At 42.6% G+C, this 60,948-nt stretch overlaps 1 protein-coding gene across 1 annotated transcript; it reads left to right on the top strand.

Moving 5' to 3' along the window:
* Nucleotides 1-14,635: 14,635 nt before the first annotated feature.
* PAK5 (p21 (RAC1) activated kinase 5) lies at nucleotides 14,636-56,133 on the top strand. The gene is made up of 9 exons (XM_030447264.1): nucleotides 14,636-14,666; nucleotides 18,441-18,655; nucleotides 39,390-40,187; nucleotides 45,948-46,439; nucleotides 48,375-48,508; nucleotides 50,467-50,593; nucleotides 52,892-53,017; nucleotides 55,110-55,244; nucleotides 55,849-56,133. Exons 2-9 carry the CDS (start codon nucleotides 18,452-18,454, stop codon nucleotides 56,002-56,004), a joined length of 2,172 nt encoding a protein of 723 aa, XP_030303124.1. The 5' UTR covers nucleotides 14,636-14,666; nucleotides 18,441-18,451; the 3' UTR covers nucleotides 56,005-56,133.
* Nucleotides 56,134-60,948: the final 4,815 nt, after the last annotated feature.

Consider the following 60,948-nt stretch of genomic DNA (forward strand, 5'->3'; position numbering starts at 1 on the left):
CAATGTTTTACCTCCTCCTGCACGGATTCCTACACAGCTGCTGTCTCTGACAACCTGATTTATGCCCTTGGATTTGAGAAGGTGAACAAGTGATTATAGAAGAGCTGTGTTTTATTACACTCAGACCAATTTTCCCAAGCCAGAGGACAAATCCCCTCTTCTCTACCTGCTCTGGTTTTTCAGCTGCTGTGCATCGTCATGACAGTCTGGAAGGTGCAGATCAGGAGGTGCATCAAAGGGCTGAAGGAATCGTTCATCTTCCTTTGCAAGATGAACCCAGGAATGGTGTTGCTTCAGTTTCCCACCATCTGTGTCCTTGCTGGGGGATGCAATTGGGTATAGGGAGCCAAGACCAGCAAGGTACAAGTGGGAGCAAGTTTTTCAAAATGAAAATTGGAAAAAATGTTTTTTAATGTCATTTAGATGTACTGGATGTTTGGTCTCAAAGCTCATTACAGGGGGGAAACAGAATGCTTAATTTTCATCTCTGTTAGCTAGGCTGGTAATCCAGGAACTGCATTAGTGCTGCCAGAGTTAAAGTGTGTGAGTTAAAAGCTGTGGTTAGTCCTTCCTCTTTCTTGAGCATGACTGAGGCCTCACTTAGCCCGTTCCTCAAGAGTTGGCTTGCACAGACGTTGCCAAGTGGGAGATTTGACCACAAATGTCACCACCATTTGGTTGGTGACAGTGAACAAGCCAGAAATTTACCTGGCTGTGCTTTAGAATCCTGGTTTCAATTTTCAGCACTCTGCAGTCAAGAAATGCAGATTTCCATGTTTGAATTGAGCCTGAAGCATTGCCAGCATCACAATGTTGCTGTTTCCATGGAGGCAGCTGTGAAAGCAGATTTTTTCCTTTAAAGAAAGGCAGAGCTGGAACAAAGCACATGTACTCAAAACGGGTGGAGGTCCTTTGGCAAACCTTGGCAGAAATGCACTGCTGATGATAAATCTGTGTAGAAATCGAGCCCCCTTTAGCCACTCCTACACAAATTGACTTCCTAGAAAGCAATTGCAAGCATGATTTTGCAGAGAGCCAAGAATTACTCACATGTGCTGGGTAGCTTCTGATGTTCCTGGGTCCAGAGATAGAGTTGGGGTTTAACTGATCTCAGGAAGTCGTGCTTTCAGGTAAGAGAGATGGGTAAAGAGATGAGCCCAAAGGAGTTTTATGGATCTGTGAAGCTGTCCTGCTGGGGGAAGGGAGCTGCTAAGGCTGGGTATATATAGTTAACTCAGTTGTGAGTGATCAGAGTGCTGGGAGAAATATTCAGGGCAGAACCAGCAGCAGCTGCTCCATTATGCCAACTTAGTTTTGTTACTGTCCCCTCACCTGATGTAAAGTGTGGCTGATCAGATTCTCTTCCCTGTACTGTAAGAGCCTCTTGACTGGCTTTGCCCTTCCATGCTGGATCAGGTGAAAAGCTACATGATGGGTTCAGTTTCCTCTCTCCTGGCCTCTCCTTCCTTACTCAGTTTTATGCTGCATCTGTCAGCTCTGGCTCAGCCTCTTCATCCTCTACCAGCTGCTCATGTCAATATCTCCATGCTGCTCCCAACTTCCTGGAGAAACTGAGCATAATTTCTACCTTGGGGTGTACCACCCTTCCCTCATCACTCCTGTATTTCCCATGGAAGGCCCCTCTCTTCCCTCCCTCCCTGTTGTCCTGTGCACAGTGTCCCTATAGGAGGTGTACGTCCCTTGCGTCCTTGCTATAGGTACCTGTGCCAGGCTGTTTTATTAAGTTCTGAGAACATCCTCCAATGCAATCGATGTCACAGCAAATAAATGCAAACTGATATTTTTGGTGGTTGGGGATGTCACCATGTCACCACGGCGGATTCCCACCTGCCTGATGAACGGTTGCACACTGAATGTTTTCTCCAGTTTGTTTTGTTTTTTTTTTTCTAGTGTTTCGCGTTGGGGGAGCAGAGCTTGGTGCTGGCTAGGTCTGAAGAAAACAATATGGTGATCGCTTGTTAAGGGATAATGCTGCTCTTCCCGTTTCCTGACTCAGCAGGATGGGATGCAGTAACACACAGCAACCCTTGCCACAGTGCTCACACACGTGGCTCAGCTGAGCGGATGCAGCGTGGGGTGAAGAGGAAGGTGGCCATGGGAAGCAGATGGGCAGCACAGTGTGCGTTCCGCCTGGCATTTGCTGCTTTGCTACAGGAAGCTCAAAAATAAGTTACAGTGGGACTAAAAGATGAAAAAAAACCAGCCGACAAACAAGCAAAAAAGAACTCCAAACCACTGAATCTATGAATATTCAGAAGAACAGGAGAAACTAATGCAGTGGTCTAAGAGACCATTGGTGACTTAAAAGCTTAAAGAACATACATGCAAATGATGATGGTGCCATTTAACAGCACAAGGCTGGAGAGAAGGGGGCTATGAAGGCAGAGGTGGGCAGCTGCCTGCTTCTGGAGGAAAATGCAAACTAACAGAAAATGTTCCTTTGGCTGTCCACTGTCTTCTGCCCTGACTGCAGAGACTCTTTACAAACCAGACTTGTAAGTTAAAATACTAACTTCTGCCAAAAATTATTCATGTCCTACTGACTTCCTTGGAGGAGAGTGTTTAAATTAGTCTGATTCAGAGGATAACTCAGTCTGAATCAGGGAAGCTGTGGATGCGCAGTCCCTGGAAGTATTCAAGGCCAGGTTGGATAGGGCTTAGAGCACCCTGGTCTAGTGGGAGTTGTCCCTGCCCATGCAGGAGGCTTGGAATTCCATAGATGATCTTTAAGGTCTCTTCCAACCCAAATCATTCTGTAATTCTATGGATCATGTCCATGTGATTCATCTGTATGAATTGCAGACTGCAGTTTCTGCCTGTGTTTCTCCCATCTGAAAGTAAGCTTACCTGCAGATTTTTGCAGTAGTGCATCCGTAAGAAAATTCTGCTTTGCTGACCTATCTTCATGCTTTCGTCATTCCAGATTTTTTCTTTTTTTAAGCAGGACAGATTAACTTCAGTGGAAGGCTTAATTTACCTCTTTTAAACAAATCACTTTCCTAGAGAAGCTTCAATTAAAACCCTACTTTTATTCCTGCAGTTTAGCTGACTGGTGGTATCTTGTCTATAGAACACAGTACTTCGATTCCTTAAGCCTTAATGTCTTAGACTTTTGAAAGCTGATTTTATAGAGAACAGAATGTGTAACACCTGTCTTGAAGCCTGCCACATTAATAATTTATTAATATTTTGTCCTGATTTTAAGCTTTTACTTTTTTTTGCTTTTACTTTTACTCTGTGTCATTGTGACAAGAAGTTGTATATTAGTTCATACCTAGTCCCTGCAGTGCCTGAGTTTGCCTCTGTATAAATACATGCCTCTGCCATGTATTTATTCATTTCAGTGCATGATGATATTAGGTACAATTATTTGTATCTGTTACTGTGAGAAGCAGTTCTTTGTCTCGTATTATTTTGCAGCAAACATGGGGAGTCAAAATATGGGAGAGGAGTAACTTTGCTCTTGATAAACCAAGGTGGTGGTGAGGGTAGGGAATTGGTAATGAAGATGGGTTTAAAATGAAGTTTGAAGAGAGTTTGGAAAGTTATTTTGCATAAATAGGTAATGGAGGAGTGGTGCAGGGAAGGATAGGTAGGAGCTGATGGAGGAAGTCCATCTGGATCCAGCCTCAGATGGGCATGGGGAGCAAGAGCTTGGCAAACTTGAGAGCCCAGGAAAAACTAGTGACATGGAAGAGCTGCAGGGAGTCCTGGCTCTGCTCAGAAGCTGGAAATTGAGGAAGCTACTACTGAGTTCCCTTTGTGCACTCCTCAGATTTGAGCATGCCTTTAGCCAAGAGCAAAACCAGCCAGAGTTCCTCCTCCCCCCAATCTGTAATTTCTTTGCTCTGATTATTACCAAGTGTGGAAGGATTTGCCTCTGCACATGTGATGGATGCCAGCGGCACTGGAAAGCTGTCATGGGGGGGAAAAATATCTTATATTTCCTGCAGTAGAGTTCATTGAAGCATTTCAGATGCTCATGTTCAGATTATGGCTCTTCTGCTTTGTCTGTAACTTTACTTTTCCTCTGAATTCAGTTATTTATTAATAGTCTTGATAGGTGAGAAATGATACTGTATATTAAATAGCGTGATTGCTTCATCCCAGCAGGAGTATACTCTTTCAAGGTTGGGCAGATGAAAAAATACATATTTTGGTGATTAAATTAGACTTAATTTACAAACATAGGCTCAGAGATTTTTCCAAGTTGGAAATGTCTATCTGACCTTTTCTGGTGAGCATAAATTTTGCTACATTCAGAGCAGATAATGTGCAGTCCTTGTCCAGCTTTATAAAATACTGTCTCATAAAACATTGATGAAGGGGCACAGTTTAAGTTGCTGAGACTTTGGCTTCTGTTGACATTTGGCTTCTGTGGAAGATGGGGCAGGAAAAAGGAGAGAGGGACACAACATCTCCTCTAGCCTGTGTCACAGAGAAAGGGAATGGGAAATAGTTTTTCTCACATAAAGTCAATTGTGCTCCCCCTTTCCCCTGCTTTTGACTGTGCTTTTGCCTTTTAGAATTATGTTTCCCATCCTGCTCTCACTAGAGGGAAATAGAGAAGAAAATGGTTATTTCTAGGGTCAGAGTCCTCCCCCTGAAGACTGCAACTATTGAATGAGGACTCGAATGATGCCCCAGAAATCCCAAGACTACAATAAGACAGCGCTACAATGGAGCACGGATAAATGGCATTTGAAAATGACTTTTCAGGGAGGCACAAAACACACAGCAGTGGGTAACCAGCTCTGCTCTCATCAGGTACTCAGGAGTGAGATTTGCCCTAACAAGTCCAGTAGTGACACTTAGAATAAAACCTGAAGCTCTTCAAATTTTGTGGTTTCCTTTGAGTTTTGAAAATCCTTCCCAATAAGTCAAATTCTGTAAAAAAACATTAATACCAGATAAGCAATTTTAAAATTTCTCCATAAACACCAGCAGCATATTTGGTATCTAAAAAATTTTGAATTGATATACTGAATGAACTGATGTTTTTAAATGGTGCCATGGGTAGATTAAGTCAGCATGGCAGCTTCACTGAATATACAGCTTTTCTAGCCTGAGCTCCCACTAGTGAGATAGAAGCTGCTTATATGGACTTTGTGCTGATTTATTCATATTGCATCTCATACATGGGTGAGCTGAGCCTTCTGCTTTTGGTATCCTAGGCATTGGTTGGTGCTTATATGGACTTTGTGCTGATTTATTCATATTGCATCTCATACATGGGTGAGCTGAGCCTTCTGCATTTTGGTATCCTAGGCACCACATCCTAGCCATGTGGTGTGGACACACCACAAGTAATAAACATGAAGGGGGGGCAAGATGTTTTTATTATTATTTAAAACATTCAGCCTATATATAATAAGGAGAAAGAATATAATAACATAGTTGATAACCATCAGAATACTACAAGGGAGTTTTACTGGAAAATCTATTATACAGTCCAGTGTGCTGTGCATAATCATTTTAAAAGCCATTCAGGTCATCTTCTGCCTTTATCCTATAGAAGCTGGAAATAATTTAGAATACCCAGGTTGTCAGTCTGGCTGAGCTGAAGGCTGCGCACTGCATATGATTGCACAAGCCAGGGTGGATGCACAGGGAGCAGCTGAAGCCTGAGCAAAATGCAGAAGTGCATCAAGTGCAGACAGTGACTTACAGGGTATGTTGTAAAGATGTTGGTCATCCTTTTGAAATGTCTCCAACGATTTGAGTATCATGGCCATCTTAAGATCATGTTGATAAAACCTTTACATTGCCTTCTGAAGCACATAGTAAGACACCTCTGATGTCTACCCAGAGCATGGACAATTTTCAGATCAGCTGAATCACAAAGTGCCAGGGAATGTATTGAATCACATGTCCAAAAATTTGAGGAAAAAACCTGAGTTGACATTTAGAAGGTTTTAACTTAAGTAGCTTTTGAGTTCTGTGTTACTCCGTATTTTAGAATAAAAGAAAAATGGTGACAACAAAATTAAAGGTTTGGTAGGACAAGGGAAGAGAGAGTAGGAAAGGTTTGGTGTATTTCACTTGACAAAAACCTGTATTTTTCTTTCAGTAAGAAAATGCTTTCATTAGGGTCTGAACTACATTTATGTGCTTAGCCAGCAAATTTTGCAGCCCATATTCTCTATGGACAAACTCTGCCCCTCCCACCCAGCATAACTGTGTATTTCCTTAATGCATTTTTTTGCAGTCATTTTCCCCACTCATCTTTTGATTTCCCAGTTGTATCAGCAGCTTTGTTGGACTTGTTCCTTTACAATGAAGTAGAGAATTAATGAATGAATGGACAAATTAACCTCCCTGCCCTTGGAAACAGCAGTGAATGGAACCAGAGTCAGCACACAGAGATGTCTTTTTTGTTATTATTATTTTCTAATTGATGGTGTATTTTTGCTCCTGACACTCCAAGAAGGATCTGTAATCCAAAATACAAATATGCTAGGTTTATATTTTCCTGGGATATAAAAAAGAGGGCTCAGGGTCTGGCAGGCCACTGACACAATTTCCCTGGGTGAGGTGGGAGCCATGGACCATTGATTTTCAAGAGATTATAGCCAAGTTCTTCACAGTGTGCAGATTCATCATCTTCCCCATCTTCCCAGTAAATCAGATTTCTCAGAAAATACTTGGAGAAGATGTTGCCTTCTCTTGCAGACTTGTTTTTACAGTGGTGTTTTCTCAGTGAAGTCTCCTTTGGAGGTGCTTACAAAATTAGTTGGTCTGGAGTGCAGGATGGGGAGGGATGGTGCTGTGCTATGCAAGCAAGAACATTTCCTCTGGGAGAAGAGTGACAGAATTGTCTGGAAGTTTGGAAGCTGAGCCACCTCATACACATTGTTTTCTGGCAGCTTTTCTTGGTGTTTCCATACCAAGGTTTCTGGGAGTCATCTTATCTGGTCACAAAGTCACCAGGCAACCTCCTTTCCATTTTTTTTTTTTGTGTGTCTTTTGAGCTATTTCAAGTGAAATCCTGTATCATGGAGAGGCAAAACACGTCCTTCCCAGAAATGTAATAGGCCCAGCAAAATGCTGTGATTCATGTGAGTCCTTACTACAAAGAAAAGAATCTGAGCCACGTTCTGTTGCAGCGTTGCATTGTCTCTTGGGAGATAGTGGTGGTAACCCTCTGAGTTACAGTAACCTCTCCAATTGTTCAAAACCTACCTGCAATCAAAAAACATTCCTATTATAGTAATTGACAAATTGGAAACCAGTAAAATCTTCACAGTAGCATTCATCATTCTGGATTTGCATTGATTGTCCAGAGATAAAAATATGTGGGTTTTTTCATTCAGTTTATATTAAATAAAAATATTATCTATGTATAAGTATATATAATACATATTATTTATATAATAAATATAATATATTATATATTATATATGTATGTGTTTATTATATATATACACATATAATGTTATTTGTTTTTCTGTGGCTGTTCTCAAAACTTCCACTTTGGTTTCAGCATAAAGAATTTCCATTTCTCCCCACAACTCTTACCTCCCATTTGAACAGAGAACAAGTGAGACCCATCACTTCTAAACTGATGCCTGGAGATGGTAAAATACAGCATCTCCATGGCAAGGACACCTAGCTTGGAAAAAATCAGCTTTGAGGCATTCCTCAGTTGCAATTATTGATTGCCATGGATGATCCAAAGGGAGGAGAGCTGAGAGGGCATTGCTTTATAAACATTCAATGTTCTGTATAAACTTTCTGGAGGAGGTGATCAATAGTAAGCTCCAGCAAACCCTTTCAGTTCTCATTTTTAATACAGAAACCAAGTATTGTGTGACAGCAACTCAGTAGATTATAGGATAAGAACTGACTTTCAAACCAGTTTCTCAGCACAATGCAGAGTACGAAAAAGATGGCAAGATATGTAAGGAATAAAAATTTGAAGTAGTATCTATTAATTTGCAGTTTATTGTAGACTGCAGAATTACTTTTCCTTCAGTTATACATTAGAGTGAAACAGAGCAAAACCTGATACTGAGTTAGGAAACCCATGGTGATTACAGCAGGCTTGATGTTTGTCTTCCAGGCACTTTGTGTGGTCACATTAATCTAGAGACATGTTTGTTTGCATTTTAAAGATATTTTGATATACCAGATAATCTGATTTTCTTCCATTTCTTGGTAAACACAGGTTAGAAGATGCATATTCTCATCAGAGGCTTGCCAGTAATAATGCATTAGAAGCATTTGTTTCTGTTGGTCTTTCATTGGAGAGCAATTTGTATTACAAATGCTGTGGTAATAGAGCAGTTCCTGAGTCAGCACAGCCTGTGTTGGTTTAGACATAAGAAATGCAATCAATATTATTGTAGAAACAATCATCAAGTTGAACATGAACATAGCAGTGAGAGTTTATGGCAGGAGATGGGTTCCAGACCCCACATCCTAGGAATGGGTCTCAGTGGCCCTGCCCCTGTTACAGACATTTGTCCCCCTCCAGTCCTGTCTGTGCTTGCCTGTCCCATGGTACTCCCATGGTTGGGGCAGGCACCTTTCTTGAGCCCTTCCTATTGAGTCACTTTTGGTGTGCTCATGGATGCAACCAGCACAAAATAAATTGATTTTGAGGTGTGGAAACCATTTTGCATTCTTTTTTTTTTTTTTTTTTTTTTTTTTTTTCAAGTACTGTCTGTCTTTCACAAATAATTGGGATATGTCCAAAGTAAATATAGGGCACTTGTGAGGAGCAGTGTGGTGCTGGGCAGGAAGTGCAGTTCCAGAGGATTATAGCTAAAGCTTTACATGAGAAAACAAACCCCAAAACTTCAATGTCCACTTGCCCCCTTTGCTTTATTGTGGGTTGGTGCCATGCCAGTGGATTCTACTGGGGATATGGCCAGGAACACAGAGACACTGTAACCTGATGCACAATCAACCAGAGCAGTTTTCATAGGGCTTTTCAACTACTTCTCTCAGTCCTTTCTCTTGACAGATGTATGATACTATATTCCTGCAATTCGCCCTACAGTCAGTCACCTCAGCCTGTACAGAGATGTCAATTGTTACTAATACTCAGAATTAAATAATACTGTTTCACAACTCTGGTGCTGAGAATTCCTGCAGGCTTTCCTGATCTCTCTTTTCACTCCGTCTTCTCTACTGATACCTCATCACTTTCATTCTTGACAGTATTTCCTTCTACTTAAATTTTTTTCATAATTCAAAATACAGAAATGGAGTGGCTGCTTCAGACAGAGAAATAGCATATCTACATCATTTATAGTCTAAAACTTTTTATTTAAAAATATTAAAAATAATATTTACTCAGAAAAAACACTACAAATATTTTGAAGTTTCAGAAACAGCTTGAGATTTGGGGTGTCTATTAGTGGGTGCCTTACTTGATATGCCCTCCCTGTGGGTGTCCAGTGTTTTCTACGAAGTTAATACCATCAGTGATCTCAAGCTGAGCACCCAAACACCTATTTACTTTTGAAAATTCTGGAATATTTTCAGTTACTAGAGGTAGAAGCAATTTGAGTTATCACCACGGGCTGCTGAAGTTTTGGGCTTTTTTTCCCTCTTCAGTCTGCCCAGAGCTGTTGCAGGCTGAGCCGCTGCAGGAGCCTCTGTACGTGGCTGTAAGTGCGTGCACGTGTATAAGATAATAGAGAGTGACTGACTACAATATGTACGTTTAAGCTGCTCAGCTGAAAATTACTGAGCATTAAAATCCACTGGGAATGGCAGGACTTCTAAATTAGGAAAGCACATGTCAGTCAGGGTGTGGAAACGAGTCCTTGTACAGGAGTGGCTATCAATAAGAAGAATGAGTATTGGTCCCCAGAGTGCATCCGTCCTAGTTTGGCCACTCTGTACTGGCTTTTACTATTTCTCTAGAAGTATGCAGTGCTTTTTGTTGTTATCTTTTTTCCCCTGTCTTTGGTTCCATTGCACATTTCTGTACATCTCATGGACCAGCTTGATAGAGAGACACCCTGCTGTGCTGTGGTGAATGAGGGCATTTTCAACCATAAACAAGGTATTCTTGGTTTGAGAAGAAATGTGGACAATGACAAGTCCTGGGCTGTTTGTAATTGTTTAAATGTATTTTTATTATGTTATTACCATTATGTATCTCAATATATAATTATATTTATTATGTTGTGCAATGACAAAGGAACTCTGAAAAAATTGGTTGATTTAGCTGAAGGTTGAAATCAGCAGAATGCTGTAAGGTAGGAGGGCCTTTGGGAAATTCGGCATTTTCTACTTTTCAGGTGTGGTCTAGTCCATCAGTATGTGTTTTTCTGTGATTAAAACATGCTTTTTAATACTGCTTAAATGACTTATGGGTCTGTCCCATCTCAAAATGGATCAGACACCTTGGAACTTCATGGGAATAAGTTGAATCTTATTGACCATCAAGCTTTTTTGTTCCTAAAACTAACATAGATGTGCATTGAAAGTTTTATTTCTATACTTTCATTGAATTATAGAATTAATCTGGAAAAACTGTGGTCACAGGTGATAAATTATGCATTGGTAACACTATTTGTGTGCAGAAGAGCTTAGCAAGATGGTAGAAGACTCTCAAAATTTAGGCTGGTTGGGCTGACATAGTTAATTCAGGAGTTGTAGCTCCTTTCTGTTGCTGCTAGAAAGTCAATGTTTAAAATCATTATCCTGGTTGATTAGTAGGGTATGTCAGAACATTTTCTGAGGGTTTATTTTATCGTTCCCAAATTGAAATGCTCAAATCATAATTGAGAAAAGCAGAGGGCTAAGCAGGGATCACGGGACAAGGGGTCTCTAATTAGAGAGATGAACTGACCTGTTACTATCCTGCTGTTGTCCATCCGCATGACAAAATAATCAATATCCCTTCTTGGGGTCTGCAACTACCTCGTATCTAAAGCAGTAACAAGATCTTCCTCTACATAAGACCAATAAATGAATGAATAAACACAAGGCAAGACTGCAGGACTTCCCTGCCTGTGGTTAGAGAGTGCCCTGGATGCAGCTACCCCACTATGTTCCTGCATGCCCTGTATTCATCTCTATCCTGTATATCCAGAAGGATCCTCTGGGAGTTAGGGTAGTATTCAGGAGTATCTTATCTGAGATGTTAAACATGATTTCTCCTCTGTCCCAGAGTCACAGTGTTGTGTCTGGCCTGACCAGAAACCAGTGCCATTTTAAAGAGTTTCCATTAGCTTTTCTGGCTTGTTCAGTCTGCTCTTCTTTTCCCAGGCATTGTTTCATCTCTTGAAAAATAGCATAGTGTTTTCTGTACTTTCAGTTTAAAACAGAAGTATTGAGGTAAATTCTTCTAAAAAATATATGCCTGCAATTAAGGCTCACTTTTTGCAAAGGAAACAGGCTCTGTAGCCAGCTGCACAGGGTCCCTACTAGGAACCTTAGAACCATCCTTAAAGCACACGAAAAGGAAATACAAAACTATTGTTCTGATATTCCTTATTAAAAAAGAAAAATTAAGAATTTTTATTTCTTTTTATCCCAGTATAGATACATGGATATGTGTTGGTCTCCTTCTGTTTGCTGTTGCAGCATTTGAGCTGGAGGAGAACCAGCATCATTTTTATCTTTCACTGACAGAGTATTTCTTAGCAATTTATGCTGCCATCACACCATACCAGACATTTGCTTTCTCCTTGAGATTGAATATCAGCCCAGCTTACATTTATCTGGAGTACTGGCTATGCAAGCTGGCTTGACACGTTAATTTAATTTGTGCTTCTCTATTCATACTCTTTCTATTACAATCAAATATCAGGAAAGGTTACAATTAATCAGAGCCCAGGAGCAGAAGCTGGCGAAGCTATTGATGTATTGCTGCAGTTTGTTTGCTCTGTAGGGGAGTAACTGAGGTCTTTGTGCTAGGGAAAACAATTATTAGCGAGCAAAAATTATCCAAGGGAAGTTACTTGCATCCATCTCCCAATTTGCAGTCTGTGTTTCTAACAGTTTTCTTAAGAGTTCTTAAAAATGAAGCATTTCATTTACATTTTTTGGGTGTGTAGCTGCCCTGGGGGAAAGTGTTTTTATGGGACACTGGGTGGTTCAGGCCCTTACTGCTGCTCTACACTAGGGGCTGGCTGATGATACTCATGTGCAAGAAGACATCTTCCAGATGTTCATGCTAATAACATGTCTTTTCCTGAGGGGAAAGGGCTCTGCTGCTGCTTGCTCAGCAAAGAAACCACAGGGAATCCCTGCAGAAAAAAAAAAACAGGCTGATGGACTTAATGTAGTGTGTGCGTCTTAATTGAAAATGAACTAATTGCTGGTTATTTAAAAAAGCAAATGTGTTTCTGGGCTGAGGTGGACAGTGAACACCAACCCCCTCCTGAGGGAATATTTACAGCCCAGCTGTGTGCTTGAGCAACATAAGAAATTCTTGCAAGCTTCCCAAGGCAGCTGATGCTGTTCCTGGACACAGATTATCTCCTTAGGTTAGTGGGACACAGCATCTGCCTGCTGGAATACTCAAATTAAAAAAACAGAGTTTATGTAGCTATGGTATACAGTCATTAAAAGCTCCATTTTAAAGTAAAAATACTCATCTCACTTTATTATTCAAGTTACTAAGTGTACAAGGTTATTGAATGTTTTTATGCTCAGTCTGTGGGATCACCTGGGATGATGAATGCCATTGTCAGTGCTTTGCAGATGCACTTGAGGCTCCTTGGTAGGTTCTAGGATTACAAGACAAAAGAAGCCTCTCCAACTATCCTGGTTTTCATCCTAAAAGAATAGATACTGGGAGGAGAAGAAAAGGTAACTGATGTTTTCATTGGGAGCAGGGTCTGGCACTCAGTAAGTCAGGCATGAGCAAACTTTCTCATATTTGGTGGGTTGACTGGATTACTCTTACTCAGGATATGACAAAAGACACGAAATGTGATTAACTTTAGTATTGAAAGTGTCCTTTTTTCCTTTTATTTCAACTGCCTTGGGTTTTACATGCTCTAAGTGGGAAAATCTATTCTTTGAGGCTAATTGTAGAAATTTGGACTTCCAGCTTTTCAGTTCATTAGTTTCCCTGAGTACCCCCGATCTCAGGTAGAGGGTAGGGACAGCCCACCAAAACCCCAGGATGGGGCCAGGTGTATGAGTCTGGAGCAAACAGAGCAACCTCTGAACATGAGCTTAAGGGTAGGAGCTGGGTAAGGCTTTACTTTTTTGTGGGAAGGCTATTGCTGGAAATCCTGCCCTGAGCAGAGACACCCTCATGGGACAGGATCCTGAAATAATACTGCCTCCCTCTTACTCCAGGATAGGGCTGTACCTGTAGGTTCTTCTTGCTGGAAAATTGCCTTCATTTGTGACCATAAGGCATCTCAGTGATGGTGCTGTATCTGACAGATGGCGTTTGCTTTACTGCTCCATGTCTCACACCTTGCTTGGGCAGTATCTTGGACACAGGGAATTTTCTCTGTGTGTTGGGGACCTGGTCTGTTGTTGGAGGTCGTGCATGAAATGTGGACTGGTTCACAATCCCACGGCACTGTGGTGCTCAGTGACTTATTTCTGTGCATAATGAAATGAAAAAAAGCCAAGTTTGGCACAGACCTAGCAGGCAGGGTGTGCTGGTTGGCCCGTAACTCAGTTTGTTAGGTGCTGCAGTAAACAGTGTTATGGGCATGATGCATGATTGCTCATGTAGCACCCTTCCAGCCTTACCTCTGTTCCCGATGGAGCTGGCTTGTGGCTGTTCAGCAGGCAGGTACTCCTTTCTTGGGTAGAGTCTTGAGTATCACAAATATTGCCAGTATAAAAGATTTTTGGGTAGGTACCTCTACATGTCAGATGATCATGCATTTGTCCTGCTGTCCTGATTCATTCCCCATTCACAGCTGGGACCAGTGCTGCTGTGTGTTACTCAGCTATCATCAGCAGGAGAGGTGGTACAGTAGTCTGATTTTTTCCACCAGTATTGTGTTTTCCTTCAGTGAATGTCACATCCATATTTCTTTTTCCATCATGGCTTTGGCAATGGAAGTCCCTTTCTTCTTGCACCATAGTTAGACCACGTGTTGGAGGAGCCTCACAGGCTGGAGCTGAATACAGCTGAGAGAGTCTTTTCTCTTGGCTCCCCTACTTAAGAGCAGACTTACTTTTGGTCTCATGCCATCATACTTGCTAAATTGTTTGTTGCAACTGAAGGGACTACCCCCTTCAAACCTCCCATTTATAAATGCAAAGTGCATCATTTCAGCATAAGTGAAGTCTCTCTACAGAAAAAGAAACCCAACATTGAAGCCACATAATGATGAATTCTGGATTTTCCTTCCCCCAGAGCTAGCTCAAGCTCACAGCAATCAATAGTAGCTGTTGTTAGGACGGGGTTCATCAGAGCCCCTTGTTTTAATTATCACCTTGTGTCACGTATGTGGTGTTGAGATGACAGAATCATAGAAGGGTTTGGTTTGGAAGGGACAGGCTATTCATTGGCAAAACACATTAAAGTAGAGGACAGACATCCTGATTGTAGTCATCCCCACAAAGATAGCAACAGATTTGGAGTATAACACCTCATTTCCTTTCATTCTGTGTGGGCGAGCACAGGACTGAGAAATGGCATTTACTGAGACCTGGCAAGATCATGGATATGTTGGAGGCTGTCAGAAGGAATTAAGTTAAGGGTGAGCACCCTGGCATGGGGGAGGTTGGGTGAGGGTGCACCAGGGGCAGCCCCTCAGCCTTTTATCTCACTTTGCCTCTGCTAAATACAGACAATTGCCCTGTTGATTGTGGGATGTTTTCCTAACTTAATGCTATTAGAAAATTAGTATTCCGTAGTGACAACAAGAGGCTTGCTATTTTGCATGACAGAGAATGGATAGGTGCCTGAATGAATTTCTTTAGTAAAATGTGATTTGTGTTGTGTTAGACATTTCCTAACACCTGTGTTGTGTAAGTGCTATCTGGCATCCTGAGGAGCTGTAGAGGTCCAGCATTTGTCTTCCCAGCACTTAACTCTCCAAGGCTTATCAATTTGTTTTAGAAATGAGAAGTACCTTTCTCAGTTATTCACCTTTCCATGATGCTTTCTCCTTCCACACCTGATTAAATAAGTGCTTTATTTTTTGTATCACATCAATAAATCTATGGCACAGAGATTAAATAGTCTCTCCTAGAGATCTAAGGAGAAGTGCATCGTTAGGAACTTGTAATTGTTCTTACAAGCCAGTAGCAGGAGGTTTCACTGGCTTGGCATCTCTAAACCTGCATTCTCAGACAGATAATGAAAACAAAAACATTCTGGTTCTTTGGAAGAAATCAGGAGAAATGGTTTCCTTGTGGTTGATGTGTATATTAATTACAGTTATTTAGAGGGACCATGATTGGGGGGGGGGTCAGCTTTTCTCTGCAGTTAAACAGAGATACCTCGCTGGCTGATGAAGCAAAGCAACAGTGCAGCATTTGTTACTGATACCCTTTAAGAGCTGGTTGAGGCTGTGTTTCTTTTACTAACACCAAGAGACTGTTTGCAGCAGTAGGCCAAGTGGCCCTGAGGTGAGTCCTACCCCACTCCCATGGGGCTGAGGCCACCATCAGCCAGTTGTCTCACTCACCTTCCACAGGCCACAGCCCCATGAGGCATGTTCTCCAACCACCTCTCTAACCACCAAATGCATTTGTGCATTTGCCCACATGGCAGAATCCATCCCCTACTGTGTAAGATGCCAATTTTATTCCCTGTCTCTCTTGCTATAGCTTCACAGTTGATTCAAGATGATAGAAACCTGAGCTGCAGTTAAAAGAGGGGAGCAAGAGCCATTGCCCAGGCCTCAGACACCATCCCCAAGCAATAATGAGGCCTTGGCACAGGTTTGAGACTAAAACATACGCTTGAGAAAGTCCTGCTAGGCCAAATTTCTAGCTGAAGTGATATCCAAACAGGAGAGGGCAATATTTCAAAGAGCAATTTAAAACCAGAAATATAATATCACATTTAATTAATCTGCTGTATATTTTTACAAAGGCAACATATAGTATGCTGAGTGATGTGCTTTCATTTATCTAATGTTGTTGAGGGGCTCTTAGAAGACTTTAAGCATCCAACAGCTGCATTAGGGTCCAAGTACTGGCATTGATCAGATGAAGAAGTACATGTCTAGAGCTGATGGTTTAAAATGTGACTCCAATAGGCCTCATAGATCCATATCCCAGAGGGTGAATGAAATCAATCCAGTGCCATTGATCTGCAGCTGGCTGTGATTTGCAGAGCCCTGATGACGAGTGGTGAATATGACCTGAACTGCTGGCTGCTTCTGTTTGAGCTTTCAAAATAAATAATCTTTGACCAGAGGCCAACCATGACAGCTTTGGGTTAGTCTGGAAACACTTCTGCAAGTGCCATAAGGTACATGACATGCCACTGACATTAAAAAGATCACAATATTGGAAATGGAAAATGGGCTAGATAGCAAGGTAATGGTAAGAGATTTCAGGAGAGGAAGATCCCAGAACTAACAGAGATGGAGAGAGGCTGTCAAAAAAGCAGAAGTTGGAGGGAGTTCAGAGAAAGGGAGCAAAGCCAGAGGTGAGACCTGTGAAGAAGGAAGGTCTGCTTCATCTAAAGAAAATACACACGAGGGAGGCATAATCGCCTGTAAACACACAGAAGGGACTTAAAAAGCAGCCAGCAATCAATTTTCAAATAATGGACTTGATCTTTAAATAAACTAGTAAAAGGGAATGAGGGTGGAACAAATACTTGATTTATCATCCCATCTTTTTCTGCAGCAGCAGCAACACAGTGCTGTTCTTTCATGAGCTTCTCCTCTCCGCCTCCTGAATCATAAAGTTAGGGCAGCATCTTTACAGCTGAGTCTCTCCCATGATACTACAGGTTTTATAGAACTGCTAGCCTCCTCACCCAGCTGCTACTCAAGGGCTTACCAAGACCTTCTTGCAATGGCCATGAGATCAAGGATGAGGAAAGCAGGCAGAGGAGTTTTTCAGGACAGGATTTCACTGAAAAATAACAGGACCTCTGTCTGTTTCCCTGAGGCCAGGAATGGAATTTCTCTGTGCCTTCCATGACATAGTTCTGGAGTCCTTCAGAAAATCAGTTCTGAACTGGCCTCAATAAAACCATTAGGCTCATTTTGTCATAAGGTTGGGCCCACCAAACCCAAGGGTTAATCCAGAATGTGAGTATATTCGCTATTTCTTACGCCAACAGTGAAGAATGTATCTTTAGTTTGCAGTTCATGCCTCTTTCCACTTTGCCTCTGAAACCTCTCTTGCTCCAGCTATCTGCCTGTGCTCCTTGTGTGCCCTGCAGACCCTCCTGCTGCCTTCTTCAAGCTGCTCAGGAAGGACAAAGCAGACAGAAGAAAGTCAAACAAAGCCCTTATTATCAGGAAATAACTACATAGTTTACCAAGACACTCACTTTCTGTAAAGTGCTGTAAGAGGTAGTGTTACCAGACAGCCAGGAGAGCCCAGATCTCATCAGTGATGCAGAAGCTGGGAAGGTCAGGTTTCTTCTACCAGCCTCCAAGTTCCTTGCTTTGCACAGTGTTGGAGGGACTCCTTTCTTTTACACACCACCTACACAGAGACCAAAGGAGCTGGTCCTTCCTCCAGGACCTTAGAAGAAGTAGGTGTCATGAATCCCACCTGAGCCTGCTGGCACCCACCCAGGCATAACCCAACAGCTTCCAGCACTGGGCTCTCTGAGCAAAGCATTTCTCTTTGAAGGAGAGGTCAAGCCATGTAAATATGGTGATTATAACAGCTGATACCTGATACTGTTTATAAGCAAGACCTTTTACAAATGCAGATGAATACCCTTAGACCAGGCTAGAATTAGATCTGAGCTCTGTCTGTTTGCATCACTGGAACGGTGCAGGAATAAATCGCTCTTTCACTGCTGCTGGGTGAAATCTAGATACAAACATAACAGGGCCAAGCTCCCACCTGGGATAGGTTGTCTTTTGTCCAAGATCTGCCTATAGATTTAAGCTGCAAAGCCGTGTGTGCATTTGTTGTTATGGTGTGTCCTGGCACAGCTTCCCCACACACTCCTCCAAGCACAGCCCTACGCTGCTGCTGGCGCTGTTCAGATCTGGGAGCTTCCACGGGACACAACTCACAGCATGAGCAGATAGCAGCAAGAAAGGCATAAAGTAGCTTTCTGTCCTGGGAATAGCTATTTCCTTGCTTCCTAAGGTATTATGAACACACACTGATTAGAGACTGGGATGATTTCTTAAAATTTCAGGTCCTGTGAGGTCATACAAGTGCTTTTCTTGCCCAGAACTCAAAGACAGTATGTGTGGAGTAAAGTTCACCTATTTACCTGGCTAAAATTGTGCAATAGAGGATGGCTGCCCATTGCAACAAAGCCTAAAGATTTTTTGTTGCTTTTTTTTTTTTCCTTTCTTTCCCTATGATTTCTCCAGATTTTTCCACCATGTTTGGAAAGAAGAAGAAAAGGCTTGAAATTTCTGGGCCCTCTAACTTTGAGCATCGGGTTCACACTGGCTTTGACCACCGGGAGCAGAAGTTCACGGGGCTACCTCAGCAGTGGCACAGCTTGCTGGCAGACACAGCAAACAGGCCAAAGCCTATGGTGGATCCCTCATGCATCACTCCCATCCAGCTCGCGCCTATGAAGGTATAGTGCAAAGTCACTTTGGAATTTCCTCACCTACCTTTGATTGCATGTTAACCTTCAGGAAGTAACACAAATAGTGGCTGTCCTGGGAGGCCGGCACAGCTGGGGAGTGTACAAGTACAGTGAGAGCTGGAAATCCAAATATTTATTGGTAGAGCTGCAAGGGAAAAGAGTTATGTGTATAAGGCTTCTGTGTGTGTCCCAAAAGAGTGTGAGTCATGGGTCTTGCAGGGACCACGGTTTCAGGCTCCCAGGCTGCAGAAAGAAAAGCCAGAAGTCCCAGTGGAGGCCCAAAACGATGCTTTTCTGCGCCATAAATCTCCTTGATAATTAATTTAAGAACATTGCTTTAGGCAAAGGCAGTTTGGAGCAAGGGAGAAAGGGAAAAGTACATCAAAGGAAAAAAATTAAATTGCTTGTTCAGCCGGGCAAGGAGCATCAGGGATGGATCTCATTGCCACCCGCCACTGCCTGGAGGGGGTAACACAGGTGATGGAGCTGAGCACCTCACCGGGTGGTAAAATGAGGGTACACGGTCCCAGGTAGTGGCTTGGGAGGTCCTGGCTGGCCAGTTGGGGAAAATTTGGCCCAGAGGGTAAAGCAGCACTGGGCAAGGTACCAGCACAGCTCTGGGATCCCCCTCCTTAGAGGCATAGGATTCAAGCAGGCACATTTGCCTGATTTAGCAGTGTTTCTCCACATGCTAACACCCCAGCAAGTAGCACCTGCCATGAACATCTCCCCACATGCAGCTGCAAAATGAATTTAGGATTTCATTTTCATGTGGATTTTTCCGCAGCAATAGGCGCTGTATTTATATTTGATAAGTGTTCTTTGTTAAAATTACATTTACTGCCTGCTCCTGAAGGACATTCATCACTTGCTCATCAGGACTGTTCGGTGCTGCTACAGGACAAAAAGGGTAAAACTGGATTTTTTTTCTGTAATAAAATACCTTACAGTATAATAAAGGCACAGAATAATGAGTGAAAAAAGTAGGCAAGCCATTTCCTGTGATGGAAGGAGAGCAACTTTCTTCCACAGCCCTTCTTAATCCCAAAAATATCCCTGGATGTTTTGACATGAATGCATAAAGATGTTTTAAAATTAAAAAACAACAACAACAGCAAACCAACACCACACACACAAAAAAACCCCAAAACCAAAAACCAGTTTGTTTTCTATCTTGCAGCAGTACCATATCTTTTCTGCAGTTCTGGAGCCATAAATCTATAAGCTTCATAAGTTTTAAGGCTGCTTGGTTTTAAGGCATAGCTTGGGTCAGGTGTGGAGGCACAGTGAAACAATACACACTACAGAGGTAAAGGATCAAGCCCCAGATGAGTAACTGCTGCATTTTAAAGAGAAAATCACTATCAGTTTTTTCCAATAAATTCTTACTTTTCTGTCTGTATGTCAGAGGTCTTCATATATCAGGCATCTATGTATGTGCATATATCAGGGGTGCACTTTTGAATTAAACCATCTCATGCCAGGAAAAACTGGGGCTGGGAGCCAAAATGCAACTCTGATACTGAGCTTGTTCTTCCAGGGTAGCCTGGGGCATGGTGGTAATTGATGCAGCCATGCATCCCACAACATCTTCCCAGGATGCATGTCCCTGGGACAGGATGCTTTCAAGCTGGTTCCCATCTCAGCAGTGGCTGTGGAGCTGAGCATGAAAAAGTCCATCTGTAGAGGGACCTTCAGGAAGGGTTTTCTGCTTAAATGGAAAATGAGAATTTGGAAGGTTACCCAAATTGCAGTTAATTACATGCCACCACTCCAAAGGTATAGTTAGATGAGGAAATGGGGTTAAGACTGAAGGGTTCAAGAAGTTGTGCCTTCACCCTCCAGTTACTTTCCATGTTAGAGACTCAATTACAGCCTATTAAATGCACTTCCATAACACTGCTAAAAAGAGCAGGTTAATTTTAATAGCAATTAAGAGACAATGACTGTCACCTGAGAATGTTCTTTTAATTCTATTGCAAGATATCATTTTATTGTATATTTATTAAGACTTAGCCTCCCTCCTTTTGATTTAAATTATTCTTAGTTTGAAACTAAGAATATTTAATGTTGCTACACTAGTTCAGCATAACCATTTGATTTAGACAATGCGTGCACATGCACTGGCACCTTTAGTTCTGTTGGGAGGTTATTTAGGCACTGATGTTTCCATAACTTCAGTGAGAACACTTACAATTTCTGAAGTTAGGGACCAAAGACTCCAAGATTTCAATGTTGCTTACAACTTTTCTCTTTTCAAGTCAGCAGTTGAAAGTTTAATTAACTCACTTGTGAATGCACTGAGGTGTAGCAGATTTGTGATTGTGTCCTGAGTATTAAGATGGGCTTAGGAATTTTGCCAGAGTTAGTTCATGTGGTTTCATGTCATACAGCAGCTTTGTAACGCTGCTATTTCTGCACTTCCAAAATCATTCTCCATCCAAGTATTTCAGTATTGACTACCTGTATAGTGTGAGGCAGAAGTGTTTCTAATAGGTGCTCCTTCATGACTGAAGAGTGGCACAGATCGTAGAGGTAGCCTTTGAGAGAACAAGTTCTTGTTTTGGAGGCAGAGTTGGTATTTGCTTGCTTTGGACTATACTGAAAGCTGAAGAAGAGTAAAGGAAAGACTTTTTCTTGACTTCTGTATATTTTGCAGCTTTCCTGATTAGTGGATTTTTTTTGTTTCTCAAATCTACAAAACAGATAGGATCTGATGGTAAGTAGTGTATACCTTTGGGAAAAAACAATTATTGCTGAATATTCTCATCGCTTCATCTGAATTCAAAGGCAGGAGCAGTGATGATGAAGAGGCAGTATTCTGGGCTCCCAAATATCCTGGGGGATGTCATCCCCCTGCCTCTGCATTGGCTGGGATGAAAGGCTTGTGGTGCTTTTGCACCCAGGGTCGTGGTGGCTTGTCATGATAATATCAGCATTTGAATCCAAACCTGAGCTGACAGTACAAATTCATTCATTTCAACTACGAGGAGAGACAATAATGGGATTCCCTTTCTCGGTGTGAGTGACCCAGATACTGGCGGAGTATTGTGTATTTCAGATGCTAACACCAGTCAGTAAAATGCGACAGAAAATTTCATGAAAAATAGAAGGCGACAGTGATCTTGATCAGTTTGGGGTGTAGAGACAGAGGGGGTTGAAAAAAAGCTGATTTTTTTACTGAAAACACCTCTGCATGAAAAATGTGAACCATCTGCATCTTCTTGCACATAAAATAGGCTTCATGTAGTCTGAGATGCTGCTGCCAGACCTTTTAGTCTGTTTGTTTCAGTATTTTGTTGGTATCCCACATGTACCTGAAACTCATGGTTTGCTTGTTTGCCCTCAGCACACAATGTGCTTGGCCTGTCATCACTGATGCACCACACAGGAGTTGCAGTTTGTTGCCACCCTTTGATTTTTTGAAAGCTTCAGAATCAATGACAAAGCAGATGCATTGTCCTTAGGCAGTGAAACTTACACATCATGGTTTGTCTGCTCTTCTCAAAATATTAGGAAAAAAACCCACCAGAATCCTTATTTAGGGGAATTTTGACAAAAGAGATTAGCATTGACTTTGTAAAGAGCTTGAATGTCTGCTGCTGTCAGTGGGAGCAGTATGGCTCTGAAGGCTTGTTAAATCCCTTCTCATGTTTTCTGGTGCAGCAAAGAGCTGCATGTCCTCACTTCTGTCAAGTGACATGTTATATTGAAGTTATTAAAAATGCCATTTCTTTCTAAAAAAAAAACACAACAGTGGGGTTACTCTTCAGGTGTCTATGAAGCCTCCATCACTTTGTTTTTGTTGAGGCTTTGCATAATCTCACCCATCCACACCATCAACAAGATCTAGGTGCCCATCTTGAGGATGTCATGGTGGTGGGCTTTTCCCTGAGTAAGGAGGGGAGGTAGCTGTGAGTATTCAGGTGGCCAGATATAGAGACATCAAGAGGACTGAATTCATCCTACAGGTACCACCGCACGTCCTTCTCCCCTGAGCACGTGGCAGTAAATCTAACCATGCTGATGTGGTGGAACATCATGGTTTTTGAATTTTCTCCCCCATTTTCTTCCCTTGGAAACACAGGGTGTAAGGGGATCACTGCTTTTAGCTGCCCTGTGATGTCCGACATGCACTGTGGTGAGCATTTGCACAGCTTGGCCATGCAGAGCGAGATCCTCAGCTCAAGATTGATACCGTATTGGCAGCAAAATGGAAGGTGCCTGCCTCCTCTGTGCCTTGCAGGTTGAGCTGCTTTAAGAGTAGAGGAAACATCATCCTTTCCATCACTTCACCAACATGCCCTTGAACGCCCCATGGCTAGGCTGAGATGTGCATTAATTTGGGATGCACATTAATTGTGCCATTAACCTGCAGCAGTTCATTTACCTGGTGTCCTGCAATGCATTGGTGTTTCAGGGCAGAGCATTTCTGCAAGGGACAGACCAGAAGGTTGCTGGCTTTTCTCTCTCACTTTCATCCTCATGTTTCAAGTTGTATAACCTATACGGTTTGTCTTACTGGTTTTAGGCGTTTTTTCTTACTTCTGCCTCTAAAACCTTGACCCCAGTCCTGGCAAGTTAACTGTAATTTTAAAAACTTTTTAAGCTTCTACTGCTGTATTTCTGCCTCTCTACTACTCTGGAAAAAAAAATAATCAGAAAATTAGTTACTAGTTATGGCCCTTTTAATAGCTCAGACATGAATCTTCAAGTTTCTGTTTACTATGCATGTTGATAGAAAGAAAATCAGGTGTTTTTTTCTTCCCCATCCTATCTGGTTTCCTGAAGTATTTCCAGCACTGAAATTCAAGCTGGATTTAAGGTGGCTTTTTTCCCCTTCATTTACATACTTAGGTGGAAGTCACAAAGTGTTTGCACAGAGCTTTGCGCAGTCATGCTGAGTGGCCAAAGACCTCAAGGAGAGATGACCTGGGACTCTTGTCTGGGCCTGAGTGGTCAGAAATGTCCAGCTCTCATTAGGTGAATCTCAGCCCTCTCCTCCTGCTGGAATTGCACATCGGAATTGCCTGACCAGGAAAAGGGGGTTTTAGAAATTAAGAGCTGTAGAAGGCTTTGCTTACAGCGTGGGGGCAGATAGACAGAGCAGTGGTTTTACTGACCTATCTTCCAGATTTTTACCTCTTCTTCTTGATAGCTACTTCTTCTAATTTATTCCTCCCGTGGTACCTCTTTAGATGAGACATTCTGAAGTTCTTGCTTTAAGAAGGCTGTCTCCTTCCCATCCCACCAGGATGCTGTGGACCCACAGCGCTGCTGCTACTGGGACAGGAGCTGGAAGGCTGCTGACATCTTGTGGACATTCCTTGTAACCACATAATCAAAATTCGTCCTTAATAACTGATGTCTCCCACATTTGATCTGGCATGTGCTCAGCCATGAGGAGAGAAAGTGGAGGGGGGCATCTCCATAACAGGCAAGAGCCAACACCTTGCACCACAGGAAATTCTCAGTGAAATAAAAATATTTTTCCAGCACATGTGGTTGAGAAGTGGGACTGGAGCCAAGAGGGGATATGGGATCTCTTAGCTTTTGGAGAGGGCAAAACTTGATGAACAGCCTGACTGGACTTCACATTAGCCCTACTCTGAGAAGGAGGTTGGACAGGATGACACCTGCTGAGGTGTTCAGCCTCAGTTCTTCTGTGATTTATTTTACTCTATCAGTGGTTATGGTCAGATTTGCAATTGTCCTGTAAGGGAGCCCCACTTTCAGTTTATTTTGATCACTAAGCAGGAGTGCATTTGCTGCTACATGGTGCCAGAAGAAACTATGGCAAGATGCTCAATAGACGCTTTTTCTTTCAAAGGGGTGATTCTTCACTCTTGAGGCATATTTGATTTACCACATTTTTAAGTGACAATACTACTTCAGTTAATCTCCATACCCCCTGTACAGATATAATACAAAGATGCCACCTAGTGTCCTTGCATGTGTCTTACTGCAACATTCACTTGGTCTGAGAAGAACCAAGTTGCCAAATTTTTAATCGATATCACTGGGTTAATATGTTCTAAAGACTACATTACACAGAGGAAATTACTTTTGGTTTTGTTTCTGATTGTATGGTTTCAGAAAATGATAGGGTGGTATGTAATTCCTTTAGAAGGATATTGATTACTGCTGCTGTGAGGTTGAGTTCAACAAGTGAAAAAAATGCCCAGATAAAAGAATAGGAAGAAATATTTCGGATTAGTAATCCATTTTCTGGAAAGTGCAGTTTCACAGTTTCAAGTGTTGGCTGGAAGAGGATGTATTGGAGATCAGATGATGTTGTCTTTCAGGCTATTTTGTGAAAATGTTGAAATATTTTGCTTTCAAAGATCAAAACAGTCTTAGATGAGAAGTTCTCTGAGAAGCAGCCCAGAGCAAGCCTGTTACAAGTAGCTTGTCTTCTGGCAGCCACCATTGTGGGAGCTGCCATCCCTCTCCATTGGTGGATCCTGGGCAGGGAGGTCAGGTGAGGTGAAAAACTGCCCAGGGACAAGTTAAGGGAGGTGAGTTCTATTGTTCCAATAATCCCCGCTTCGCCTTTCTTTGCACCCTCCTCAGGTCTTCTCCATACCCATATCCATATCCATTCAGTAACATTAATAAATCTTCATCTATCAAAAGTACATTAATGGATGCATGGATTTTTTTACTACAGTGTTACACTGGCAACTGGAGTCATCATAAAACCAAGCCAAGCCTGTCAGTATTTAAGAGGCATTTGGACAATTTCCTTAATTGCATGCTTTAACTTGATCAGCCCTGAATTAGCCAGGCAATTGGACTAGATGATAATGGTCGCTTCCTTGCAACTGAAATACTCTGTTCTGTTCTATCCTATCCTGTCCTATCCTATACTATCTTACGGAAGCACCTATTCCCATTGTGCTTTTACCTGATGCATTCCCAGTTCTTTGTCGTTCTGAGTTTCTGGCTTTCTGAACATTAAAGTTCCAAATCAACTTTTTAGCAGCATTTTCATTTTCCTAACATTGCACTTCACCCTATTGAAGTACCTCATCCAGCCTGACTTGATGTTGTTTCTTCAGACTTTCATTTGTAGAAGAAAAATTAGCATAATTATTGTTTCAGATTGACTCAAACCACAAAATGTTCCTCAGTTTTTCAGCTAGTGAACCGAAGAATCAATTATTCACATTTGGAGTATCTGTCTGTAGCTGAACTGTAGATGCCAGCAGCAGGTCTTCCAAGGAAGACCTGGCCATCCTAGAGAAATACAAGGGTTGCAAGTGAAAAAAAATCTCTCCCACCACACAGAATAAATACTACAGGTATGGCTGGATAGCAAACGATGCTTTGGTCTGTGTTGGACTGTGTACACAAGTTCAGGACTGCCCTAAGACTTCAAGTGCATAATTTTGCTCTTCTGCATTGAATGGGTGGTCATCAGTTACCTGCTGATCATGTCCCTCATCTAAAAGGTCCCCAACATCCCCAAGGAGCTTGTGCTACTATTAGCCTACTCCTGCAGATACTTGATGGCAGGCTTGCCCCTACATCTGCACAGTCCTGAGTTCGTGAAACCCTTCCCTGGAGTAGTGTCAGAGTTTGCCCTCTGCAGGATGGAGATCTAAGGGTGTTTCTCATAAATCCTTGGCCATCTTTTTACTTCTGTGAGGCAAAGTAGTTTTCTCTAATACAGTTAGTAAAGTATTTTTTTTAATACTGTTTGCATTTTAAGTAATTGTAGTGTTGGACTAATATGAGGCACACTTTAGTTTTATTAGTGAGAGCTCAACATGGGCAGGCAAAACTTTGCAATATGCTAAGTAAAGATTGAAAGTAAATTTAAAGTTCATGATCTATGTCTGCTGGAGCAGACTGCTTTAGAGCTCCAGAAACACATTAACCTGTAACACATAAGAGAGACAAAGGCAGTGACAGCATTTCAATTGAATCTAGTTTCCTCTGGGAATACCAGACTGGGAATACTCTCCAGGTAGTGCTGAATAACCTGAAAAGAGCCAGGAATTAGATCCTGAGCAAGAACATTCATAATCAGGTTCTTTTTTTAATGTGGAAGTTAGTCCCTGAAGACTTGTTCCAGTAGCTCCTCTAACTTTCTTCCTTGCCTTGATAAATGAGCCACGATCCCAGCTTGCTGCCGGGAGTTGGAAGGCTCTGGCTCCATTGCTTCTAACATGGTTGCTGTTTCCATTTCTTTTACTAAGCGTTTTTCCTTCAGAACTTTCCATGTACTGATCCATAAGGTTTCTGAGGATTTGGGGCAACAGAGGTGGTGCTTCAGGGTGGCTGCTGCAGCAGTAGGGTCTTTCTGGCTCCTGTACCATGTCAGTGATCCCCTAGAGCAAAGAGTGGAAAAATAAACAGTATAGTGTAAGCATCAAATGCTTTTTCTGGTAAACATGTGAAAAGGCTTGAATGTGTTTTACCAAGCTTCAGTCAGATAGTTCAGAGAGCTCTCACTTGGCTCAGCTGAGGAAGCTGATGGAATAAAACACTCCAGGAAATTTCTTATTTCCATAAACTGGCCAAACCTCCAGTAGTGCTGCTGACATCCCTCAGGTAGAAAGTTGCATTGGTGTTGGAATTTCATCGATGGTCGGCAGTGGGAAACACTAGGTGGCAGCAAGCAATCTTTCGAAATTCATCTCCCTGAGTGTCAAAAGCAGACCCCTACAACAGAAGTCAGGAAAAACCTGCTTGGGCATCCTGATGTTCAAAATGGATGTTTGAGACCACTTCTAATGGGGACTGTGGAGGGGATTTCCATATAAAATCGGGCATGCAGCATTAGCACTCCACATTGGCACTAAAGCAGTGTTTGCTACTTCCATTTGCGTTTAATCATGCAATAACAATAATCATTCAATAACTATACATTCTATGCATCTCCATGATATATTTGTTCCTAAGTCTACTAATGAACTTGTTTTGGTCCATGGTAGTCCAGAACAGAAACTATACTGGTTATACTCCCATTAAATTATATTCTTTATTATAGCCAAAGTGTATTCAATCCTGGCAGATCTTAGCTCAAACACACTATTAGGATTGGGGCAAAATAATGTTGCCTGGCAGCTTGCTTACCTTTGGAGATGAAGTTCCAGGTGTAAATGTGTTTTGGTTTGTATCTTGTGCTCTGATATTATTACATCTGGGCTTTAGTGGCTCCCTAGGAGTTTTAAAATGCTGCACTGCTCTTTCCTTCTTGTCTTCCCCTTCACGCAGGAACCAATTACACTAGACAAGTGCTGTGTATTATGGGAGAACAGCACTGACTTACCTGCAGAGACTTCTAAATGCCTTTTCTGTTGTCAGTGGGATGAACTTTGCGTGTCAGAAAATAAAAAAAACGAAGTATTTCAAGTACAGGTCTGTGAAGCTGAAGAAGAACCTGGTCTAATGGGAGATGTCCCTAGCCATAGCAGGGGGTTTGGAACTAGGTGATCTTTAAGGTCCCTTGCAACCCAAAGCATTCTCCAATTCTATGATTCTATTTAAGATGAGAATTTCTGCTTTTAATTGCCAAGATCAGATCCAACAGGCTTTACTTAGCTATCAGGATCACGCAGTTAAAAGAATAGCAATGACTGAATTTTAGAGTTCTGTAGTTTGAACAAAACAGTAATTGCTATCTGTGTCCTAGCTTCCATTTAATAATTCCCACCGAGCACAGCATGAGTGAGGATCCTTACTGCTAAGACTTATGCTTCCTCATGAAGTAGCACTCACCGGGAGCATAGGCATATATAGGCATAGAAAACTGGTATAGAATCATAGAATCATAGAATTGGCTGGGTTGGAAGGGACCTCAGAGATCATCGAGTCCAACCCTTGAACCACCATTGCGGTTGCTAGACCATGGCACTGAGTGCCACATCCAGTCTCTTTTTAAATATCTCCAGGGACGGAGAATCCACTACTTCCCTGGGCAGCCCATTCCAATGTCTGATCACCCTCTCCGTAAAGAAATTCTTTCTAATATCTAGCCTAAACTTCCCCTGGCACAACTTAAGACCCTGCCCTCTTGTCTTGCTGAAAGTCATCTGGGAAAAGAGACCAACCCCCACCTGGCTACACCCTCCTTTCAGGTAGTTGTAGAGAGCGATGAGGTCTTCTCTGAGCCTCCTCTTCTCCAGGCTGAACACCCCCAGCTCCCTCAGCCTCTCCTCATAGGGTCTGTGCTTGAGTCCCTTCACCAGCCTGGTTGCCCTCCTTTGGACCCGCTCCAGGACCTCGATATCCTTCCTGAACTGGGGGTCCCAGAACTGGACACAGTACTCGATGTGTGGCCTCACCAGCGCTGAGTACAGGGGCAGAATCACGCTGGCTCTTATGAAACATGCTGGCTATTATGAACCACCACAGAAAAAAGCTCTGGGGCAAGGGATCCAGTCTGAATCCCATCTCGTGCCCTGGGACAGGAGTAGCAGCCCCATTTCTCTCTCATCAGCAGTGGCTGCACGCCCTTTCTTCTTCTTTCTAACTTCCCATGCTGTCCGGGGGGATCAGAGGGAGGGGAGGGAGCAGCACTTTGTCAGGCAGATTAATTTATTAAACGTGTCAGGACCAATCTGCCGCTGGGGACAGAGTGTGCTTGGCAGTGGTGCTGCCCAGCCAATCAAATCAAACCAAATCGCGATTACCTTAGAAATGTTTCAGCAGTTTCTTGTAAATGAGATCTTGTGGTGCTGTGCCAGGCATCACCCCTGCAAGTTACTCTGCTGCAGAGCATCCTCTGAAGCCATCTGCCGCAGTTTGCTTCCCATTGAGAAGGTGTTTGACTTGCACTTCTCATTTGCTAGACTGAGTAATCAAAACATCAGCTGAGGAAGTTCCTTATGTCTTTCATCTGCCTTGTAAATTTGGCCTGTTGTATTTTCATTGCTCTATGTCCACTTTTAAAGGTGGAAATCACTCAGTGGGAGATAGTACCACTTACCTAGGCCATTCCTATTGCTGCACTTCCCATTTGATAGTTATCCTTCAAAAGGAAACCTGATATACTTCCTTAGAGGAAATAATACTGCAATTAGCAGAGCATATGAAACTATTCTGGTTTTCTTTTGCTAATACAAATTCCTTAGTTCTCTGAAATCAAAGTGAGGTTTCAGAAGATGAAGGAGTCCATAAACTGTGGAATAGGTGGTTGAATACCCATCTGTGGAAGTGTGTAAAAGACATATTGATGTGTTGCCACACAGGGTTGTGGTTGCAGTGACTGTCACAACACTGAGTGACAATTTTCTGGGCTCGTGTGAGATGAGTCCCGTCAGTCTGTGAAATGCTGGCTTCTTGGGACCCAGGCACTCATCAGCATCTTCCTCCACTTGCTGCCTTGGCCTGGTGATTTACGAAGAGGGAAGGTGATGCCTAGCCCCGCACTGTGGCTTCTGGAGCACAGGGAGCTGCTGGAGCTGGCCTCCCTTCATGCTGAAACAGAAATGTTGACTTTGTCTTCAAGCATCTGCTGTATACAGAGCCTCTTTCACTGTAGTAAGTCACAGCAGAAAGTAGTAACAGTTCAAATTGTTTCTTCTAAATTACCAAACTGTCAAAATCCTCATTTTAATTAAAAGCGGGGAGATGACCCTGACTGTAGTGAGGTGACCCAAGAGCCTCTGTTCTCCTTAAGCAAGCACCCGACTGCCAAAGCTGTCAGATGAAGACAATTACTTCCCTAGTGTAACATTTTATCACACTGCAATTTACTTAAATATTTCAGAAACCTCCATCAAACTGCAGCCAGAAGTCTTTCACTGAGAAAAAGGTGCCGGGATCAGGCCATTAATTGGGTTAATGCTCCATGAACCTTGCATTTGTTAGTGGGCATATTTAGGGCACGAGGTGAACTTCACACATGGAAATATCACCTGCACCTCAAAGATGGTTTATGCTGCTTTGCAGCTGTATGAATTACAGAGTGTCCCTCTCCTTGAGCTTTCTTAAGTGATGTAAAACTTCATTCTGCGTGGTGGCAATCACTTCCCCTGTACTCTGTTAGTTGTTAAAATAAATGAATGGGGTAGTAAGACCAAAATGATGGAGCTCTGTGTGTATGTCACCCACCCTGCTTCAGGGCTCCTCTCCCTATGAATATCTCACACCAACATCTTACTGTCCTTTAGATTAAGATCAGCCGATGGTGTCACATTTTGGTTATAGAAAGATGAAGAACAGCTTGCAGATACACTGTTAATGTTGGTGTTTGTTGTCTTGTGACTGCAGAGAGGGCTCCAGAAAACTGTGCAGCCGTTTGGGCTAGCCCTAAGCCCCACAAGGGTCCTTTTTTTAATCTCACCTTCCTCCAGTTTCTCTCTTGATGTGAATGGTCGCACCAGACTCAAAGCGATGGGCAGCAGTCTGTCTTGTTGAGAAGAGGTCAGTTCACACTAGTTCAAGATGCATTTTTGCAGGGCTTTTGCTTAGAAAATACCAATGTCAGAACAGAAGAAGTCATCAGGATTGCTGCCACCACTTACTTCATCTCCTTTTCTCTGCATCTGCATCCTGGGATGAGGAAGAATAGGTATTGTGGAGAGGCATCTTTCCCACATCTATCCGATGGCACAAGCCCAGATTTCTGAGGTACCAGTTAGAGACACTGGAGATTTATTGCTTTATATTATCTGCCCTTAACTCTGTCATTTATTGGAATATAACCCTATTCAGGTCACACACCCCCCTGCCTGTAGCAATCTTTTGTCCTGGAGCTGTGACATGTTCCAGGTTTTCAGTCTGCTTCTGCCTTGGTTTTACAAAACCCAAAAAAAAAAACAAAAAACAAAAAACAAAAAAACAAAAAAAACCACAAACAAACAAACAAAAAAAAACATGTTTCTTGGAGGGAAGGATTTCTGGCATTTGTCTTCAATATCCCCAATTTTGCTCTGTGATTATTAACTGATTATTAAGTCAGCCCTGTTGGAAAGCTCTGCGGTGCCATGGCTGCAGGGTCCTCCATAACTTCCCCAGCATGCTGCCTGATGCAGAAGCCAGGTGCAATGTCAGCCTTAGGAAAATTTAACAGAATTAAGAGGACAGTTAAAGTTTCTGCAGTTAATGGTTTTAAGTAATTCCATCTTCTAGGACATTTTACTTTTTCATTCCGTGTTGGAATAAAAGAAAATTTTGAGTAATCCTTATTCCTATGAAACAGAAATACTGTGGTTTTGAGATGTCTCCGTTCGTCACCCTGTGACATGTTTGTATAACTCATCCTCAAAATAAAGCTTCTTAGTCACATTTCACTCATTTGGTTTGTGTTTGAGAGGTCTGTGTGGATATACTATGTATAAAATTCAATGTACCTGATGTTTTTTGAGTAGACACGGAATATTTTGGACATTTAATATTCTTTAATAGCATTTCAAATTACATAAAACAGCCATTTTTTTATATTAGAAAAAAAAAGAGAATGAAAAATTACTAGAATGTATATATTTATGGAGAATTGAAAGTAAATGTTTTCTTAAAGTTACTGTCTTTTAAATTGTCAGTAGAATTACTGGTGGATGTGACTGTGATACTCTTGTTGTTATGGCAACTAACTAAAAACTGCAGTGAAAGGTGACAAATTACACAGTGCCGTTTTACTTTGCCTTTTCTTATAGTTTTCCACCATTTTACTTTTGAATAATTTTAAACAGCTGGCAGAATTGTTAAGGGTATTGCACTTCCCTCAAACCTTTAGCTGTGCCTTTATTTACTTTGATCCATTGTAATCTATGTTTTTCAGGGTGAGTGAATTTCATTTTCTACATCATCATCATCATCTAAATCTTTCAATAATTAATACGTGGCCGTGCCAATGCTTTTCTCAGCTTCTCTCCTGTCCTGTGCTATTGCTAGTATTAGGTTAAATAATGTGATAATATTGGATGCATGCATCTGAAGGCTGCATATTACCCAGCTCAGCTCTCTGATGTGTAAAAGCAAAAAAAAAAAATAAATTCAGTGATGACAGTGTTCACTCAGAAATACAACTGCAGCTTTGATGGGTCTATTTCATGGGTCTCTGTGTAGCTGGTGTGCAGGAACCCAAGAACGATGGCTCATCTGACCTGTTCAGTCCAGCCTCTATGGACAAGCCCCATCAACTCATACAGCAGAGCTCAGACTGAAGCAACCACAGTTTTTTGTCAGGTAGCAAGCAAGGGATATTTTTGTCCAGGTGGATGCCTGAGAAGGAATCTCTGGAACCTGTCCCTCTTCTAGAAAAGAAACTGTGAGTGTTACCACTTTTTTATTCCATTGAATTTAGTAGAGAGACAAGGGCACAGTCTTGCAGTAACAGAATAGCCCAGTCAAATAGCCCAGTGTTATGCTTCCCCAGGATCAGCATCTCTAGTCCCATATTAAGGAAACTAGAATCACAATTCCAGTGGAGAACTTCCCACAGGTAAATCAGCCCCTCTGAGGGAGGTGTTTCATAACTGATGTTACCTTCTCCCCTGGCAAAGTGGTGTTACCTGGAGTCTTCCTTCAAGGGTTTTCATTTATATTTAATCTCTCCTGTGCATAGGAAAGATCCTCTCTAAGAACTCTCCCTAACAGGAATTTCTGCATCTCCTAGAAAGAGATTAGAGGAATTAATCAAACAGGATCATGGCTTGTGTGCTTAGATAGTTCACAATAAGGGGCAGGTGACACAGTCTCACGTTTTCTGTTTTTGCTGGGTGATTCTATGATGTAAAGATCATGTTTGGTCCATGGAGCTGCAACCTGCTTCTTTTCTCTCAGCTGAGGCATCAAACACCAGTGGAATTTGCAGGACTGCTTCCCCCAGATGGGATCTGTGGGATACCAGGAACTTTTAATTTAGTAGTAGTAGTAGTAGAAGTTGTAGTAGTACTGACAGAATGAGAATATATAACATTAGGAAGGAATTCATAACAGAAATTGTTGTAAACTCTGAGTCTTCTAGGTGTAAACCAAGCTCTAAATTATAGGCTTCAGAAAGAAATGTTCTGACATACGTTCCTGCCTGTTGTATATTCCTTGTGAGTAACTCATAGTAGCAGCCATTTTGTAGACAGGCTGTAGATCAAAACTGGAGCAGATCCCATAGGACACTACTGGAGGTTGTAGAGGGATAAATGACATCTCTTCCTGTCCAGCACCATTTCTCACCATGTGTCTGATGAGCTTTTGCAGCAAAAGGCTTGTTCCCAGGGTAATGCTCTATGACTCCAGCACCCTAAACTTCCCATTTAGGTTAATGTTTTGTATTACCAGGGGGAAATGAGGTGTTTGGTTGGTGTCTATCACTGGTGCTGGCCTGACTGTCTGTTTGCTTGTGTGCATTGCCTGCTGAGGTCAGGAAGCAGCTGCCCAATTGCAGGACTTGTCTTTCTCTCCCACAATTCATACCACCTCCAATTCTAACTCTGGATGAAGTTGGGTGGTCCCACAGCCAGAAGGTAGGCTTTGGCATGACCCAGGTCTCAGAGTTCAAAGCAGCAAATACATCCAATTACCTCCCTCGTGGTCCAGCCATACAGACGTGGCAGAAATGTAGTTATGAAGAGGACCCTGCACTGGTGGTGGGAGCAGATGACACCCAAAGAGAGAGAGCCCTGGGGTGGCTGCCAGTGAGGAGTGGGTCTGACAGCTGAGTGGACGAGTCACCCAAGGCTAGGTCCACTGTGGCAGAACCAAGAGGACAAGTCACCAACTTCCTAACCCTGGTACTTTTGGGAAGTGTGATGTATGAATGAGTTCACCAAGACACTTGCACCTACATTAGGCGAGAGGAAATGCAGAGGAGAGGAATGTGACTTCAGCACAGACCCAATCCTTAGTCCTATCTCCAAACCCCTTTTGTCAAAAAAAATAGGACTTGTGCACTTTCTTTTAAACACAGACTTCTGTGTAATGTCCAAGATTGATGCTCAATCTCATCTCCTGCAGATGGCAAAGGAGCATTGGTTTAGCACTTGTGCCAATAGTATGGCAAGTACAGCCTGCTATGATGCAGGTGGGCAAAATAGGGGATGGACGTACAGAAATGCTTTTAAGTCTTTTCTCATGAAGCTTTCCCATTCAGGTCTAATTAAGCATTCACTGGAGTGCAACAGCGTCGCAAGGATGGGTCCAACACCATCGTTTGGAAAGGTGACTGAGAGGTTAGAACTCATCCTCAAGCGAACATTCAATGGAAGAAAACTCTTAAGTGAAACAGTGGGCCAGCTTATTTTAAAACATCTGTCCTGGATCCCAGCTGAGCTTTGTGATTGATGGGCTTTCAGCTGCATTCCTTTTTCTCCCTGGAAGTATATTTATTTATCTGTGTCAAGTCAGCTGTGAGAGACTGTGGGCAGGTCTTTATCTCTCAGCTCCTATCTTCCTTTTTGAGCCTAGTCTTTGTGTCGTCCCTCAACATGGCAGCTCAGACTTTAAATTTGGCCTCACAAATAAAGGAGGGGATCCCACTTCATGGTAGCCCTTGGCTGCTGGAAAAAAAAGTAGTTTTTTGCTGCATGCTTGTGGCCATTTCCAGGAGTTCTGAGGGTCTCCAGCTATTTTGAGATCCTCTAAGGACTGTGCTTGGTCTGAGATCTCACAGCCTCTTCTTCTGGTGAGAGCAGATCAAATGAAGAGCCTTGACACCTCTTGCACCCTTGTTTGCAGCTGTGAAATGGTTACTTCTAGGGAAAGCCAGAGTTTTCCTTCTGATCTGATGACAAGGATCAGTTTTTCTCCCCAGGATAGTGCTGCTCACATTGCCTTGCCCTAAGGAATAAGATGAACACCACTTCAAATACTTTGAACATCTTGCAACATGAGAAGATAAATTACCAACACTTCCATTGCTTATACTTATATGACTTTGACCAGCTGTGCTTTATGACCTTTTTCTTAAGAAAAAAGTGATTTCCAGATAGGCATAGGTTGTGCTTCTAGTTTAGGTATAATAAAAATGAGAGGATAAGCAAGCTAGAAGCAAAATCAGAGTTTAGTTTGGCTGTTTATAAGGCAACGTTTCCCTGAAAGACTTTTTTTTTCACCCTTCACATCACAGAAATTTTAAATCCTCATTGACTTCTGAAAACCCAACTCCAGGAGGACAAAGGATGATATATTTGAACCAGCATGTAAAGTATAGTAGTTTTAAAGACAATAAATGCAAGGTCATATTAGGGCAAAAAAAGTTAATTACCCACTTCATTATTGTCAAGGTTAATGCACTATTTGAGTGTAGAAGCTGTTTTTCATCTCCTTTTGGAAACAAGACAAGACAGCATTTCTTACAGACAGATCCATTATAGCTTATCACTGGAGGACAGACTGCTACAGAAACACCATGAAGGATGTCTACTGTCACTGGGCTCCGGAGCAAACGCCAAACCTGTCCAGAGAGCAATGGAAATGAAATGAGAAGTACAGCTTCAGAGGACCGGGCTTTAATTCACAGAGATTGTGCCCCGTCGATTTTAATGTATGATGGTGACAGCAGCATAAAATTCACCAGCACTCCTTCATCTCTTATAACATTGATCTCTCCTAAATTGCACAATGCTCTAAAATAAGCACTCTAATAAACATGGGGTATCAACTAGCAAATCCCATCTTTCTGTGGTAAACCCAGTGAAAGCTGCACCTGCAGTAGGGCTCCATCTCTGTTTTTCCTGCATGCGGGAGAGTTGTACAGGTTTCCATTATATGATCCAAATAGACAGAAAGAAAAGCTTCATAAATCTTTAGTTCGTCAACCTTCACAAATAATGCTGAACTTCTAATTATCTACTTTTGCTTTTGCTTTTTCTTTTAACTACTTGCATTACCTGCAGCAACTTCTAAGATTCCTTACGTTTAAAAATTTGGGGACAAGAGGTTAAAAAATTTAGAAAAAAAGTCTATACAAGTAGGTATATAATATATATATCATATGTAATATATACCAAAATGTAATTCCTTTCTTATATGGAAACAATGCTGGATATTTCCTTGGGAAAAAAATCAATCTTGTATAGTCCGTCTGATTTAGCCAGAGGGGCATCTCACAAGATGTATATCCTTTAGATAAGGGTAGTGCTAAAGCTAAAAACAAGCCAAAGCAAATAGAAATATCATTGGTTGTATGAGTAAGTAATTATCATAATTGATAATAATTGTTATTAATTGTTCTAAAACACTGGCTATTCTGTAGAAAATGTGCCTTTGGGGTAGGTAAGTTTTATCCTTCCCTTGCACCGGCTCTGTTTACTCCTAGAGAGGAGCCTGTATTACAGCTGTCTCCCCTGCAAGTTGGTGTTTGTCAGTGGTTATCCTCAAAGAGCTGGGAGAAAATAAAAGAGTTTTAATTCTTAATCCCATTAACTTCATCAGTCAGGATGAGGCAGCACTGAGGTCCCACTGCTAACCAAGACTGCTTCGTCAGAATGGGCAAATGTTTTGGTTTGTGTTTTTTTGCAAATCAGGGTTTCCTACAGGACCATTTTATGATGAGTACTTTTTAAAAAAATCCTCATAATCAAAAAGGTGGCTGCGAAGCATATACCCATCTGTAGAATTCCCTATTGCATAAATCCTCAGCTGCATTTTTCTGTATCTTCCTTCTGAAGGCGTCTAAAAATCCTGCTTGCGGAGAGCATCTGCTTGGAGGAGCGGAGGGAAACCTCCTCATTCCTGTAACCGAAGAGACCCCGTTGCTCCCAGGGGTCCCTCTGGCTCAGAGGTCCTTTTGTGCAGGGTTGCTCCAGGAAACCTCTCCTTTGTGAAGGCCAGTCCCACAGAGAGGATTAAATTGGCATTTTACTCCTTGGCATGCATTTATGCCAGGGAAGCGGGGTGACGGTTGGGTATTTCAATCTTGTTTGCAGTTATAAGCGTTTCATTGTCAAATGTTGCTGGTTTTATTATATGGTAATTAAATATGAATGATCATGCAGTCATCCTGCCAAAGCGGCTGTAGCAGAATGAAACCAATTCCATTCTCACTGAATGGTTTCAGAAGCAAAAGGAGTGATCTATTTGCTGTCCCTTGTTTTTGCTGTCCTGTTGTTTTGGTATCACTACCAGCTTCAAAATAGCGAACTAGACAAGTAATTACAGACATAAATTAGAGGAGGGATCAGTGTGAGGTCAGGACTGCTTGTCTGTAGCCTGGCTTTTCTCAGCTGCCTTTTGCTGAATAACAGAGATGCACATTGCTGGTAATTTTGTGAAAAAGGGATTTTATTCATGGTGAAATATATATTTTGGTGAAGTTCAAGCCCCTGAGTGCTTTCAAGCAGGGATTGAGCAGCCTCACTGTGCCTTCTCTGTCAGTGTTGCAATGAATGGAAGGCCAAGTGGCCTGGCTGGACACCATGGTATATGCCATGGTTCGTGTCTCTTACGGCACTGTCAGCACCGATATGCCATGGTCAGTGTCTGATATGCCATGACTGGCATCGGTATGCCATGGTCAGCATGCAGCATAGGCAAGCTGCAGATTGCAGAGGGCCATCTCCTTGGGAATGACCAAAGAAAACTCTGTTTTAAAACTGAGCAAGTGAAATAAGATACAGCTCTAGATGTTAAGATGTAGTAAATCAGCAAAGCAAATGTGTTTTCAGTAGAGCTGTGCTGATTTATGGCTCTGGCCCTTAATCTCTACATCTTGTGCATATGAGGTGTTTATAAATGTGAAGCAGGGCTCCATGGGAGTCAACTGCTGAAAAATGGATGCAGCCACATGTTACAGCCTTCAAATGGTACTAGCTAAAAATAGCCAGTCTTTCTGGAAGGAGAAGTGTAACCAAGCTCTGCTAACCTCACATCCTACCAGGAACTTGGGTGCTGCAGAAAGAAAAGAGTAGGGATGGGCAGGAGGTTGTGGGTAGTCAGTGGGAGCAAGCTCATCTCTGTGATGTTCCTGTGCACTCATCATCCATGTCTGGAAGATCTGTAGATTTAACAATATTGGAATACAAAGGGGACACCTCCACTGCCACTACATGTCATCTGTGGTGGGGACATCCCAAACCCATGCTTGTGTACAGTGGTTTGCTGGATGTATTGTAAGAAGGAGGCCTAGTTAAGTATTTTTCTCTCTTCTCCAAGTGTCTTTCAAGTTAACTACGGTGATCCCCAGTAACTCTGCTACCCAGGAATATACCATTTTGTAAAAAAACAACCAAACCCAGTACCTACTGAACTATATGCTGCTTTTCATTCCAGCAGTTTGTTAAAATAACACGTAGAAGTGACTGCTGAATGATTTTTGTTTCACTTATCCATCCTGTAAATCAGATTTAACCCACGAGTTCGGCTTGATGTGGACAACTGAACACTGCACTACATTAGGTGGTCCTGCTCTGGCAGGGGGGATGGACTTGATGATTTGTTGAGGTCCCTTCCAACCCCTAACACTCTGATTTCTGTGAACAATAACAAATAAAGTAGTGGTTTTAAATATCTCTCATGTTGGCTTCCAAGCACCCATGTCTTAAACAAGGCTTTTTAAGAGTGCCTTGGAATGTAATGCCAAATCTCAGTTTGTGACATACACTGAATTCAACTCCTCTTTGTTTATGCATTTCTACGTGTTACTTTGTAGGTATTTATTGAGAGATTTTTTTCTAGCAATGGATTATTCTGAGGTACGTGGCTGCAGAGCATAACACATCAATACCAGCACTTCTGGGTGAATTAGAGCGGTTTTTTTCTTTTCAGTGGTTTTCTTGGTCACAAACGAAACAAAAATCAGTATTTAACCAAAGCAATTTTTTATTCCCAGACTATTGTTAGAGGAAATAAGCCTCGAAAGGATACTTCAATCAACGGCCTGCTGGAAGAGTTCGACAATATCTCGGTGACGCGATCCAATTCCCTGCGGAAGGAAAGTCCACCCACCCACCACCAAGGAAATGCAAACCACGTGCCAAGGCGCCAGGAGGAAAATGGTTACATTACATATTCCCAGTACTCCAGCGAGTCAGACACTACAGCAGACTATGTCGTGGAAAAATACCGAGATAAGTCTCTCTACGGGGAAGAGTTAGACAGGTACTACAAAGGGAGCTATGCTGCCAAGCAGAACGGGCACATGATAAAGGTGGCTTCCCGGGACATCTATTACTCAGAAGTGACACCCCTGCAGCCAGACCTCTCCAGGTTCCTCCCAGATTATCACCCGCACCTAGAGACAAAGCCCAGACCCCTGGAATACGGCGGCCTGAAGCTGGAGTATCAGCGGATCCCCAGTGGATCCTCCCTGGACTATAGAGATCCCTTTCCTTATGCCTCGTCCCGAGCATCCGTGCAGAGCGAGTGCCCCAGGGAGAGGCTGGAGTATAGCGACAGCGACTGGGGACATGGCCTGGGCAAGGACGACTACGACAAGAGGCCAAAGTCATCCTATGTGGACCCAGCAAGCCCTCAGCCAGCAATGAGGCAGAGGTCCAGGTCAGGCTCTGGTCTGCAGGAGCCGGCCATGCCCTATGGAGCAAGCGCTTTTAAAGCACACCAGCAAGGACATTCCTACAGCTCCTACACCTACCCCCGCTTGTCCGAAACGGCAGCAGGCATCCCCAAGGTAACGTGGCATCATCCCTGGTGAAACCACTGCCAGGGAAGGGATCCACCTCTCTAAAATGGGAGCAGGAGAAATTAAGCACGTACAAAAAATGAAGGGCCAGGAGCTGTGGTGGGGTATGTGATACTGAAAGTGTCAGTAATGTCCCTGGGGGCTGTGTGGCTGCCCCTCGGCAGGTGTGAAAACCCATGTGCTTTACTTGGATGTCTGAAAATGGATTTCAAGGACCAGAGGGTTTAAGATACTCATTAAAAGGAAGGTTTGGAGCTGCCCAGATTTATGGGGGTTTTACTTGAAATTCCCAATAACCCCAAGTTCTTAGGTCATTTTTGTAGTGTTAGGAGATTGTATGCTTGCTCAGATCTCAGAGGAAGATCAGGAGCAGGTCTGGTTTGTATGTCAGGTACTTTCACATTTGAATTGTTAACGTACAAGGCAGAATCCTCTTTGATTTAATATTTATGTTGTACTTATGCTATATTTATAGTACAAGGTTTATTAACCTTTTGCCACAGATTACCTCCTCCACTTTGTTTGTAAGCAGTGAAATTAAATCGAAGCAATTTATTCCACCCAAAACATTTTAGATATAGTTTTTTTTAAAAAGGGGTTATGATGAAAAAAAAGCATTTCAGCCATCATATATACAGGCAGCTGCACTACACGAATCTGTGACTTGCTCTGCCTTTTTAAAGACACTTGAGGAACATTACCCATATAAGTTGTCCTACCCTACTTACAATAGTTTGCTGTAACTGTTCAGTTAAGACAATAATGCTTTTTTTACATGTCTAATCACATAGCTACGGTGATGGCCTGCCTAAATATCTAATATTCTACAGGAGGTATTTTTCCTTCAGTGTAGATTGCAATGAACATTACCAAGTTTCCCTAGCAACGGGCACCAAAATGATAGCTCATTTTTCCAGGGCTGAAATAGTCTTGGGTTACTGTGACTTAACAAATGTGCCGAGGCCAGTAGCTTGTTAGGTGCTAAGATACACTCTGATGTTCAATGATGATCTATCTGATCAGTGACCAGTGCATTTTTTTAACTGAGAACATGGTTCTGTCCAGCTGCAGACCTAGAAGTTGTCCCAGGTCTCTGCAGTTCCATGATAGCCTGTGTCTTGCTTGCTCAGGTTTGGGCTGCTTTGCTCCTCTGGGGGTGCAGATTTATAACCAGTGCCTCACAGTAAAGGGAAGGTGATGCATTTTTATCCCACAGTGCATTAAAACCCGAAGCTGGGCTTTGGAGATTGAGGATAAATTAGTGGGGGAGAGTAGTAAAGTTATCAGGTCTTTTTTGCATGCCTTTCCGTGGCTTGGGCTTTGGTGGGAGGGATGTGTGTGGGTTGTGAACTGTGCGCTGGAGCATAGCATTAAATATGGATTCTGGAAGTTGTGAGGGGAGCCTGGAGCAGGCTGCCATTTTCTTCATTTAAAAAAACAATCATTTTATCAGAGTTTAGAAAGGAGGACAAATCTAGTAATTCACTGACTCTCTTGCACCAGCAGCTGCCATTTTTACACCAATCAGTAGGGCAGAAGACAAGTACGTTTTACAGAACTCAAAAGCACTCCAGACAGTTGGAAAACTATCCCATTAAAATGCAGGAACAACTTTTGTTTAAAAAAAAATAAAAATGCCTCCATGCAAGATTCATTGTGAGCTGTTCCTCTCCTCAGAGCCTCAAAAACACTCCTAGAGCCTTGGTGTATTGAAACTTGATGATTCACTGTTAAATGCATCAGTTTCCAGTTCCCAAACCCATCCCCAGCCCCTGGAACTGAATAGAAGTTTCTTGTCTTGGATGATTGCTGAGGAGTCTTCTTTTCAAGGAGGCATTAGTAAGATAATGGTTCATCAAATGGGTTTACTAAATGAGAATCAGGTCTTGAATCAGATATTTTACAAATGAGATTGGCTTTTGAAGTATAGGAGAAAAAGGAAGTGGTGAAAAAGTCTGCAGGCATAAATCCGTGGCTTTGAAATGCGTTTAATAAAGATGTTCATTTTGGCTTGTAAGTGTGAAGAGAAGACTTACTTCAGTATTAATTGCTGGTGATAGATGTCAGATAGAACAAAGCTCTGTGCTGTTTCATTATCAGTGATTTCAGAGGTATTACATCCAAAGACTTGCAGTGCAGGGCTTGGCCATTGCTGTGCATGAGTCCATTGAGATGCAGCAAGCTGGAGGCTCAAATGTGTTTCTCCCACGTGTGTTACTCACCTGCTCTCCTGTTCCTGCAGACCAACTCCTCTGACACGTGGTGGGGTCGCAGCTTCTGTTACCTTCATAACATGGAGATTATGTCTCTACTGGTACACAACATCAAACCCATCCTACCAAGTCTGCTTCTTATGCAAAGGTTTTGTCCTATTTGTCCTGTTTTTTTCTGTCTCACCTGGCTCAGCACATTTTCCTGCATCTATGACTCTGATTCTTGTGATTCTAAAATGTCTTACACCCTTACTGAAAGGTGAGCCTGTCTCACCTGGGGATTGCTACTCCTCGAGGAGGGTCTGAGCTGCCACTGCCATCCTTGCCACACTCTGACTGTGGAGCAGACAGGGATGAAAGGCTTGTTTGTTCAGCAGCTCGCCTTTCCAGGAGTCTACATAGCCCTTACCAACAAGGAGGTGTTTCCACCACCTGTGATGCCAAATGGGCATCAGAGTCATCAAAGTGGAAACTGAAATCATAGAATAACAAAATGGTTTGGGTTGGAAGAGACCTTGATCACCTAGTTCTGACCTCCCTTCATGGGCAGGGACACCTCCTGTGAGAGACTGCTTGATTGCTTCAAGCCACACCCAGCCAGGCCTTTAGCACTTCTAGGGATGTGACAGCCAGTTTCTCTGGACAGCCCAGGGTGCCAGTGTCTCACCACCCTTGTAGCAAAAAATTTCTTCCTCGTATCTAACCTAAATATCCTCTCCTTTAGTTTAAAACCATCCCCCCTCATTCTCTTGCTACGTGCCCTTGTACAAAGTCCCTCCCTACCTTTCCTGTAGCCGCTTCAGGCACTGGAAGAACACTATAAAGTCTCCCTGGAGCTTTCTCTTCTCCAGGCTGAACAACCCCAACTCTCTCACCCTGTCTGCATAGCAGAAGTTCTCCAGCCCTCTGCTCATTTTTGTGGCCCTTCTCTGGACTCACTCCCAAAGTCTCTGGACTCCAGAAGTGGTGACAATACTCCAGGTGGGGCCTCACAACAGCAGAGTCTAAATGATCTGAAACGGGAGGTTATGAGCACCTTTTAACAACAGGGAGAGCTGTGATGGGGGTGGGGTAGGGATGGGGGATGCTGGGAGCCAGGGAAGCAAAGCCTGGCAGCGGCAGCGGGGATTGCCTCGCTCTGCCGCACCCTGATGGATGTCATGTCAGAGCTCTGGCTGCTCCCTTGACCTGATCCTAAATGAGAGCAGGGCCAGTTTCTTCTTCCCTTTGTAGTCTTTAAAGAATTTCTTTTCAGGATGTAATTGCATTCAGTAGCAGAAATTGAATTAGTAGTAGCATAAAGCGGGTTCGATCTTGCTGGGATGGAAAATCCCAAGTCAGGACACAGCCTCAGAGGAGAGGTGCAGGTGGTTTATTCATGTTAGCTCCTAGATCTTTGTAAGATGTCATGGGATTCAAGACCAGAATGGGTTTATATTGTACTGCAATCCTAACTTCAAAAAGCTTTCAAAAATCCTTAACAAGTATACTGCCCCCCTGAACTTTCATTTTAAAATTTCACCATTGAATTTGTTTTGGGGAACATGTTAAGCTTAGGATGTGCTCAGAAATACCAGGCATGGGCAAAACCTCAATTAGTTCAGTAGCGTGGATTTTTCCAGTTAAAATTTCTAAACAAAAAAAAAGCAAATAAAACCCCAGCGTATTTACAGCCAAAGCAATAATTTATGTGTCCCTATGTACACAGATATATAGGACAGGGCTAGATTGAGTTCCATTCCTTCCACCAAACCATCTGAGCACTTTTCCATGTTAATTAGTTTGGCAGATGTAATGTCCTTCACAAAATCCATCATGCCTCTGACCCTCTTGTGTTTTATGGATATCCCCTGCCTGACAGAGTAAGTGCAATTGTGGTTTAATCATGTGAATGTTTTGCTTAAGCAAAAGCAGCATCCTAGGAGATGGTTGTACAACACAGCTACGTGCTCGCTGGATGCTCCGTGTGGCCGATGGCTGCCAGCGTGTGAGCCTCACGTTTCCCAGGGAAATCTCAGAGCAGCCTCTCTGGAGAGGCATTCCCTCTTCCCTGTGAGACCAAATGTAACGATGAGCACGTCTGGCTCACGCATGAGGTGGGAAAGTAATGATAAAATACTACTCTCAGAGGCTTTTCTCCCCACGACTCCATCTAGAAGCTCCTCCTTGCCGTGCAGCTGCCTACGGTGATAAATTGATGCTGCGGCAGATTTTTTTTTTTTTTTTTTTTTTTTTTTTTTTTTTTTTTTTTTTTTTTTTTTGCAGTCTTAGCATAAAATGGTCAAATGATGTTCCACCGCAGAATTCAATTTCACAGTTCAGTTGGGTCCTTGATTACACTGCCAAATTCAGATTAATGTGCATTTAACTAACATGGATCAGGGACTGCTGGCTGGCAGCCAGCGGTAATAGTAGCAACCCTGAGCTGTGTAGAGTTTGCTGCTCTGTCCACCCCTGTGCACTGCCACCAAAATTGATTGATTAAATGAATTCATTGCCATAATCATTTGTGATTGTGCTACATCATGAGCCTGTGTCAAACCACCCCCCTGCCCTGAGATGCTCTATACATCATGAGGAGTCACATATGGTGAATCGTAAATGTGGAAATGCTCTTTCCTGCGGGAAAAAAAATGCAGTTTTATTTTGGATGAGTTTTTTTTATTCATTTTTTTAATTTTTTTTTTTTTTAGTTTGGATGGAAGCAAGTTTATGTTTGCAAATGAGAAATATTCATTTGCTTTCAGTGTAAGAAGCTTAAAAAAGCTTGGAAAATAAAGAGACAGAAAGGAACCTGCAAATGGAGAAGGCCTTCCATAAGCATAATTTTCTCTGTGATTGTCTTGGATTTCAGATGAAAATCAGTGGGTTTGTAACAGTTGTTATGTAGCACGTCACCCTGGGAAATTATTTAAAAATGGCAAATTGAATTATGCTCCTTGTCATACTCGGGTGTGCAGTCTCTCAAACAGCAGATGGTAGCAGGGCACTGCAGAATGTGACGGGGATTTCAGGGTACCACCACCACAAGAAGAGGTTGGCTCGTTCTTGAATTGCTGGTGAAAAGCATAAGGATGGACTCAGGGCTGAGAGTCAAATCCCAGGAACTGGTATTTGAAAGGAAAGACATGAATTGGAGTTTGCCAAAGGGCTGCTGGTCGTGGGAGGGAGGAATTCTAGAAGGAAATGGCCCAGGGAGCAAATGTACCTCTTGGAGCATATGCTTCCATTAAAGAAATAAGATTATTGTATCTACAGATACTTGGACAGAAAAATGTACCTGAGATGCACAAAAGATATTGTGGTCTTTCCTGGCCTCATTTGAGTGCTGATGAGAGCACAGAACTCAGTAGTCTCTTTTCAGATGCAGGGCAGCAGCGTCACATTGGGAGCAGGTACCTGCTGGAGCACATTGTGCCAGCACCACACCGAGGAACTTCAGGGACACCAAAAATGAACTGAGTGGTGAGGGCTGGATAGCCAGCTAGAGATGAGTCTGTTCACCCATCTTCACTCCTCTGCTTTTGTGTTGCAGGTGGATTATGATCGAGCCCAGCTGGTTGTGAGCCCACCACTCTCTGGATCAGACACCTACCCCAGGGGCCCAGTAAAGCTACCTCAAAGTCAGAGCAAAGTCAGCTATTCAGGCAGCAGCTACCAGTACCCACTGGTCTATCACAAAGCATCCCACTATCACCAGCCATCTCTCCAGCCCAGCTCTCCTTATATTTCCACCGCCTCCTACCCCAGCTCCCCAAGTATCACGTCAGGTGCTTATCCTCCACCCAGCTGGGGATCCTCCTCAGACCAGCAGCCCTCCAGGGTGTCCCATGAACAGTTCAGAGCTGCCCTGCAGCTTGTGGTCAGCCCCGGTGACCCCCGAGAGTACTTGGACAACTTCATCAAGATTGGGGAGGGCTCCACGGGGATTGTCTGCATTGCTACCGAGAAGCACACGGGAAAGCAAGTCGCTGTGAAGAAGATGGATCTCAGAAAACAGCAGAGAAGGGAGCTGCTCTTCAATGAGGTAAGATAGAATCACAGAAAGGTTTCAGTTGGAAGGGACCTTGAAGAGCATCTAGCTCCAGTCCCCCTGCATGGCTGCACTTCCAGTTCAAGGGCATCACCCCTTGTCCTGTCACTCCTTATAAAAAGTTGCTCCCTGGCTTTCCTGTAACCCCTTCAGGTCCTGGAAAGCTGCTCTAAGGTCTCCCTGGAGCCTTTTCCAGGATGAAGAACACCAACTCTCTCAGCCTGTGTCCATAGGTATGTTGTCTTGGGTGGTGTGACAGGTTTTGTAGGTGGTAGATTCAGCAGGAGATGTGAGCCAAATGGCAACCTCAAGAGCCAAATCAGTGTCTTTCTAAAAGAGCTGATGAGTTCCACACACATCTATGTTGTATAAATACTTTATAAGCAGTCCAGTTTCAAATGACCTAGGTGTCTCCTCCTGGCTTTAAACTTGTAACAGTGCAAAGTCAGCATAAATAGCTAAGAAACTTATTGGCTGGTCCATGCAGCTTATCAAGTGCATAGACATAGCCCTTTTTCTGACCTTTTTTGTATAGTTTATTCTTCTGTGATGGAGGTTCCAAACTAGCCTGACTCCTGAAGAAGCATGCACACCATATTCTGGAATAAATGTGCTTTTTGGTTTCCTCCCTCCTTCCTCTCCTAACCATTAGCAGTCCCTTTGCTTTCTTAATGGTTGCCAAGCAAAGAGCTGATGGTACCTTTTTCATGAAACCATCTGTGCTGGTGCCCACATCTCCTTTCCTGAGTGGCTGCAGCCACTTCAGAGCCCACAGCTGCTTATGGATGATTGTTTTCCTCATGTACATTTTTTACAATTTAGGAATGCTGGTCTGCCATTTTTTTCACCCGTTTGGTGCTTCAGAAAGAAGCTCCATTTTCCTCCTCACTCCCTTAAAGAAGCTAGTGGTGTATGTTCTCTACTCCCTTTTCATGATCACTTGTGAATATGCTGATCAATGCCAAAAATGTTGCAGCTCCCCATGGAAGCCTCTCATGAGAACAAACCCTTTGCTTCTAGCATTTTTTCCCTGTATTTTAAGTGCGAAAAGATCTTCTCCAGCACATGACATAATAGTTTCTTAAAAACCTTTTAAAATATAACATTTTTAAATTGAAATATTATTTTTTTAAAAGGTTGACACAGTTTTCATTTGCACAGTCCCTGACTGTGCTGAGTATTTGGCTTTCTTTTGCCTATGCCAGGAGGCTGCACTGAATTGTGTTGTGGTAGCTCTAACCAAGCATCCCTTGAATGGCAACATCTTGAAGCAGGCCTTACATGCTGTGCAGGACCAAGCCGCTGCCCTGACATGCTCCAGTCACTCGTGTCATCTGAAAATTTATTTTTAACAGTGTTGAAATTCCTCTGTCTATAATGTCCTTATCTGGCTGTTGCTTTATTTCCTGGTCACTTTTGTGATGTTCCTCACTACCATGTGGTCGTGTTCATCACCTTAGCTGGGCTGCTGCTGCTGTGGTCCCAGTTCTGTACAGCCCCTTCTGGCTGTGGGATTTGAGTCATTTTAGGAATATGCCCTGTGTCCAGAATTCTATTTAAATTTTGTGCAAAGTACCATTTGATGCGCGCTGAAGATGCCTTTGATGGGTTGAGCATTTGGTCAGGTCAAAAAGGAAATTAATCTCTGTTGTGCTGAAAGCAACTGGGAACAAAAAAGCAATGAAAACCCCCCACAATTATCTACCACTTACAATTCAGCAACCAAAGATTCTTCCTCTTTCTTAACACATTTACAATGACTGTTAGTTTTATGTAAATTTGTTGAGTTGGTTTGTCCTTCGACATAAGGATTAGGGAGGACGTGATTCGTGGAAGAACGTTTACTAAACACAAAGAGAAAAACAGAGTGAAAAAGAAGGTGAAAACAAGTGTCAGATACCGCCTGAAGCAATTCTGTCTTCCTCACAGGTTGTCATCATGAGAGATTACCATCATGAAAACGTGGTTGACATGTACAACAGTTACCTGGTTGGCGATGAGCTCTGGGTTGTGATGGAGTTCCTGGAGGGCGGCGCTTTGACCGACATCGTCACCCACACAAGGTGGGTTGGGGGTGCTGGGCCAGAGACCAGCAGTGTGAGTGCCACAGCCTGAGCCAGGCAGAAGGGAGGTGCTGCAGTTTTCCTTCACAGATCCTTTCAGACCACACCACCCATCCCTCACCTTCAGCTGAGGAAGGCCGGGTACTTCCTGCCTCTATATACCTTTTTTTTTTTTATATGCATACAAAGTCCATACATACAGACATAAAAACCCATGCATACAATGTGCACTAATGGAAAAATATCTTTATTTATGGATGTATATAGCTATATATGGTCTGTGTATGTAAATACACCTACATATGGACTACGTATATATTATATATATACACACACATACTTAGATGCTCACTTTACCAACATAATGGATTTTTTTAAATAGAAAGAAAAAGAAATATCTAAAAGGGCTTGCTGGTAGATGGGGATTTGCCTGTGCTTTAGAAGATTATTTAGCAGTGAGATGACTTTTATCCATTAATTCTTTAAATGGAAAAAAAAAAAAAAAAGCTAAAACAGCTTCTTTTCCCTGTTTGGCAGTCTGTGTTGTTGGTTTTGCTGTCATAGCAAAGGTTATAAGGGTGTTTACTGTCCTTACTCATAAGCTACATAACTATGCTGCCAGAAATGTTAGCTGCAAACCAAGTCGAAGACAATAGGGAAAAAGGATCTTTGTATCAGAATATTTGTGCTTACAGTAGAGCTTGTTCTCACGTTTCAGTTAATATTGTACAAAGCCTTTCTCCAGCACAGAAGTGGAGTGGATGGAACTGCTCTTCTGAGTGGAGATGCTAGATTTTACAGCCCTCTTTATATCTCATCTTTTCCTCATAAGCAGGGTAAAATAAGATAGGGAAGAAGAAGTTTTTCTTTAATTTCTTCTTCTTGAATTAAAAAAAATAATTTTTTTTTTTTTTTTAATCCCACATCATTCCAGTGGGGGACTATTTAGGTGAGCAAGAAGAAAAGCGAGAAATAGCAAAATAGAAAAGTTGTCTTTCACATTTTAATGATACTCTTAGATCTTACCAAAAGCAGAGTTGTAACACAAGTATTTTATTTTTTAGTGTTGCCTTAGCTGATGTGCTGAAATAAATTACAATATTGCAAGTCATTTATTAACTCCCAAAAACATTAAAAGCTCTGTCTTAGATGGACAGGAGTTCAATAGCAAATAGATGTTCCCAGGACACCACTTCTTGAAGACTGTCATCTGTTTTTTTCAGGCAAAATCGTCTTTCTTTAATCTTACGTTTGGTTGCTTTTGGTACGTTGCGTGGCCTTCCCTCAAAGATTTTGCTAAAATACTGCAAAAGGCACAGAAGTTAAAGCAGAAGTCTCTGCAGTTTTTCTTCTCGTGTAGTAGAGATGCTGGGGACATACAGCAATGGGGCAGGGATCAGGGTATGTCACCCATCCCAGCCATCACCAAGCTTGACAAGTTAGGACTCTTGCTGTTTATTTTTCTGCTGCACTACCCTGAATGTTTTCTACAGAAGACATAAAAGCAAAGGAAACGCTCTTGAAGAGCTACACCCAGGGCCTGATGCTTTGTCTGCAAAATTGAGTGTTTTTTCTCATACTTATTCTGTGCCTGCCTCAATCCCAGCAGTGATTTATTCTCCTTGGCAATCAGTAAGTTTATTGTAAATAAGGCATTTCTGTATTTTCCCTAAGGGAACCAGGCTCACTGTAATACACCACGTCACACAGCATACTCAGCTTTTTTTTAGTGCTGCAGAAAGATTTACCCAGACCTCACTGCAGTTGTCCCTCATGCCTCATCTCCCTTTTTTTGACAGAAATAGGACTAGAGAGTTTCCCCACAGAGCCATTGCCTGAAAGACCTCGTGGCTGCCCGTACACTGGCATCAAGGGGAGACTTGTGCCTCCTCACTCTGGCTCCCCTTTCCCACTGCCTTTATTAATGCTCAGCTCATTTTCCTACCTTTCTGTTTCAGGATGAATGAGGAGCAGATAGCCACTGTCTGTCTGTCTGTCCTGAGAGCCCTGTCCTACCTGCACAACCAGGGAGTCATCCACCGTGACATCAAAAGTGACTCCATCCTTCTCACCAGCGACGGAAGGGTGAGTGCCCAGTGTTTCCCCACCCGTCTCTTGGGGCTGACATGAAAGTAACTCTGCATGTTCCAGGTGACACTAAGTTAAAAAAAAAAAAACAACAAAGAGATGTGTGAAACCGAGGGCTGCGACCTGGGAGTAGCTGGTTGGAGAGGTGGATCAAAAAAACACAGGCCTGGCCTGGCCTAGCCTGGCTGGCAGTGGACATCTGTGCTGCATGCAGGGAAATCACTCTTAAATAGAAGACCCTAATTTCTCCTTGAGTTAGGCACTATTTTGGTCTCCATCTGTGGCTCCATTGTGATTATTTGAGTAGAAAGCAATGCACCCTTGACCAAAGCAAGATGTAGCAAGTTGGACTGAGCCCAAGAGCACCTGGTTGGTCTAGAACCAAACCTAGATCTCCTCTAGAAGGTAAAACTCTTGTCTTCTCAGGCCTGGCCTCATTCTCTAAGCAAAAGCTTGACTTTATAACTTGATTCCCACATCATCAAGGGAGACAGATCTTCTTCCCACAGCAGTCACAGGCTGCTCCTGTTAATCCTTTCAGGGAAAGAAAATACCATGTGTGTAGGAGTTTTTCAGTTGTGTTTTCAATCCATGTTGCTGAAATAGCATCTGATCTGCTCTTGGGATCTGCATACAGTGTTTCATTATACTCATTACTCCTGTACTTCTTATCTGCATTGCAGATTTCTTTATGGTTGTGTTGTGTGCAATTATCTTTTTTTAGAAAATCGTCTTCTTTTATATACTCAAATGAGCAATAGATATGCAAAACCTCTTCTGCTCCTACAAAAGAAAATAGGGCTCTGCTTCCAAAATACGCATTATTTCTTCCATTCTTCAGCCTGTAAACTGGAAAATACATTTAGCATTGAGAACTTGGCTATTATGGGCTTTGTTTTAGAAATACTAACAATCATTTTGTAATTCTGTTAAAAATAATACTCAGTTTCAAAAATAGTATGTTCAGTATATTCTATACTGAACCCAAAAGAAAACAAATCAGTGCTGATAATAAAAGCTGGTCTACACAACACAAGGATCTATGACACTTCCTACTTCAGTTTTCCTGGGGCCATTTGGGTTCACTCCATATCCCCAGACACCAAGTACAGATACATGGCCTTGGACGTAGGGGTGTTGGGGGTTAGCCTAATGTCCAGGGAAACCCTTACATTAGCTTCCAAATAAATACTCGAGGGGGAAAAACAAACAAACAAACAAACAAACAAAACAATAGCCTTAAGGAACAAGCTGTTTCTGGAAGAGGATGATGCCAGCAATGCTTAGAGCAGCTTGTTTTGGTTGGAGTTTTCACCTTGGCTGTTGTACAGCAACGGGGAAGGGGAAGCGATAATTTTCTATAATTTTTGTTGAAAAAAAAAAAAAAAAAAAAAAAAAAAAAAAAGAAAAAAAAAGAAAAGACCTGGCATGAAAGTATGAGCAGGCACATGACACAGCAAGAGCTGCTCTCCTGGAGTGCTTGTGTATCCCATTATTTCTATTTCAGGTCACTGCCACAGCTACTCAAGGACAGTGTGCCGTCTTTAATTCCTGAGTTCCCAAGCAAAGGGAGCAGGTCCCTTTATCTCTTACAACCATTTTGGAAGAGTCTTCCCTGCCTCCCCCAAATTAGCTCCCCTACTGCATAAAGGAGACAGTTTCTTTAGTGACAGTTCACAGTGTGAGGTCCCAGTTTTGAAAGAACCTTGGCAGGGGGTATTGCTTTCTGCAAATGTTAGATCATGCTCTCTGTGGTAGGAGAAAAAGGGGTGAATAACTCTTGTTTCATCTGTTTTCTGGCAAAAGCCCAGGTTGTATACCTGATGCAAAAAAATAGGGGTGATGTGTATCAAATACAGTATGTGTATTGCTGAATATCAGTATACATACATAGAATACAAATGTGGGGTTTATATATATGCAATAATAGATTCACTATAACACACTGCTACTTTAGGATTTTTCCTTTCCTTCTCTTTTTAAAATATAAGACACTTACCACCTCCACATCTTTTGCTGGTGATGAGGCAATGAGCTACCACAGGCAATCTTAGGAATGAGCACCATTTCCACTCTCTCCAGCTTCTTTCCCTTGCCTTGGTTTTTAGTTAACCACGTATTCCCCAGGCTGTGTTGCTATCCTCAGCCAGACTTCTAAAATTGTGCTGCTTTCCCACCCCAGGCAAACGCTGCCACTCCAGCCCTGTCTTCCCGCAAGCTGTATCTGGGGATGTGTCTTGAAGAAAATTTGCCTTGTTATTCAAGAGGAGCTTTTCCTTTTTCTTTGCTTTCCAGATAAAATTGTCGGACTTTGGGTTCTGTGCCCAAGTGTCCAAGGAGGTCCCCAGGAGGAAGTCGCTGGTTGGGACACCCTACTGGATGGCTCCAGAGGTGATCTCCCGCCTGCCCTATGGCACCGAGGTGAGTACAGTGGGGCAGGGTGCCAACCCAGAGTGGATCCCTTCTTTTTCTGTCCTCCTTTTCCCTGGGGCCTTTGCCACCCCCACCAGGCCCTGTCAGAACACTTCAGTTCAAATGCATTTATGCAGATACGCTAAATAGCAGCAATTATGTTTGCCTTGGAGTGCTACATTGTACCTTCTTTTAAAATATTTCTCCAAGGTGAAGTCATTAAATAACAAACTCCTTTAGCATGTGAAACAATGTAATGTCTTTACCTTTTGTAGCTTAAGGTGCTGTAGTAAAGGAAACTGGCATCATTTTCCCATCACAAAAATTTTGATGATCCTTAATATCAAGCCTGGGAGCTGGAGCTGTGGTTACAGGTGGCCACACCTGCATATGCCAAATCAGCAGCCAAATCACATGCCCGTGCTGCACAGCCAGGACACAGCAGTATTTGCAGGGAGCTGCAGGCAGAGATCCACTCTGCTTTCACCCAGCTAAAGCCTGAGATCCCCTGCCTCCATGGAGGAGCTCCAGCAACAGCATAGGCATGGTCCTGTAGGGTCCTAAGCAGAGGAGCTGGCTGGGTGGTCTGGATTGCCACCCTCTGTTGTAGCATTACCCTCCACATCAGTTTATTCCTTGCAGTCTCATTAGCTGAGAGATGGGGGAGGGCGGTGGGGAAGCATGGGAGCTATTTTAAGCACTGCAAAATGGTCTGAAAAAGGTAATTCACACTTTTTCTTTCTAATTGGAGCCCTTCAGATGAGACTATAAAGGTGGGGACTTGGAAGCTCTGCAGTGCTGTACCCCATTCCTTAGGAAGCTCTGAGTCATGGCATTTATGCACTGCCAACCTGGGAAGAGCAATCCCCAATCCCACGCTCAGCAGTGACAGTGACTCAGCCCTCCCTGGCCAGGGATCTGTCTGCTTGTGCTGCTCTGTGTGGGGAGGGAGGCATCTTCTGCTTGGTCCTGCTTCTAGGAACAGCTGCAGAGAGTAAAACTGACAGACAAACGTGTACATATATAAATATATGTATATATATGTATACACTTACACACAGATACATGTAAATATATACATGCAGAGAGGGGGAAATTACCTGAGGTCTGAGATGAGCAATACTGCATCACACAGCAGGGACCCACCTGGCACAGGCTGGGAGAGCATCTGCACCAGAGCACCCCACGGGCACCCAGAGTCACCCAGGACATGTGGCACTGTAAAGGCATTTCAGGGATAATAACATCAGTTATTATTAGCCCATTAATAACACTGAAGGGATTATAAAGTGGTTGAAGTTATGGCTACATTAAGTTTCCTCACCAGAAGAGAAAGGAAAAAAAATAAATTAGGATTTAAGCTGAAGGATAGCATTGATGAATTTAATTCCTGTCATTTTCCAGCCTAAATACCACCAAGGCCTTTCCATACTGCTTTTGCTCTTTTACCAGAAGTTTGGGATTCTGGAGCAGCTCTGCAGCAGGCCAGAACTAAAAAGAAAAAGAAAAAAAAAATATGTTTTTTTAAACTGGAGCTGAATCTCTTTCCGAAGGGCTTATTATACACTGTGTTACCCATGCTTACTGGAAATGGGCCTGGGCGTAGTAAGTAAGTTTGTTCTGATGTCTCAGAGTTCCTGTAGTCTTTTAAGATTCAGAAGAAATAGAGTGACTGATTCTCTCCAATAGTTGCACCTTCCTGCAGAATTGCAGAGCCCACCTATGGGGAGGGGAGGGTATTCAGTGGGTGCAAATCAGTGCAGCTGCAAGGCAGCTCAGGAGGATGCAGCCAGCCTCTCAAATGAGCCTGCCTTAGCAGTGCTGCCAGTGGACATCACCTAAACAGGCTGCACACACAGGTTTGTAGGTTAGTTCTGATTTATTTCTTCAGTGCACGTGCTTCTCAGAAGAAATAATTCCTGTTGGCTGGTTAAAAAAGAAAGCTTTATGGTGGTGGCTCAACAGACTGTTGGCTTAGACTGAATCGGACTGTGGGTACAATAGCAGGAGCCAGCTCAGAGGTGTGCATGAGACCAAGTGTTGAGCTTATTACCCTTCTCTGCACTGCCCACGGTGTTTACAGACTGGCCGTGTGTTGCAGGTGGACATCTGGTCCCTGGGCATCATGGTGATAGAGATGATAGATGGGGAACCTCCCTACTTCAACGAGCCGCCCCTGCAGGCCATGCGCCGCATCCGGGACAACTTACCACCCCGGGTGAAGGACATGCACAAGGTCAGACTCCCCATATGAGATGATTGTCTTAAGTGTACAGATGTTAAATAAAACCACAGCCACCTACTTTCATGCCCAAAGGATAAATTGCATTTTTAAGGTCCCACCTTGAGAAGTAGGTCCTACCTACAACTCTTGTGGGGAGGGTGCAAGGCCAAAGCCATCAGGAAACCGTGGCCTTTTTTTGTGCCCAGCCCTGGCTTTGCTTTTGCAGCAAATGCCAATGAAGGGCACTGGGCAGAGCTCCCCTGCTCCCTGCGCTTTCCATCCCAGACAAGAAGCAGAGCAAGGCCCTGCTGTGGGTGGAATGCTTCTGTGCCCGGTGCCAGAGCCTTTGGGTTCCTCTCATGTGGCTGTGTCAGACCTGAGCCTGCAGCTGGTGCCTTTCTACCCACCGCACGCGAAGCTCTGCAGTGCGCATGGTTCTGAACCCCACTGATACCCAAATACTTCCATCGTGAACAGTGTGTGGTTGCTGCTTGGCCCTGCAGCTCAGTATTGTAGGGAAGCTCGGTGTGTCCCTTGTCTTCCCAAGTGCACAGCCCCAGCATAGTCTGGAATTTGGGTGACTTTGTCTGCCTCTAACGCCAGTGCGATCTCACAGGTCTCCTCGGTCCTCCGGGGCTTCTTGGACTCGATGCTTGTGCGGGAGCCCTCGCAGAGAGCTACTGCACAGGAACTGTTGAGACACCCCTTTCTCAAACTGGCTGGGCCCCCTTCTTGCATCGTGCCCCTCATGAGGCAGCACAGGCACCGCTGAAGCCGGCAACTTTTCAGGAGGAGGTTGGTGAAGAGCCTGGATAGTGACCACGCAGGAATCCCAGCAGCTGGGTGAGAAACGCGGGCAGGGACGAGCAAAACCTTGTGGAGGAAACCCAGCCCTGCGGAAGTAACACTGTGTACAAGAATCCAAGGAGGTGCTCTCTGGGGCTGCAAGGGACTGGAAAGCAGTCCTGGCCACCAGCTGGGGGGTGGCCACACTCCATCGGGGACTGTCGCTCCCCAGCGCTGGCATTTTCTCAGCCATCCCGGCAGAAGGTGCCGAGTGCGAGCAAGGTTTGAGACATAATTAGTAGAGGATAGCACAACCAGGGTGAAACACCAGAATTTTATTGCAGGCTATGGCACTTCTATTTCAGAAGAACCTTTTTCTGACAAAAATAAAAAAAAAAATAAATAAAAAAAAAGCACTTTTTATCTCAGACATAGCAGCGCAATGTATTTTGCAATGAATTTGTAATTTTCTGTACAGTATGTTTTGATAACTTGCAGTACTTTGTCACGTAACTGTTGTGTTAGTTGAAGTATTAAGTGTAACTTAGCAAGAATTTGAGAAGATAAAGTTTCCTACTTTTTTAACCCTTTTGAAAAGAGGAAAAAAAAAAAAAGGTTAAAAAAACCAAACAACCCACCTTTAGGAAGCTAGAAGGATTTGCAGATTTTGCATCGAGGTGAGGAGAGCACTCATCCTGTCAGCCTGGAGAGCCAAGGATAAGGGCTGCCTGTGGGAGCACCAGCTGGTTGCTCAAGGGTCCTCGTCTCAAACTGGGGCCATCCCTTCATTTTGTGCCACTGCAAGGCTGCTTTTCTTATCACAGAAATCTCAGTTATTTCTGTCACGCTCTGGATGTTGCAAAGGGGTGGCAGGAGCCCACCCTCCCACCCAGCAGGCAGCCTCCCCGGCTCCAGCAGAGCCCTGTGATGCATTTTGAGACATTTGCCATATAGAAGTCGTGCTGCTGTCTAGACCTTTTTGAATGTTGATGCAACCAGTTGACTACTACAGTACAATTTTGTGTTATTTGTTGGATGACTTTGCATGTTAACTGTAGGCCTGAATAGATTTGCCTTTAAAGTTTTTTAGAAGTGCTTCATAATTATTTCAATGATAAATGAATTTTATTTATTAATGATTAGTTCTTTTTAATTATGTACAATACAAAAGCCATGTTTTTCAAGGGTTTGGGTTTGGGTTTTTTTCTTGTTTTTTTTTTTCTTACTGACCTCATTTTGCAATATCGCTAAGAAACGCAAAGCCAATTTCGTGAAAACACAGTTTCTTTCTTATTATAGAACTTCATAGTGAATAAATGAATTGTTATTTATTGTAGTAAATTATAACTAAACATCTCAACCTGGCAGGAGCTGTTTCTTAAAGATCTGCCTCCAGGATAAAAGAGTTGCCAAAAGTGAAGAAGCTCCTTCAGTACTGCCCTTAAAAAGTGAAATATTTGAAGGGAGAGCAACAGTTTAAAAGAAAAAAAAAAAGAAAAAAAAAAAAAAAGAAGCTAAACATGATCTCGAACATTGAATAAATGTTCTTAGAGCTGTGTGTCTGACTCCCCTCTGCTTTCTCTTCTCAACCCTGTTTGCACATTTTAAGAAGACACTTAAGAAAATGTGTTTGGCTCCAGCCGTGAACACGCTCCGGGACTGCACCCCCCGTGTCCCTCCCCTTCCCCAGCAGCAGCACCCGCGGTGTGCAGAAGTGTTTTCTCTTTTGTAGTCTTGACAACTCAGGAAAACAGGCTGCACCAGGAAAGGCAGTGACATACAGGCCAACCTGTAATACTAGCCACAAAAGTCAACTTTTTTAAAACCATCTTTGAATTTAAAAAAAGGGGTTGTTGGGAGTTGTTGGCGTTTTTGGTTTTTCTTCTTCAATATTCTAGCACATTTTAGACTGTACAAGTGAAGAATTTTCTGCAACTTTCTTATCATTAGATACTTTAAGCAGTATTCATCAAGTTTACTGAAAGTTTTGTCGTTTTTCAAAAGGGGTTTTTTTTGTGAACACCAACTAATGGTGAGACAAATGCACATTCAAGTTAAATAAATTAATTAATAAACGCTATAATTTTCTGTGTGGCTTTTTTTTTTTTTTTTTCTCCCATGCCTTGTTTCTACATTTGACTTGGTCTCGCAATACTGGACCAAGCAAGTAACCAAAAAAAAAAAAAAAAAAAAGAGATCTTAGACTACATAGGTGAGTGTATATATATACACACACACACACAAACATATATATAAGTATATATTGATTTGTAGCACTGCCCCCAGGGATTTTAAAGTGTCAGTGACCATGTTTGTGTTGAAAGGCTGCTGCTCAGCTTTGGCTCCTTTGTCCTCGTCACAGCCCTATCCCGACTCCTGGGTTGGGCGTTGCTGGGAAAGCCCAACCTCAGTGAAGGTCACAGGGGCTGAGCTCCAGTCCTGTGAGAGCTCAGGATGAGGAAAACCACTGGATGAGGGATACCTCTGCATACCCACCAGCCACAGAAAGCTGACAGGGACAAGTGGCTGAAGAAAATAGGTTGGTTTGCACTTTTTTTGCTTCTGTTTATTAGTTTAAGTTACTTGAAGAGTGAAACGTTGCTGTCCAGCTATAATTTTGCACATTAAGAAGATAGGAATAAGAGTTCAAAAAAAGGGCCAGATCAGTAATTTTTTTTTTTTCTCCTAATTGACTGCACACGCACTGAATAAACACCTATGATGAATTACAGGACATGAATAATAAGCTTCCGAGATTCTGACTTTGCCTCTGCCCAAAACGAAGGGGGGAAAAAAAAATAAGTGGATTTCACAGTTGTCCCAAGCACATCTGACTTAGCAAACAAGCACCAAAAGGTTGGAAAAGGCAAAGAGCCTCCATATGACTGGAAAGAGGGAAAAAAAAAAAGAAATCCACAAATTCTGGGGTGGGGGAGGGCCAGAGGAGGCAGACTGATGGAGGGAAATTATTCTTCAAACTCCTGTAATCAGCCTTTGCAAAAACCTTGGTGTGGGGGTCATACTTTGTTCGCTCCCCCTCCTCCCCCCTTCAGAACTTTCCCACCCCCTCCAGAAGGATTTGTCATGCACCAACCTCCCTTCTTCTGCTTGCACAAAAAGAAACTGCCCCATGGCAGGAACCACTGGTGTATTTGTCAGGCTGGTGCAAATGATGAAGGTTAGCTAAAGAAATATTAGTGAAATAACCATGTCAAACCAAGATACTGTGTTTTAGGCATGCCAAAAGCCCCAACCTCCCCAACACATACCCATCCCCACAGATGTGTACACACACCCACAGAGAAAAAAAAAAAAAAAAAAAAAAGGAGAAAAACAATGGAAAAAAAACCAGAATAAAAATCCAAAAACAAGAAAAAAAAAAACCCCAAAACCCACAAACACACCTCCCCCCCCAAAAAAAAACCCAAACAAACAAACAAAACAAAAAAACAACCAACAAAAACACCACCACCTTTCATGGTTCAACAGAAACCTGTTTTGGTCAGTCATCTATTACAAAGAATTTTAAGAAGTGCTGAGTACACCCATACAGCTCCATATATTAAGTGCTCCAGAAATCCCATATCTGCTCAAACTTTTCTGACCTCCTTTTCCTGCCTTCCCTGCCCCCTTAAAGAATTTTTTTCTTTTTTTTTCCCTTAAGCATCCTTAATTTTTGGCTCATGACCATGCTCACATGCCTAACGGAACATTCCTCCCTGGCTCCCCATAGAGCCAGCAGTCAGCAAAATGAATCTGCTATAATTTTTCTTAAGATTCTTAAGAATCTTCAAATCCTATAAACTAGATATGATACTACTTTTGGTTGCTAACGTCAGTAAGCGTTTCCTAATGCATGAGCCAGCACTGAAAAAAACAAATAAACCAAAAACCAAAAAGAAACAGTTTCTTAAGTGGCTTATTTTTGGCTCTTACCCATAGTGCTTCAAATAAAACCAGAGCCAGGAAAAAAGGCAGGGAGTAACCATGGCCTGCAACCCTGCTGGTCATCACCAGCTCTCTAAATTTGTTTCTAGGGCAATCTCTGTAGGGTCTTCCCAGGTCCCATCTCCAGCAACCTGGTGGCTCTTGAGCCTTTACCCTGCTCCCTGCAGTGTCCGTGCTTGCAGAACCCATTTCCTCCATCACTATAACCTTGAGGCCTGCACACTCTTGTCCTTGTTGAGTGGCTCAGAAAAGAAAAGAAAAAAAAAAAAAGAAAAAAAAAAAGGAAGGAAAAAAAATGAAAAAAGAAAAGAAGAAGAAAAAGGAGAAAAAGAAAAAAAGAAGAAAAAGAGAAAGAAAACAAAAGAAAAAAGAAAAGAAAAAAAAAGAGAAGAAAATTAAAAAAGGAAAGAAAAAGAAGAAAGAAGAGAAGAAGAAAAAGAAAAAAGAAAAAATAAAAAGAAAAGAAAAAGAAGAAAAGAAAAAAAGAAAAATAAAAGAAAAGGGGGGAAAAAAAAAGAAAAGGAAAGGGGAAAAAAAAAGTAAAAAAGAAGATAGGCTCTTCAGTTTTAGTTTTTGGATACCAGATGCTGGGAGCATCCATTCACCCAGAAGTCATCTTCAGCTGCAGCACCTGCTGTGACTGAGCTCTGCATATGGCAACTCCAGTACATTTACCACCTGTCACTAAAGAATGATGGTGGCTTTTTCCTGAGCTCACCAGAGCTAAAAGTATTCACAAACACACATAATTTTACTAGCAGAGGCTACTAGAGGCTGGGGTATTAAATGGCTGTGTAACTCCCTTCTTTAGCATTACATCAATAATTTATAATTAAAGTTCTGATCATAAGTATTTTGTAAGTCATTAATGGCTGCTTTAGGAAGTGCTTAATTATTCCAGGTCCTTATTGATAAGTCTCTTAGATTTATCCACCTTCAACGAGTGTGTTCACAAACATCTATAAAGCAAAGTGTTCAACTT

Source organism: Calypte anna, chromosome 3, assembly GCF_003957555.1.
Source record: "Calypte anna isolate BGI_N300 chromosome 3, bCalAnn1_v1.p, whole genome shotgun sequence".
Classification (NCBI taxonomy): domain Eukaryota; kingdom Metazoa; phylum Chordata; class Aves; order Apodiformes; family Trochilidae; genus Calypte; species Calypte anna.

Bases quoted from the DNA above. Each gene is read 5' to 3' on its own strand.
- PAK5 (XM_030447264.1), top strand. From the start codon at position 18,452: ATGTTTGGAAAGAAGAAGAAAAGGCTTGAAATTTCTGGGCCCTCTAAC. The intron at 53,018-55,109 runs GTGAGTACAGTG...CGTGTGTTGCAG, and splicing joins GCCTGCCCTATGGCACCGAG to GTGGACATCTGGTCCCTGGG. The intron at 55,245-55,848 runs GTCAGACTCCCC...GCGATCTCACAG, and splicing joins GGGTGAAGGACATGCACAAG to GTCTCCTCGGTCCTCCGGGG.